Raw genomic sequence first — 62,715 nt, 5'->3', positions numbered from 1 at the left:
CAAGGGACAAGCTCTCGAAGTATTTGCAAAGGATGGCAATTGTCTGAATCATGCAATCGGTTTGGAAACTGTACTATTATGCTAAATTGGTAGGAGACACTTATTGTTATTTCTAAAATTTGTCGCTTATTCTAGCAGTTTTGGCATTCACCAATATACTGCTAGTTCATATAAACTTTCAGCACATGGCTATGAGTGTGGTTGCACATTGATCATTTTCTTCTTTAATAAGGGAAGCTTGATATGAACGCCTCCTGTCTTCCCTATTTCTTATGGATGGGTCACAAGTTGTCTTGGTGTTGGTAATGTGTTCTATGTAGTTTGAAGATTTCCAACAATGGTGTCAATTGGGATAAACGTGCTTTAAACAATTATTCATGCAAACTATTTTTACCCTTTGATATCTTCAAAGATAGAGCATCCCTTATGGAAGGGTGGAAGCTTTGTTATGCATTTATTTTGTCATACCCTCATGCCTTGACTTCAGCATTATGTCCAAAAGACTAAACAAGTATCCATCTTTGTGAGTAGCTGAGTCAGTGGGTTTAAGTGGGCTTGTAAGGATCTTATATCCTATTTTTGATTTAGGATTATTATTGAAACCTTGTGCCTTATCTTGCAAAGTTTGATATTGCGGGGATCCGATGTTTCCTTTAGAAAAAACTATGAGTAAGGTCAGTAATCTGTACTTCCCGAGGAACTGAAATCAACAAGGATCAATGCAAAGAATTATTTTTTGAAAATTTGTAAACAATTGAACTACACAAACACTTCATTGCTAGGTTTCTATATTTAAATGCTTGTGACTCAGCAATTGTCTAGAAATACTACTTGGATCTTGACTATGATCTCCATGGACTCATTGTGATGACCAATTAATTATTCACAAGCTTTTCTTTTATGAAATGATTTACAATTGCAGCTCATGATAGTGTGCCTTTTGAACTCATTGGATTTCTTGACATTTATATTTCTTTTTGCAATATTTCCTAAATATTGACTTCTTCCAACAGTTCAATTTGCTTGTTGAGGAACAAGAAAGTTTTTACTTTTGAGCTGCAACTATCAGCATTCATTTCTTGCAAACAAGAAAATGAAGGAATAAAGGCATTTTTATTGGAGCTATAGTTTGAGTGAACAACTGAACCTTAGTGGTCTGATATATTTCCTTGGTCCTTGGAAATGTTCCATTATTACTACTTGTTTGGTTATCCATCAATTTGTACCTTTATTTCGTTTTCTTTGTCACTCGTGGTCCTCAACCTTATCACTTTTGTTATAGGAACTGCACAGGTATCCATTTATTATTATAATTTTTTTTCATGTTTATTTTGTTTCTCTGCAAATATGCTAAAATTTCTTCCTTGAGTATGTTTATTTTGTTTATTTTGTTTCTCTGCAAATATGCTAAATTCTTCCTTGAGTATGTTGATTTTGACTCTTCATATTTTAGATGCAAATTGGAGATTCTGGGAGGAGTTAGTTCAGAAAAATGATGCAAAATGGTATGAACAAAGTACTGATGGATTGACAGCATGCTGCATATGATAGCTAATATCTGAAATGATTTTCTGCTTTAAAATACTATGAATTGATATTATATATACAAAAAAAAATGCAAGCTGTAAGATTTAAACTATTTGGTGTTGGTTACATTGTTTGATATTTATGTGAAAAGAAAAGCACTTGATGCAATGCCAATGATGTGCTAACCAAAAGACAATGATATGCAGCAGCTCCTCCAAAGATCAGCCATGTGCAGCAATTTGAATTTATCAAAAAACATTTCGAGGGCTTTGGCACGGACTCGTTCATATTGAGTTGGATGGTATGTAGGATATTACTTTTCCATGTATTAAAACTACTATGCATCTTGATCCTAATATGATGTTTCTAAGTTCTAACTTTTCTATAAAATAAAGGGAAATTTCGGCTGGCTTATTCTATAATTGAATACCAAGAGCATAAAGAAACTAAATGAAACATTCAATTTCCGCTTCTATGTATAAGTGTTGTGGACCATGATAAAGCTTATGGATTCTGAGTTTTGTTGTTGTAGTCTGTTATAAATGGAATCAGATTTGCTAAAATCCTTTCATATTATTGCAGTTGGAGTTTGTGCAGACATGTTTCTGTTTGTGGAAAAGATTTGGAGTAAAAATGACTTCTTCTTGTAATGAGAATAGTTTTTACCTGATAATCCACAACACTTGATTCTTTTCTTTTCAGAAAGTCACTTTTCTAGTGTTAGATATGTTACATGACAAAAATGCATCTGCTCTTCTAAATTCTAAATCAAACTTGAGTATGTTTCAGCATTCTTTTTTAAGCAATATATGGATCCATTACCAAGACAGACCACACTAATATGAGACCGGTATTTATCATGGTAAGCATATTGTTGGCTGTTATTCACAGTCCTAATTCCTGTCTTTCTTCAATATGGAAATTTAGTGTTTACAAATATATAATGAGTCGTTGAAACTGACTCAAAAAAAGTTGTTGATATAAGGTAACTGTAAACAAGAATACATGCATCTTGTAAATTTGAGTTCCTAAAGTTCAGTTAGGTTTAATTGATTTGTTCAGGCAATTTGGGACTATGATTAATAGCCTAATATGAGATCATTTTTATGTTATCTATGTAATTGTGGTTTCTCTTTTTTCCTTTTTGTTTTGTAATTGATGCCTGTGGGTTTTTTGTTATGATATTCTTGTTATTAATTGTTGAAGGTAAGATCAACTTTGCACGTAGAAATTTCGTAAGCTTAAACTGACACATGATCCTATATACTTTTTAGTTCTTGACATGATGTATCCTATTCAGTCTGATAGGGATGTATATGGTTCAGTTGGTCCAGTTTAGATCCAGTTTATCGATGAGAACAAACCAAATTGATTAGTTACGGTTTGGAAATTCCTGAAACCAAATAAAAAACCATTTCACTACCAGAAATCAAAATGACAAAACCATAATATTGCAGGAATTTAATGCTGGATCATCAGTCTTTTTTATCTTCTCCTTCTATGATCATAATTCGTAGTTTGATTGTCAAATACTGACAAACTTCCATTTAAAAACTGCAAAATAAGACTAAAATTCACAAGTTAATTTAAATTACTAAATTAGGTACCTCAAGTTAGTTGTCATTGTTGTCCACACACCATAATTAATTCAGAAGTATCATCATGATGTGACATCCTTGCTGCTGCTATTAGATTTACAGCTTCTCTGTTTGTGTTCCATCTTCTTACATTCATCATTTTGTTTGCAGCTTGGCATGTACATTTTTGTATGCATGCTTACTTTGGTTAATTTTTGCCACCTTTCCCAAAGCACATATGAAACCAAGATTTTGTACTTCAATTGTGCATACACAAATCTGACTTGCACAGTTGCACTATGGGAAATTCTCTTGAAATATTGACTTGAATCTGGTGATATCACAACTTCTGCTTGCTGTTCATACCAAATTGGACAATATTATCACTCACTTGGTCCATGAGGTTGCTGATAAACATTCTATCGATGAAGATAACTTGGTGGTTATACCATTGGACCATCTTTTCCGGCTTCAGGACCACGAATTGTCATCTTGATACACTACATTCTATATGAAAATGCCTTCAAGGTTGCATTTTTCTTCTGGATAGCAAATTCCACATATATATATATATAAATAAATAAATAAATAAATAAATAAATATATATATATATATATATATATATTTATTTATTTATTTATATATATGCACACACACACGCATACACATATTATGGTTTGTGGTTTAAGTTAGTTCTGCATATATTGGCCTCTTTTTTTTTATCTCCAATATTATTTTCCAGAGTAATTGCCTTTATTGGTTCTGTAAAAGTCTGCTTTTTTTTGCTTTCTTGCATGTGGAATGGTTCCATATGTATATTGACATGGTTCTCAATATTGTGTAGCCAAACTTATTGACAGAATTGATCACTCATTTCAGAAAGTGCCCCATGTGGGCTTTCAGTTTAGTTTTGAGGGTATTTTCAGACTGAACAAATTAGTACAATTGTAGAACTTGAAACCAGACTAGATTGAACTGTAAAACAAATTGAACCAAAATTATTTGGTCATGTCTGGTTTTCAAACCCTACTATTATATGTATTCACAATATCACAAAATATCATAATTGCCATGCAAATATATGTTCATATGTATTCACGAAATGCATTAGATTCATAATTTTCTAGTATCTGATCGAACAAATATATGGTTCTGTTCAGTGCAGTTTGAGTGGTTTTTCAAAATTGCCATCCAAAACTGAACAAAATTAGTTTTACTAGCATTTGGTTTTTGAACTTTCTTAACCCAGACAAAAATCAGTTCTTTCTGCAAAATTGACAGAGAAACCAATACTCCTTTGTCAGGGAATTTGTATGTGTCGTAGTAAGAATATTAAGAAGCTTTCAGTTTGAATAAAGTCATTTGTGAACTGATGCTTTTGGTGATGCAGACGGCATGTCTCCCATTTCTGCATCATTCAGCAAGCAGGCTTCGTGTTGCCAGGTTAGTAATCAGGCAGACGGCAACCTATTGACAGCAACTGCACTTGTCTGATTAGTTCTAGTTGTTTTGCTGGTATTCACTGTCATCATACAGCTCCTCTCCATCTATAGCGCCCTGCCATTGTTACCCAGGTGAGCTTTAGTATCATGCACTCCTGCTCTGAATCCTCTTATGTAACTGGGTGTCTCTTCTGGAAGTCCAGATGGAGAGTTCATTCAACAACTCCATATACGAAGATAATGTGCAAGCCGGTCTTCTCGATTGGGCTACCCATGCAAAGAAGAACAAGATAGTGCAATCAGCAGACAGTGTGTCGATATTGCAAGAAACCGAGATAACATGGGGAGGGAGGAGAGCTGAGATCACTGAAACATAGCTTTTATATTATCTCTATGAATCCAACTTTACTGCATATGTCTGAGTTGATGTAGGTTTATGGGTGCCCTCAGTTTCTAATGCTGCGTGTCTTGAAGTGTTTGTTTCTGTGTAGTTTAGTAGTAAGTCTAATAGTAACGCAATCAAATGGCACAAATTGTGATGATAACTTTAACGGTGAATTGAGATCACAACTGAAATGACTTGCGGTTTGAGTCGGCTGCGTGGCCGTGCGTTCCAGTGAAAAAAAGAACGAAAAAGAATCTCACGAAAAATTTGCTATATCGGACATTACTGAGTCGCCCCCGATATCGTTCAGGGGTGATGTGTTCCCTTCTCTCGGGCCCACACGCTTGGTGTCCGAGTCACTGTGTTCCCTTCTCTGGGACCCACACGCTTGGTGTCACTGTCACCAGTGCCAGGGGTGACTCGGGCCACCTAAACATCAGGGCCTTGGAATTTTTATGTGCTCTCACGGCCCCATCTTTTGCTTTCTCTCTCTCTCTCACCTCTTTCTCTCTGTCGCTTGGGCTCGCACCGGACTTGCGCCGTGGGAGCGTTGAAAGGGGGCTCCTCTTCCTCTCTCTCCTCCCAGCGCGGCGCGGAGTCTCGTCGATTGCCCGGCTAATATGCTCGACAACGTGCAGGAGAGCGTCAAGCGCTTCGTACCCCCTGCCTCCAGGTTAGTCACGCCTGAATCCCCTATCCTTTGCGTGGTCTTGGCCCTCTCTTGCGTTGACGCGGTCCATTTGCGCCATCAAGCGCCACGCTCATCAGCTGTTTGTTCAATTGCGTCTCGTAGCTGCAGATTGTTTTATTATTTTTATTTTTTAACCGAAGCTCAACTTTTTGATCGGGTGCCTACTAATGTTGCAGGAATCGTTCAATCAATCGGCGCAGATCTGGAGGTATTCTCTCTTGTTTCATTTATGTCTGGTCAGATAAGTAGATTAGGGTTTGTTGATCATGGTCTAGGGTTCTTTCACTGGTCAAATTTAAGCATTTTTCAGATGTTCTGGGAAATTAGGACTTGGACACATTGTAGTCTTGTGGCTTCATTTACATGACTTGGTCGTTTTTTGTAGTATGACAATAGATTGATTCTTTAGATCATGGTTTCAAGGTTCCAAGTTGAGTAGAAATCTTCCTGATTTCATGAGTACATCTTGTCATTCACTTGTATGAAAAAAAGAACAAACTCTGCAATGTTTCTTGTATTTTATGTGCTAAATCTTAGAAGCTTGCTGTTAAAAGTACCTAGTACATTGTTTCTGAACACATGGGCTTCGTTTTGCTCATATGCAGAATATCTTAAAAGCATGAAATTTACTATTCAGATATATCACATTCAATTTTAACCCACATACTGATGCAGGTAATTTGCCTTCATGTCAGTGCATGAGCAACACGAATTGATGTCGGCATATGAGATGCTTGATCCAATATACTTTTTATCAGAAAAAAATGATGGTCATTTAGCATCTTAATTTATACATAAAGCATTATCAATCCATACTGTGATTGCTTGGTTCTCAAGGCTATAAATTATTTATATGCATCCACTCATGAGAAGACATACTGTAAGATATTTCTTTACTGAAATATCTCTGTGGATGCATAATTGGCTTTTATTTTATCCTTGCATATGATAAAGTGAACTATTCACATGGGACTGATGGCGAAAAGAGTCAAGCATCTTATCCAAGAAACTTTCCTGCTGTGGAAAATGGGGAGGTAGGCAGTAACAATGTTGCAAAGGAGAACACTCATCAGAAGTTGATACCTTTAGAGGGGTGTTCTACTAGTGAGGTTGTGAAATTTCTAACAGATCGTAAGTATGTGTATGCATATTTTATCTGATACATCTACGTCTAAGGCTTAACCTCTTGAAGTTGCTTTTTCTCTTTTTTAGTTTTCATTACAGAATATTTTGTACTCCAAGGATTAGCATATTAATTTTATTGGTCATACCTGTATCATTAGCTTGTGGCCATGTGAAGTTGCTAGTTTGATGTGCATTGATATTTCTATTGGTTGCCTAATCCAAATATTAGGGTTGTAATAAAAACTGCAGTGCGATAGTTATATAGCTTGCCTTGATTGGTAATGCTGAGTCCAATCTCCAATTTCTTGAAGATATATAAACTACTCTCTAAAATTTTTTCATGGCTATTACCATGAGTTCTGCTAAGGTTTTGATTTTCAAATGCCATCCAGGTTCCTCTTCTTTTAAGTGCTTGCAAAGTTGTCTCATGGTAGTTGATGTCTGTTGTCTTTTAGATGTTTGCATCACTGCTGGTACATGATTCCTTGCTGTTCTATATAATGTTTCTTGGATGTAGCACAAGACATGGTTTCAAATACTGACCATACTGCTTAAAACATACCAATGTGATGGTGTACTGATTGTACTTGTCTGTATCAACATATGAACATCATTTTTAGATTCTGGTACTTGAATGGTGCTTCGAAGGTCTAACTTCTAAAAATACTTCATCATAAAAATGTTCTCGCTTTTGGACATTATTTTACGACCGAGTTTGCTGGTCTGCTGCCTTTTGTCTGCAAGTTGTTACTAACTTTTCGACTGTATTTCTTTTTCACGTGTGTTTATACTAGTCTAGCAAAGCCATCTTTGTTTTTTGCGATCATGCATGCATGATTCCCTTTATTTAAAATGATTCTTGCGTCATTTTCTACAGGAAATTTGCATGACCATCTCTACATATCTGAAGTTGATTGTTGGAACCTTTTTCTGAAGCATGTAAAGCATTTTTTAACAATATGTCATGCACAATATTTTTTGTGATGAGCCCTATAACATTTTTTTTCTTGAATGTCATGCAGAATTAATGTTCTTATGATAAATCATATGTGTCTATCTTTTATGATCAACTCCAAGTATATGGTGTCTCTTATAACACATTATTAGGAGGCTGAACACGTAAAGGGTAGGCTTGATTTTCTGGTAAGGTTGTTTTTTGTCATCTAGGTGATCAAGTTTGAGTCTTGAAAACAGTTTCTCTACTTGCAAAGGCAAGGTTGAGCACATTGACGGCCCTTGGACCATGCATTGGTAGGAGCCTTGTGTGCTGTTGATCACCTCTTTAGGAGGCAAAACAGGTAATGCATAGCCTTATGATATCAGGTGTGCAACTATTATCTCATTTTAGGTTACAATGGATCGTAAGAAGGCTAGGTTTTATGCTTTTATTTGCCTGGAAGTTCTTCTCAGTATTATACTCTTCCACTGGCCATATAATGTTTTTAACAATCACCTGAAAGGCTGATTACCCTTCTTTTCTCTGTCTGGAAACCCTTAATTCATAAGTATGGGAGTCCTTGCTCTTGCTTTTAAGAGGCCTGACTGAGATGTTTAATTAGTTGCAATATCCTTTTCAAGTCAGCAAGGAACTGCTGACCGAGTTGGCTATCAGTAATTCAAGAAGGTCTGATCTGCTGGAGAAGAGAAAATATAGTTGATTAGTTTGAGGTCAAATACATTTCTTGGCGACATGCTTATTCCCATAATTCCCTTTTATTTCTATCCCATGTTCTCGTTTTCATTCGCCTCTCAACTTCCACTACTTTTGTCTCAGGTAACATTGGTAAAAAGATAATTCGGGATGAATTTTCTTATTTTCAGTCTGGATCAGTCCAGCACTTATAGGTTAGAATTGTTTATCCTCTTGACATTAAGTCTGTCTCACAAGGCCACTTTTCTACAGGATTTTATCATCTCGGATGATTCAACTTGTTTATGATGCTTCTAATATTTTATGCTTTGCAACATTAACCATTATGAGCACCATTTTTCCTTATCACCAATTTGTGCTCTTCCAATTTTGCTAAATATGTGATTGTCCTCTTTATATAAAGTTCTTGCTTTGAATCTCACATCATTTTGATTTATCTTTTTATAACAATTGTATTATCAATTATAGAGTTTTGTTAAAAACAAGTCAGCATTATGCAACACCAACAAAAAGGAATCTCATTCATTTTTTTTGTTAGTGTATATGTGTGTTTGCATATGAATTGGCTGCAGTCAATCTCCCTTTTCTCTTTATGCAGGGTGGGCAGCTGCTGTTCATCAGTTGGACGACTCATCAGCTGATGTATCTGGTGAGCTATATGCATCTGCATTCTAGGATTATTTGAATATAGTTCGTCTTTACTTTGTTGAGTGATTTAGTTGTTCAGTCTGAGAATCACTTTAAAGAAGTATCCACCCACATATATTCCTACTTAAAAGTTAAAAAAGAAATAAGTTTCTTGTAATTGGCTTAGAATATTGTCTTTTTGTGGAATCACTTCACATTCTTCCATTTTGTCCTGTGCTATATTACTTAAATGACAGCACATGATGGATGATTTTACATATATGACTTAGACAAAGATTTTTGATATCTTCATATAGCTATTGTAGAATGTCAAATCTCTTAACTTTTTTAATGGTTGCTAGTATTAAAAATTTGAATAGTCTTCTTCTGGAAAAAATTCTATGCACATATTTATTGTCAAATTTTATTGCCTACTGGAGTCACACTTTGAACTGTGAATTTTATACAATACAAAAGGATTGAAAGTTAGTATCTGTGCATAATGTTTGGAGATTCTTTAATGCCAATCCTATTGTACTTTATTTGATAGTTAAGTTCTCTTTATTGGTGAATTGTTTTCCTTGACAAGAATCATGATGGTGAACCCCATTATGAACTGTTCTTTCACTTCTAAATTAGGCTTACCTCAGAGATAAATTACTATAGGCCACATCCTAGCCTTAATGTCAGATAGCAGATCCAGGGCACACCAGATATCAGACAACATATCCTTGCAAACCGGCCAGGATTTATTGTTCTCGGTATTGGTTTCCTTTTAGGAATCGGACACTTGGGCAGCAAGTCAGGTCTTGCAGTCTCTTTTGAGCTCTATCGCAGAGGCCAGTGCTTGTAGCAAAATATAAGATTCCAATGAGTAATAATATGACATTCTGAAAATGCCAAACTTGCTGGAAATTTTGTTTCTGGTTGAACTTTACTTACTAGTGAAATAGATAGGAAACCAAAATAGGGATCCTACAACTGGCTTTACAATGGGGTATTGGATTATTTCAGCCATTATCGAAAAATTAATTATGAGCTTGATGATCTTGTGACAAACAGTGCAAGATATATATCCTGCTGTGCTGGTGCAGGTTGGCCAAAGCAGCAGTAGGTCAATCCAGCATGGAATAAATCCATCCTATTGTTGTTTGGTTTGGCCTATGATTTTCTTAAAACTTCTGAGTAAAAGATAACTGAAATTCAAAAAGCAAAGGTTATGATTCCACCTCCACATGATTTTGAACCCAGAAACCCTACAGATGTGGAGGGTTTTATGTACTTGTTAAACTGTCCTTTTTGGGAAATTATACATGAGATGCAACGACTGCTTTATCTTCAGTTTTTGTTTAGCAGCGTTATCATTATGGATGTTGTTGAATAGTGTTGGTAAGCTGTTAATCAAACTTCAAATTTAGCTGTTGAGAAAATAAATTGATACATTTACATATATGATTACTTTTATTGATTGAGATATCATTTACTTAGTAAATTGATGTATATACACTTTGCTGGAAGTTGATTAAATATGCTAGACTGCTTCGATGTTCCGGACCCACCCCAATTATAATTGCAGACAGTTATCATTATTATTTGATGGTATTGGTTCTGTTAATTTGTCTTCATCTATTCCAGTAAAACCAGTCATGTACTCTGGAGCCAGTGGTTCGTCTTGGGTTCACTTCAAACTTCCCCATCAGGTGGGCACAGAGAGGATTTTTCTTTTGCTTTAACTTGTAATTCTTTCATGCACCTAAATCACTGTTCTGTGTTGTGTTTGCAGATGGACTTTTTGGGAGAATTACAAAGCAAAATTCACAAAGCCAACAGTAATCTGGGATCAAACACCACTGATGATAACTGATTTGTCGACAATCTTGTGATAATTTAATTACAGATTTTAGAGAAACTCCTTTTGAGATGATTGTGTCAGCATTGTAACCTGTAATATAGCATTTGTATCAAAATGCATACTAATACCGGTAGTGCCTAAATGCATACTGAGTGTACTGTGGCCAGCATCGAGATCTGCAGAGCAGGGGTGCCTTTTCAACTTAATGCTTTATCATGCATCTGCCTTTAGTTGGGTAGTACTTATGAACCAGAAATTATAGTTGCCTTGTGGTTGGATATGTGTTCTTGACGGAATTGTAATTATTAGGCTTCTTAATATGTCCTTACCCAAGATTTGGTGATCCATATATATGGTATATGCATTGAATTAGATGAGGATAGTCCATCCTGTTGAGATACAGGAAAGAAACCAAAGAAAGATTGGAGTGCAGAATTCAAGTCAGATGAGTAACATTGATGGTATGAACCAAGAAGGTTCAGCAGATGAGCTAAGAACTGGAGGTTGAATCTTCCGGTGCAACATAGAATTTCCAGGCGGTCAATACCATTTGATAAGATGTTCTTTTGTGAAATGCTTAAGAACAGTTGTGGTATAGCAATCATCTAATGGAATCAATGACTCTCATCTTAGATCCTCATGATCCTTCATTATATTCTATGATTGTTTAAATGCATATCTACATTATAATTGATGCTTTATGGTGTGTGCGCCCCGTCTCATTGGTTTTCTTTGTATTGTATGGTCATTTTGCAGCATTTACTGAATGGACATAATAATTTGCAGCATTTACGAAAGGTCATCCGGACGTTTCTTTAGCTCTTTCTCTGGATGCTCAAGAAGTGATGATAACTAGTATTCCTATTCGAGTATGGAGAAGATAACCAGTAGTATTCGAAGAGGTCAAGATTCACATCAGCAGCTTGCACGGTGGTGTATCCTGAGTCCTCATAGCTATGGCGTTGTGTTTTCCTCCTCTGGTGATGATTCATTACATAAGTGGGTTTTGCTAAATGGTGTGTTTGCCTTTACTCATGGTTTTTTCGTGAACTACAATCTCATTCAGAAACACAAAAGAGAAAGAAATGAACATTGTGTTTGTTCTATTGCCGGGTGGGTTGGCTCTGCTGATTACTCTTGTAACGCATTGCAACATTTTGTTTGCTAAGTTTACTTCTATCGCTTTGTACAATAATGCACTAATCTGCTGGATATAATATCTTAACAAAGACACTCAAAATCTTTTTTCTTTCTCAACGGACAGTTGCGAGCATTACAAGTATTAGATGGACAACTAATTTGATGGGCTATTCCATTTACATCAGGGTTTTGTGGCAACAGATGAGCAGAACAAGCACAACTATTAACACGGTTAACCTTTTTATTCACAGTCACACGTGCAACCCAATGACATTATAATTACAAGTCGCCAAACCAGACCCTTACTACGGTACTAACATACATCATGAGCTTCCTCCCCATAACCAGCAAACTAACATACACACTTACAGCTGCAAGGCAAGGCAATTCGTTTGCCTACTACCAGGGCAAAAACTTATTACTTCTATGTTCAGATAAATTTCTGTAAGAGAGACTAGCAAGACAGGCTCCTAACAGTAACTTCAATCACAGAATTCGAAATTTCCAGCAAGCTCAGTCCAGGCCAAATATTGAAATAATTTGTTGTGAACGAAGCTTCTGGTCGGAAGCCATATCCTAGAGTAATTAGATGTAGGACCTCTCCCAAGTTGCAGATTGTACAATGAGACTGGAGTTCGGATTGCGCCTTCGTGCTGACATCTAAATTTCCCCAAAGCAATCATAATTGGAGAGTGGGCTCTGATTTCAGCTGCGGCTTGACCAACCTGACACAAATGTAATTGTTCAAATCACAAATGCAATTAATTCTCCTAATAATGTAGCAAATAAATCCAATGGATAGAGCTGGGGTTATTAGTTAAAGCAGCCACACATTCTCCTCCAAAGTAGCATATGGAATAAATAATTTTCACGTGGTTGTGATCAAAGAAAGAAATAGGTGGAACTAGAAAATGGAAATAGGTCAGTCATCAATATGCAGGACATGTATTCTGGTTTGATTTGTGAACACACCTAGGGTTACATTCTGTAGCTTGATCCCCTTTTCATTATCCAGTTGTTGCAACAGGCGGTTCTTTTGGATTTTGAGTTGCTTCCACAGGCTTGTGACCACGATACATCTTTCGTCTCTTTGGTGTAAGACCTGCTGGTGCCGGAGAATCCTTTTGGTTCCGAGTAGCCTGCGTGTATTCAGATTATGTCATGAACAATGTAATGGAAGTTATCCCCATCAAAGCAAATGCGGAGCAATTAATGTAAACCTGGAGCATTGGCTGATAGATCCATGGCATCATGGGTCCATTTCCGAATGTTTGAGGATCAAACCCACCCTGTGACATATAATTTGCAAATTAAAGCTTGAGAAGGCAATGTTAAATAACCTCAAGTTACTTAAAATGAAAGGCTCAAAGCCCAATCCTCTGTTAGGATACCAAACACAGCGACTCATTTGCTTCTATAGGGGCGAATATTTAATGAGCTGGATTTGATGACCATACTTTTGCATATATGACTAAAGTTCACATAGCATGAAACAACCTTTTTAACATGAAAAAAGGGCCGTAGGAGTTTGGGGAGAAAGGACAAATGGCAAGTAACACAAACCGGGAACATGTAGACAATGCCAGGCCGAACTGGTGTGTGGTTCCCATTCAATGGTAAGCCAAATTGACTGCGAGACAAGACAGTTGGATTTCCTCCTTCCTACCATAAACATCATTTCCAAGAAAAAAATGAGCAATTCTACATAACAACAATAATAATGTAGAGCAGCAAGATACTAAGAACTGTCAGAACCATTGGTCTTGTGTTTAGCAGTGGCCTGATCTGGGTGGCAAGACATGGAGTTGGAAGAACTTGAAATTCAGCAGCCTTCGTAATTCCTTGAAGAAGCTGCTCACACAATAAGGTCCATGGCATCTTAGCATTACAAATCAGATTAAAAAAAAGGAAAAAATGCATCTAACTAAAATAAACTAAAGCATCCATTTAAATTTGACTACATGGATCTTATTTACTTGTGGTAGCACACCAGGCTGATGCACTGCATTTCCATTTTCAGAAGTCACACTCTTTTCAGCATTGTGTCTGTGATTCCAGATCAATCTATTTGCTTTAGGAATCCGAGGCCTGATCTTAGCTTGTGTATCATCATATGTTCTATCACTCAGAAGAAACTTCTCCAAATCTTTTATCAATTTGAGAGCTAGCTGGTATTTATCTGACAACACTCCTACTTCAACCAGCTGAAGGCATCGCATTGATAAGTAATCATATCGGTCAACTCTGTTATTGGCAATGGCATCATCTGAAGAATGAGCAAGAAAATGCAATCGCTTAAAGTCTTTTTTCCACCGACCAATAACATATTGAGATGGAATTTCATGCACTTGTTGCAACTTGAATACAGACAAAGCATGCCGACATAGGATCCCTCTGAACTGAAATGAACCACATATGCATTGAATCTCCTTTTCTTCTGTGTTATATACAACTCCATGATTCTTGTTCATTGTCCTCTTTCCATCATCAAAAAAAATACATTCCCTGACGTCGAAAGTAGACACTGGTCCATCCACTTTGACCAGTGATGCATGACAGTACATTATGGCCTCAATCTCATCCTGGAACTTTTTGAATATATTAAGTGTGTATACTTTAGAAAGTTGTTCTTCCATGTAAAATTTTGATACAGACGGCCGTCTCTTATGAAATGTCTCAAAATCTGCTTGAACTTCCTTTTCAATTTTATCCAGCAATGCCATCTCATATTTACCAAGAAATTGCTTCAAGGAAGTCTTTGCTTCTACATGCCCATCAAAAAATGTGGCCACAGTCTCATTATGTTGGGTGCTGGACATCCCAGCCCAGAATGTGTCTTTTAAATAAACAGGGACCCAAGAATGTCGATATTCATATAATGACCTGATCCATTCATTACCTTGAAGTCCATATATCTCAACCATCCTTCTCCAATCTTCCTCAAACTCGTCAACTGTTATGGAATCATAAACAGCCCTTTGCATTGCCTTGTTAATAGCTCTATAATCTGCTGATCCACCTAATTTCTCAGGAACTTTTTTCATTATCTGTGACAAGCACATGCGATGACGAACTTCAGGCAGCACTTGAGAAAGTGCGGTCTGAATGCTTTTAGACTGATCAGTAATCATGGCCTTGGGAAACTCCCCATACATACATGCTATCCATGTCTTAAACAGCCATCCATAGGTCTCCATGGTCTCATCCGAGAGCAGACAGCAACCGAGTAGCACCAACTGACCGTGATGATTCACCCCAACAAAAGTAGCTAGAGGCAAATCGTACTTATTAATCACATAGGTCGTATCAAGCATCACAACATCATTATAATACTGATAAGCAGCCCTAGACCGTGCATCCGCCCAAAATACATTCCTCAGGCAACCTTCCTCATCTAAATCCACAGTATTGAAGAAACTCATATTCTTGGCCTGCATTCGTGTAAAGAAAAGACAAAGAGCTTCAGCATCTCCTTCTCCAAGCTTCAACCGACCTCTTTCCACAAAACTCCTATGTTCACTCTCACTAAATAGTAGTTCCTCAAGTGTGCTTAATCGACTCATGGACATCCTTGGCGGCAAACTCGGCTGTGCAATCTCTCCATCCTTGTTACGCTCGGCACGCTTCTTGGCAGCACCAGACAGCTGCCTATAACAGGTCAAGAACCGTGCCATTGAGGGGCTCACCGGATGGTTGTGGTCAATGTTGGCCACCACCAAGTGCAGCATCCCATCACCCCACAGCTTCACCTTAATCCTAGCCGGACAGTTAGTCTTTGCCGAATTTCTCTTCCGGTACTTGGGCTCCGGCCGCTTCCGACCTCCCTTGCAGCACATCAGCTCTAAGTACAGGCAGTGGCCATCTTTGGTGAAGGCAGATCTTCTTATTGCAATGCCAAAGCCTACCCGGCGAGCATATCTCTTGTAGAATTTGGACACCTCTTGATGATTCTTGAACACCATGCCCACCTCGGGCATTCTGTCTTCGACTTCAGCGCCGGCATTCTCATCAAGCAACTCACCATCGTCGAGTCCTTCGACTCCATCTCCCATCAATTCCTAAAATGAAATAAAAAAAAAACCAAGAAATGCAGTTAAACAGCATCTTTCGCTCAAAAGATTCAATCCTCAATTCAACTTACAGAAAGAACACCGCAAACAACAAGAAAAGCCCTAAATTTGAAGCAAAAAAGTAAGGAGCTCTTAAAGGGTAGAGATATCAAAGAAATCGGACTGGAAGTTGAGGAAGAAGAGAAGATGGTGGGAAAGCATTACCAACCTGGGAATTGAGCGAGAGGGAGGGCCATCTAGGTTTCTTCTGTCGAACGCTGGCTGCTTCCATCGCCGCCTTCCCTTGCTCCGTTATCGGGAAAGAGGAACCTCGTGTGGACCTCCGGCTGGGTTCTCCTGCGAAGCCGGGAGGCTTTCACCGGCGACAGGAGAAGTAAGCGGGGGAGGTGGGGGGTGGATCGAGCCCAAGGGTTGCTTCTCAGCGGAGGAAAGAGAGAGACAGAGAGGACGGTGATCGTATTCCACGGTGTCGTCTTCTGCTTGGTCGTCAGGAAAGGACCCACCAGAAGCATGAGAGCCGTACGCGAAATGGTAAACAAGTGGGTGCCCAAACGTGGTTAAAAAGCGTTTGGTGGCTTATTCGGAGTGCAAATTTACGTAAATATTCTCGCAACGTTTTCACAATTACACATTTACCCATCAATATAGTTTAGAAGCGTGCTTTTATTTAATTATCTATATATTTAGCCCAACTTAATCATAAGTAACTTTATTAGGTTTTAAATGCTCCTTTTTATCAATTTAACCCAATCTTATCATGATTAACTTTATCAGAACAATTTTCTTAGAAAAAACATAATTGAAATCCTCCTATTTCTGAATTAAAGATTCATTTACTGATTTATCCCAATTTAATCGTGATTAACTTTATCAAAATATTTTAAGAAAAGAAAAGAAGTAATATTTCTTTCCCCTCGTTAGCTACCTTCCTTGATCAGAATCGTGGGACCCATTTCTGAAATCCTATGATAGAACAGGTACAACAAATGTAACATTTAGGTGCATGCCGGGGACAGATATGTAATTGTATGAGAAGAACATATCCGATAATTTTAGTGGTCGCAAGGAATGGTTCCTCTCTCCCTGTAGAACGGACGTCTTTCTAGAAGCTTCTGTGTTTCCACTGTTCTTCCGTTCGGCGTCGATTCTTCTTGCTTTATCTCAGGCCAATCCCCTCCATCTCATCGCAATGCCAGCTTATCGAGTGATTCTGTGGTCTTGATGCGTTCTTGGGCGCTTCCCGTGGGAAAAAGATCGTTTCTTGGAGCTCAGATCGAATGAATCCATTGTTTTATCTTGTTTTGTGATCTTCGCGCTTTCCTTCTTTGGATTGGGTTCTTCGGGCTAAAGATCGATTTTTTAGGGTTTCTGAATCGTGGTCTCTGTGAGGTTTTACGCCTCGATTTCTCAACTTCTAGGGTTTTGTAGCCTGGCTGCCCTCCACGAAGGATTGGTTCTTGGTTCGGGGCTTGCTTTTTAGGGTTACATGATTTAGGGCTATGGAGAGGGATAAGTCGGCAGTTCACGAGAGTGGTGGTTTACCTCCTCCTCCTTCGTCACGGTTTGCTGCCTTTGCCTCGGCTTCGACTTCGAGCACCCTTTCTGCCAAGTGCGAGACACCCGCTGTGTCTCCTACTCCCATTGACGGTCATGGTGGTGGGCGATTCAGTCATGACATTGACCGAATGCCGGATAATCCACCGCGAAATGCTGGCCACCGGCGAGCTCACTCAGAGATTTTGAGCCTCCCGGATGACATAAGCTTCGACAGTGAACTCGGTATCGTAGGTTCTGGAGAAGGACCATCGTTGTCTGATGAGACCGAGGAAGATTTGATCTCCATGTATCTTGATCTGGACAAGATAGCTTCATCCTCGGCATCGTCAGGATTGGAATTGCAGGGAAGTGAAACTTCTGGCACTGGAGCTGCTGGTGCACCTGCTTCTTCTCAGGCTGAGATGGTGGCTGCAGCTTCTGGTGAGAGGCCAAGGGTCAGGCACCAGCATAGTCAGTCCTTCGACGGGTCTACTTCTATCAAGCCAGAGCTGTTGGCATCGGGCACAGAGGGAATGTCCTCGACAGAGGAAAAGAAGGCCATGTCAGCGGCAAAGCTTGCTGAACTTGCACTTATCGACCCAAAGCGAGCAAAAAGGTTAGTTAGTGAAGCAGATTTCCTTTTATCAATTCTTTTAGAAGTCCACCATGCATTTTGGTGAAATAAAGCATAGTTGCCAGAGTCTTTGTTTTTCCTACAATTCTTTACAGGTACACATACTGTTAGAGAACCAAGTGCTTAGCATTTTCTGGTTGATATCAAAATAGGTCACAAAGCGGACAAGCATAGAGGTTCCATTTGTTATCCTGAAATTAAACTAAAAACAATATTAACAATAAGGATTCTAAGATAAAACTGAAGTTTCTGATCCGGATGCATACAAACAATGTCTTGGTGTGATACTTGATATCAGTACGGTTACATGGGCCATTCATCACAAAGCATCTCAGTGTGAAAATTGTGTAATTTATGATGGGGTGGAAATCAGTAGTGGACTGAACAAGAGGAAAGAATTCTTGCTTCAGTTCTTCTAAACCAATTTGTTATATATTTAATGATATTGGTTAATTAAGACTATGCTACAGACAGTTCTCTTCTCAGATCTCAGTGCTCAAGTGTATTGAACTACATCATTAACGACATGAAAACACCATCACAGATGCTTTCATTATCTTTTGTAGGACAATAGGAGTGTTACAACTAGAACTTATCTTACAGTTTTTTAATCCAGATTAATTCAGCAGAGCGAAAAGAAAAGAAGAGGCAAGTGACCTGAGATTTTTTCTTATACAGTTCACTGTTAGATTTAGATCTGAGGAGTCTATATATAAGGTATGTAGGTGACGAAACTTTAATTGTTCACAAAATGAAGTCGGATCAATGAAAAGGCCCCTTGTTTTTATTGGATACATATGTTTGTTCTGTCATGTATCCTCGATAGGAAAACTAATGGTGTTTTGGTGACTCTACATCAATGAAAAGGGGTTCTTGGTCAATAAGGTGAATGTGTTTTCCTTATTGTCTTCATCTGACTTTTTCTGTTCATTCCATTCCCTTTCTTATTTTTATAATGAGATAATTATCGATTTAATTTTATAACTGAAACCATATTTACATTTGAAACCCTATCAATTTTGGAGCCCTTTCGTGGTGCCCATACTTTAATAACAATAGCATGTTATGGACATAGGGAAAGGGGATGGATTAATGATGGGCAAAGGCAGAAAGACACGGAGTAAGTATTTTTGTTTCCAATGTTTCAATAATTTTTGTTCAAGACATGCTAAGCTAGTGAATTATCTAATATGTGGCATGCCAGATCTGTGGATTACATCATAATTTCTTTTTCTTGATGTCATGCTAATTCTTCTGTTTCCTGGTTAGATTAATGTCTAAAGACGAATCAGATATATGCCTTATACAACTATTTTTGTAGTTTTTTATACTGCTCCAAGATGATCCTTTGCACGAACTTCAATTGTGAAATACCAATCTAGTATTACAAGTTCACTAAGGTACATTATCTTGTGATAAATACTCTGGTAAAATGTTTTAGGATCTGGGCAAATAGGCAGTCAGCTGCCAGGTCAAAAGAAAGGAAGCTTCGGTACATAGCAGAACTTGAGCGGAAAATATTAACTTTGCAGACAGAAGCAACAACATTGTCATCTCAGTTAACCATGTTTCAGGTGCATGTTCTTCTATAAGTTATTTGAACATGAAAGCTATCATCAGTTAACCAATTGACTCTTTGGACCTTATTAATTCATGCTGCAAAGTTCATCTATCTTTATTGTTCTGGATCTAAATTGCAAGAACTAAGATGAAAGGACAACTGCACAACAAGACGGAACAACTTGAAAGAGTTGATTAAAAAGGAAGCAACAATTTGTGCTCTATCCAGAGCATTTCAACATGGCAGATGGCATTTTATTTTCAATAAGGATCTTGGGTGTTTGCTTGTAGATTGGAGGATATTAGAGTGTTTCCAGCTTAACCATACATCTCGTTATCGAAATTGTTGTTTTCTGTTCTATAGGATTTATAAGTTCCTCGATTCAGATAATTTTCATATAAACAGCCATCGAAATTGTTGCAAATGATCATAAATGACAAATTGTGTGTATTCATTAAGAAAAAGTAAGCTGTCTTAGTATATTGAAAAGATTAGTCAAGATGGACTAGTAGAGAACTCGGTGTCAGAATAACTTTAACTCAAAGTGACTAGTGAAAGAACTCTTTGGTTACATTAGCGAGCCAAGACGTGTTTATTTATTTTACATTCAACAGTTCCAATATATTGACATTTAAGATTTATGGAAAAAATAGGAAACCAGAAGTAAAATACATGTAAAGCTAGAATTGCTCGTGGTATGTGATTTTCTTCACATGGATCGGCTTAAATCATTTCGGTTTCCATGTCTTGATTTTCTTGTTAGATTCTGATAGCAATGAACTTGGAATGCCTATCTGAATTGACTGAAATCTTCCCTTGCTGGTCTACATTGTCAGACAGACAATACTGCTTTGACTGCTGAAAACAATGAATTGAAGTTACGCCTACAGACCATGGAGCAGCAGGTTCACCTGCAGGATGGTAAGGCTTCAATAGTTCTTTGATATCATGCACTCCCTGTTATCTCTTATGAGGTATTCCAAGTTGGCTGTGTAGTTGTTCGTATTCGTGATATTGTTTTTGGAATATTGTGATGCGAGGATTATAACAACAAATTATCGGTGAAGACAGAAAATTCGTGCTACTTTTCATAGTCTTTTTCCTTAAACATCAAGTTTTCCTTGTTTGAAGCCTTTCCTGTGTCCCATATGTCAGGATCAGTCTGGAATTTGCTTTGCCTTACACAAGAAGTGTCGCCTGTCTAACTTATTTGAATTCTTGAACCAGCATTAAATGAGACACTAAGAGGGGAGGTTCAGCGATTGAAAATTGCGACCGGAACGGCTATTGCTAACGGTGCGCAGATGGTCAACTACACGCAGACGTCATCCTCGGGGGTAGGCCAGCAATATTATCACCACAATCATGCACTGCAATCACTCATGGCAGCTCACCAACTTCAACAACTTCACATCCATTCTCAGCATCAGCAGCAGATGCTCCCGCAACAACATGAACTGCAACCACAGCAGCAGCCCCCCTCGACCGAGCTGAAAACAAGAGCCTTGGCTTCTCAATCCCAGGAGAGTGCTCCGCTTCAGGAGTGAATGATGAGTGAAAACCTGGTGCCATCATCTCTTTATAAGCTATTTCTTCTTGCTTGTGACCCAATTATCATGCACCAACATGAACTTGTTATAGTTATCATTATCAGAAACTTGGGAAATTTTATCCAGGGTTTGTACTTGATTACTACACTACTTGGATTTATCAATGGTTGGTTTTGGTAGGTATTGTTATCTCGATTGAAATCCACTTGGATAGAGAACAGAGAGAGCTCAAGCTCCTGCTCCGGTTTTAAATCTGATGCCACTACATCTTTTGCTGCCATCAAACTTGTGCCAGTTTTGTACTGCAAAAGGTGCAAGCCACTGGCAACCAAACAAAAGCACTGCCTCGTTAACTTCTGCTCTCGCTCACTCGTACCTCGCAATGCACCTTCTGGTCTCCGAAGTCACAGCGATGATCGCCCCAACGCCGTAAGCGAGGCCCCACGTAGCGGTGAAACCAGTTCCAGTACTTCGCCGCCCTGGACGCCTTGTCAGGGCAAGCGAGCACGGCCGTCACCTGCACGCAGGTAGTCGCAGACCTCATAACCTCAACCACCATCAAGTTCTTAGATTCCAAGTCAGTGCTGTCAGCGTCGGGAAGAAGAAAGGCAAAGTTAACGCATGTGACTGGCCTCGAGTTTTTGTGGCATGCATGATATATCATCCTCCAAATTGACGACGACGATCCTAATTCTAGATAATGTTAATGTCTAATATGAAAACCAGTATGGCGAAGCCGAGTCCCTTGTGGACGTCCACGCCACTTGCGCCCCGGCGACGCCCAGCCCAAACCCGAGCCCTTGTATCGACGCGTGGGAGTAGAACCACAGCGGATCCCAGTCCTTGAAGAAACGCACCACCGCGAGGCCCACCGGCATCAGCACCCCTCACCCCGGCCAGCATCACCAGCAACGCGTGCTGCCTCGGCGATCCGAACACCGGGTCGCCTCCCTCGCCGTCTCCGCCGCCGCCGTCGTCCGAGCTCACCACACCTGCCCACGTACCATGAAGCAGCGCAACCAGTGCATGCGTGAAAGCAGCGGCGCGAAGCCCACTCACCCGCGGCGGTGTAGTTCACTGAGACGGAGTCCTTGTCCCGATGCTCCGGCAGCAGATAATTCGACGAAGAGGGGGCGTTGTCGTCGGGGCCGACCACGAAGACGAGGTACAGCCTCGACGACCGCCGCGTGATCAGCGACGTCCCGTACACTAGAACTCTCCCCCCCGAGGCTGTACTGCTTCACGATCCCGCTCCCAGTGCCGGCGATCAACCCGGCCATGGCGCTGCTCCCGACCATGTTGCCGTCGCTGGAGAAGCTTAAAATGAGTCGATGGAGACGAGAGAGCTGTCTTCTATTGCCTGTCCTCGAGCTTTTTCCCAAATCGACCAAGAAACCACACACATTCAGAATTTAGGGTTTGAATTCTGGTCTCATTGTTAGATGATGCCACCAGCTACGTCAAACAATGACCTGCCGCTCAAAATGTGTACTTCATTTGTATGTCAGCATCAGTAACCAAAATTGGAGTCGGTGTAAACGCAAATGCAAATCAGCAATTCCCAACCCATCAACTAAGCATGCCGAGTATGCAATAAAATAACAAACGGATGGAGGAGAGAATGGGAGGGAGACACGAAGAAAACCCAAATACAAACAAACACATACGGCATCCATACCCCTATTCACAACACACCTTTGCCATCAGGCAGCCTACCATTCCGAGAGTCCTCTTCCTCTGGTCTCTCTCCCATGTATTGCTCCCGAGACCACCTCTTCTTCCCCCATACCCTAGTATTGCTCCCAGTCCACAGATCCAAATGCTTTCCTCCGAAAATAAGCTGCTATACATGAAAATTGATCGTCTCGATGTACATGTAAACTGGCTCCACAAGTGATTTCCTGACATCTGGATCACCCCCTGGCTCAGACTTGGTCATAGCAATAAGCTGAAGATGACATGTACAATGGAGAGGATGATTCTTGCAGTGTTGTAGCTACCTACAAGGGTAACAAAACAATGTTAATGATTCTAAAACAAAAACAAACATCAGAAACAGAAACAAAAGATATTCACATGTTTGATTCATCAAATCAAACATCATGCACAAGTCACTTTTGACCAGTTCACTTCAGCAATTTCTTAATAACAGGCACAATATATGGCATCTAGGGCAACCAAACCAGCATGACAATTGGTCACAAGTGTCATCCAATATCTTGCTTTTGCAACTAATTGACTAGGAAAGTAAATAAGCAAACCCAAATATCATCCCCAAATCACTTCAACTTGAGTCTTCAACAATGTCTAATTTCAAAGAAAATTTGTGAAAAGAGCTATGGGATAAATGATACTTCCTTGAGGGCAAGAAAATTATGTTAATAAGAATGTGAATTTAAGCGAAATCAGCAAATATGACTTACCTGAGCTTATAGAAGCCTCAGGTATAGGCAGCGCAGGCAATGACATCTCTGCAAAAGTTAAAGAGGCAAACCAGAAAATATGTCAAAGTCAAACCAACACTCTAATGTTTATGACAATCCAAATCAAGAAACCCTAACAATCTCCTTACTACAAGGTAATAACTCAAGCCATGGACTTTACTTACCAGGCGCGCAGAGAGAAAAGGTCGAGAGAGAGGATGAGGAAGGCCATGGAGCAGCAATATTATCACTTAAATCACATGTAAAACTGAAGCCTGTGACATTGTCAAACACAATATCTGCCGGTAAACTGCGAAGCAAACATCCTGCATTCAGAAAGTTATAGAACTAAGATGCGGGCAGTACTGTTAACCATATAAAAAATGTAACTAAATTTCTCTAATGCAAAAACGGACCTTGTTGGCCATATGCTGGACCCATCAAATGCATTCAGAAAAAGAAGAAAATCCTAGTATTAGATATCATACAACATCAAGAGAGGCTTAGTCTGAAATTAAAAGGCCAGTGGCTGGAAAACATACACTGAAGGCTGAAATCTTTCAGGTCAACGTTGCAAAGTTCATAAATGTTTGTTGTAACTCCACCTTTCTGTAGCATTGACCCAAAGAATGTCGCACAATTGATGGCTTGCCTATTTGTTATGAGCATCTGCTTCTGTATTGATGCAATATAAGTGTTCAACGAACTGCAACAGGAAAGACTGGAAGGAGCCATATCACCGCATGCTTTGATTATTGATGAAGGCTCTTCAAATTCCAATGGACAAACTATGGGAGTACCAATAACAAGTCACAAATCAGTACTCAGGAATAAAATAGTTGCAACATTCATGTCAGATAAATATACGTGTCGATGGGCATGATATTTCATGGGTTTGTCACAAAAAATAATGAATATAGAAACTATGACTCTGCAGCATGCCAAATGTACTTGTGAAAAGTATACAAACCAAACAAGCTAGATCAGCTGTTGAACCAAGCTCATAATCGCTGGCTTGCCTAACCCTGATTTAGAGTCATTATATATCAGCTCAGCCAGCACTCTACAGCACAGTGTCCATGATGGTCAACACAATCTAATTCCAAATATACACTGTACATCATTGACAAAACATGAACCATTGTGTTCCCCGCCTCCAAAACTTAGCCAAAACTCAAGAAAACAAATCCAAAACTGGGAACCAAATCAAGATAACCTCCAGTAATGTAATGTTTTGTCAAAATGACTAGACAGCAAACATAACAAACCTCACAAATGGCTTGGGAATTCATGACACCCAGACCTATATAAAACATGCAGCTCCTCTCTGCCATATTTGTTTGTTATTTCACTAAGTTTATGATGAGTCCAAACTTCAGAAGAATTGCCGCTGAAGTTGTTTGAAGCCACAGTTATAACTTATAAGACCCAGGCAGAACGGCCAATATGGGGAACCAAATGCTCAGTCAAACTGATCCATTAACTAGACCATCTAAACCTTAGAAAGATTATAATGCCCTTGATTCTTTGTTTGTTACACAAGGCAGTTTCTTTTCCAACTGCAATGACGTTTCTTTTCTTATTATAAGGATGAATGAGAAGAAAATCATATTCTATTTGTTAACCCCTTATCCTGTCATGTTTACTCTCATCGTCATCCCTACATTGTCTTTCACTATTGTCCTTTTCTTCCATCACCATTTCTTCTTTCCCATTTTTATCATCATTTTCTTACACTGTCGTTCTTTCTCCCTCTCTCACTGAAACAGCCCAGTAGCACAATGTCACAATTCTAGGCAGTCATAACCTCAATAATTTCAACAACTCTTTTAGAGTTCATAATATTCTAGTCCAAATAATATATACATAAAAAATAATCTAAATGTATACGATAATGCCCAAGACTTCAAATCGTTCTTCTATCCATATCAAAAAATAAGCTACTCCTCAATTCTAAAAAATTAAAAAATAATCATATGAGCAAACTACAACTCAGACTCACATGCTGGCAAAACTTATTATAAATAAATGTTTTGCTTAAAACATGTGAATTCTTTATGCATTTAATACATGCCTTTAAAATATGCAGGAATATCAAATGTTTCTTTGTGCTTATACAATTTACAAAAACTTAAGCTTCATATGTATTTTAAATCAGAAATTGCTAACATAAAATGCTTAGCATATTTTTCAAAGCAACATGTATCTAAATGCATTTTCATAATGAAAGCACAAATGTAGCCAATGTCATATATCATATCATAAATCATCATTGTAGTGCAAAAGACTGCCATTAGTGATTCACAAATAAGTAGAAATATAAGTAAGGATTAATAAGCATAAGTATAGCTAAGGTCACATGTCAGAACTAAGGTGCACATGCCAGAACAGAAGTCAGCAATATTTATGATTATAGTCATATTATATCCCATGACAAGGCTCAGAACTATGTTTAGCCCCATCAAATAGGTGACACATATCTCAAAAGAAACTAGTTTCTGAATATACAACCAATATATAACCACCCTTGGTAGGATCCATATCATAGCTATACTAACTAGACAAGTGTCATGTACAATAACATGCATAACTTTTACAAACTAAGAGTTTGAGCAAATCCTTCAAATATAATAAAATCATATATCATTTAAAACCAATAATAATTCGATATTTTTAATTCTTTTCAAATATATCATTAAAACAGATATTTTAATGTAAATTTAAACAACATAAATAAATAAATGCTTATAAAACAACAAATGATTATTTAAATCATTTGTTTTTCTAAATTATCAATATATAAATTCTTTTGCAATATTTAAAATAATAAAATGGCTTGTAAATCATGTAAATCATATGCATTTACAAATTTTAAATACATGCATTATTAATTTCAAAAACAGACTCGATGGAGTCATCGAATACTTACTTGAATTAAATATCCTCGATACAAATATATAATTCTAATGTCTCCTTTTCTTTTCTTATTTTTGCACAATCATTTTTCTTCTTTTAATTTTTCACTGCAAAAATATCATAATTAACTAGAAACATCACAATTAATCAATATATAATCCTGTACACTAGTATAATTAGTAGCATAGTAATGGAATGAAAAAGGGCTTTTAATAAAATTTTCTTTTATTTTTTATTTTCCTCTTTTTTTCTCCTCTTCCCTTTCATTTCTCCTTTTCTTTCTTTTCTTTTCATTCTTTTCTCCTCTCATGAGACAACTCCTCTCCCAATCGTCTCTTTTTGTTCCTTTCCTCTCCACTCTCTCTCTTCTACCTTCTCTTCTTCCTCGAGATCCTCTCTTCCTTTTCTCACACACATGAACCCTCTCTCTCGATTAAAAGAGAGGCCATAGGGAGAGTCCATGAGAAGCGGAATGGAGTTTAACTTTTTGTTGACATTTTATAATTAATCCTCATAAAGATTATATTTCCATTTAGGTGAAATAGGGATATTACATATAAGGACCTAAATGAAAATATAATATTTATGAGGACTAAATTGCAAAAAAAATAAAAAAAATATCCCACTGCTTCTCTTACTGACTCTCCCTGTCACATCTCTCTTAAACGAAGGAGAGAGGCTTTGTATGTGTGAGAACTGCAAGTAGAGGAAGGGAGAAAAGAAAGAAAAGGAAAAGAAGAAAAGAAAAGAAGAGAGAGGAGTAAAAGTAAGAGAAACAGAGAAAAAGAGATCATGAAAGAAACAGAGAGGAATAAGAGAAAGAGAAAGGAAGAGAAAAAAATGGAGAAAATAAGAAAAATAAAAGAAAATTCTACAGAGGGCTCATTTCCACATTAGATTGATTCAGATCAAGCCCAAGAAATTTGTGTTGTACGTTTTTGAATTATTTTACATTCCCAACAATTAGACTAGTGTATAGGATTATGGATCGAGTAACTCTGATGTTCCTAGTTAAAATAATATTTGTGTTGTGAAGGAAATAAAAGAAGGAAAAATGGTTATTTTGGAAAACGTCTTCAAGCTACTCTCAAGGGTCACATCTTTGAGCTTCAAAATTTTCAATCTCAATCTTAGGCTCCATCTTCTATTGTTTCATCTTGACAGAGGCCTCATGTTATTCCTTCATAAGAAGTCAAAATTGTCAATTCATGACTCCCTTAATACCGGATAAATGAACCATCTTGTATTAATACTCTACCAATGTTTCTAACCAAGGTTCGCAATTTCGTATCGTACCGGAGTTTCGACGTTAGCTCGGTACAGTATGATACTATATACCGAGCGATATACCGAACGGTATACTGCTCAGTATATAAATAAATAAATATATATATATATAAGATTATATATATTTATATATATATATATATTTTTTATAAAAGGCGATGTCGTCTTTTCCTTCTCCCACGTGGGGCGACACGACGTTGCCTCGTTATATATATATATATATATATATATATATATATATATATATATATATATATATATATATATATATATATTCGTCTTTTTTGACGAATATTTATATATAAATATATATATATCGTTCCGTCCGATAACGGACGATCCGTGTACCGGTCAGTTGACGGACCGGTACGTACTGCCCGTACCGGGTGGTATTATTCGAAATTGCATACCTTGTTTCTAACAATTTACAAACTCCAAATTCATTAGTGAAGAAACCAAGGAATGTTGTACTGAACTCATATTAATCTCTGATCGAACCGACACATATCGATCGATACCAATGTATTGACACATGATACATCGATATATAACAGTGTTTCAAAGATAATGAAGAAGGAGAAGAGGAAGGCACAGTGGAAGAAGAGGAGGAAGGAGGAAAAAAAAAGGAAGAGGAAGAGAAAGAGGAAGGAAGAAGAGATGGAGATAGAGGAAGAGAAAGGAGGAAGAAAAAGGAAAAAGAGGAGACGGTGGAGGAAAGAAAGATAAGACGAGAAAGGAGAGGAGGTGGTGGAGGATGAGGGAGGAGAAGAGAGGCCCGGGAATGGTGCGTTGTGCCAATGCCTAGCGACAAACGATGGTGGTGCACCATGACGGTGTGTGATGACAATGCACGACAAAGATCACATGATACGCCTTGCTCGCACGAGACCCGATTAGGGCTAGATGGATTTTTTTATATTGGTGGACTAAACTATCCGAAACAAGGGCGGTTTGCATGCTGGTTCATACCTAGACCGGTGTGTACAATCCGACCAAAATGTCATTCTATGGAAGAAACAAATCTAGGATATCAATAAACTTTAGAAAAGCCTCTTGAACAAAAAAAATATGATGCTTAATCAAATGTTCAAAAGTCTTTGTATGTCGTCATTTTTTTATTCCATCAAGCACAACACAAATATCGACCACAAATGTTCTGACGGTTCCACCACAAAGAAATCAAAGCAAGTTCACTAGGGAGACGAGATAGATACAAGATCTTTTCTATCAAGCTATATATGTATAGTCATTTTCACCCATCTCTACTGATCTAGGTATGGATATTGTCACAGCCCAACCTGAGAGGATATCTAGTTCACTAACTTATTTAGTTTAAAACACTAGCCTAAAATGCTTAAGCCAGGTTAACAATAATACATCAAGCCTTATAAATCTAAGTCTTTGTCCAATTTCAACGTGGAACTATACCAGTGTCAGAATCTCTGCCACTTTAGGACTTAACGTCCCATCAAGGACCAATATAACCCACAGACTAAAATCAAACATGATGGATGTGAGACCCCACTAAGCGGTAGCTCTATACCATGATGTGATCCTAGCCTTGTCCATGGGTAGTACTTTTCTACTCAATCCCGATAGTTAACCGGACCATCAACAAAAAGCTCCTAGCGTGGGACTAAACCAAAGTTAATAGTCATACACCGATAAAGCTTCCATATATCAATCTATCTTTATCCAATTTCAACGTGGGACTAAACCAAAGTGTTACATGTATTATTAGGGCCTCATAACTTGAGCTACATATATTACCCCTTAACAGAGCCCACATCATACCACCAGTGGGAGCCTTGTGCACCATACTCCCTTTCTTTTTAGACTCACTAGGCCTACATGGATAACTTATATAAGTACTGATGTTATCATAAATGCAGATTAAGTCTTGCATAGGGCATCATTTGCATGCAACAAATGGCACAAAAGTATATCATAATTGATGCAGATATGAAGTATTGCACTAGACATTGTTGCGTGTAAGATGCATATGCAGTATGTAATTGTTTGAAATATGAATTGCAGCTCCACAACCAAAAATATGGCTATTCTATTGGAATATCCATAAAAGAAAGAACGAGCCAGAAAAAGATGTCATTATATAAGATGGGACATTGATACCAAAATCAATCAGGATACATGAGAAAACAAACCTTTGTTAACTTTGCAACCAGATAAAATCCGGAATGCGGTGTTAGCAGCCTCTGATGAGAGTTTCCTAGACAACCATGCATACACCACTCCTTTACAGTCATTGACAACAGTAATCCCAGCAGCAGTCCCAGGTATTCTAGAATTGTCGAGCATGCTTGCTCCTCCTAGTGAGATCTGAAGTGCAGCTTCCATGATAGCAGGTTGACATATTGGTCTGCAGCACTCCTTAAGCGGATCAACTGTGCTGCATGAGTCCAGTAATTTGCTTGTATTTACTATTTTCTCAAACGTAACCAGGTCTTTGACATGACATGAACCACCAGTAAGATTTGACAACTTCACTGAGCAAAGAGTAGGAATAGTGCTATTTGCCCCTCTGCTGGCTAATATACTGATAAGATCTGAGAAACAATAGGTAGCAGTAGCTTGATTGAGAACAAGCATGTTGGATTCACTACCATAAGCACCTTGAAATATGTGCATCAAGCTATTAACCTGGGGACAACAAATAACATTTCCCACTAGTGCAGCTAAAGGTGCAGAGCAGTCGGATGCCGTCTTGTCTATGATGTCCGACATTGAAGAAAAGTTGACGGGGCATTTCCCAGTCAAGACTGGTTCATAAGTGCTTGGAAAGGATGGGTACATTGGTGGAAGTGGCTCAACAGGATATGGATTCCTTGGAATGACAGCAGGAGATATCTCTATGGGGTCAAAGAGTCCAATAGGTGGATCAGACAGAACAAATTTGTCAGGAACATGAGGCTTGGGCTTAAAATCTGTTTTCTGTGACACCACATGTTGAAAATCGCAAAACCAAATTGCAAGCATCAGAATTCGGCATATAATTTTGCCTGCAAAATATATTGTCTCAGTAATTATGAAGCAATAATTAAACTTTGTACTGGAAAAACAACATCTTTTGTCAGATGCAGAAAGCATCAAGAAAACACAATGTCAACCTCTAAGAAATTACATAGAGGTAAAATATGATGCCACAGTCAGTAAACAACCAACTTTTGCACAAGATACTGCCTTGCAATGCTGAACATACATAATCTTGCTAACGTGTCTTGTGCAACACCACATTACATATAGTATACACAAGTCTCGACTAAGTGTTAAGCCGCTCAATATATGATGCATTGGGACATGTTGTCCACAGTATTTTGCGTTCGAGTTCCGATCCTCGTAACAGATAAAGATAGTGAAAGGCACTTGAAACATATCATTTCCATAAGAGGACAAATTTACAGGAAAAACTAACAAGAGAAACAACAAAAATATCAAAAGTTAAGATAGTTTCCTACTGATCACTGTGAAGCATCTGAACTTTATAAACATATAAAAGACTATAGTCTTTTTTGGAAATGTTTAAATTCTAAGTTTCCTTTGATGGGGAGAATTACCAATAAGATGCTCCATGTCGACCTTCTGATAGCATAGACATCCAGTGCCACAAGTTGCCAGTCATCAATTCATGGTTGCCTCGTGGTTAAATATACAATAAAATATCATGACAAGGACCCACAGCCACCCTAAAAGAGGATTGAAATCTCAGCAGGAATGACATGAAAACACAAGAATATAACAAAGAAAGTACCAAAGATGTTCAGATGTACATAAACAATAATATGACAAACTTGTAGAATAAAAAATAAAATGCTTTACAACCATGCAGTACATGATGATATTAAGAAATTTCATTGGGTCGATAGTGTATGGTCAATCATTGATATTACTTATTTGTTGAATATAATTTTCTGTCTATAGGATTTGGTTTGATACTAAATATAAGTAGTTATCAATAACAAGTCTAACAGGTATAATGCAATTTCTATCACTAGTTATGTTGCATTAGCAAAAGCACATTTATGCTTAAGGTTGAGAGGAACAGGAGATTACTTATCACTAGGCTCAGAATTGTAATACAACAGAACAAAGAAACTATCAAGGTCTAGTCACGATAATCATAAGTTCATAACTAAAATTAGAAAGAAGAATCCTAATCTATAGTGGGAGAAGCTCAATCCAAACAAACACAAAAACAAGTGCATGTAAAAAAGAGACTTAAGAGTTAGTATCAACATGAAAATTTTCAAGCAGATGATCTATGGGCTTGCATGCATAAAATTCAAACTTGGAAGAATTATCTACTTCTCAAAGATTTTTTTTCCTGTCGACTTATACTTACTTTTCAAGAATAGTCATGAGCAATTGGGATATGATCCCTATCAGATATTTAGTACTCAACCATACGAAAATTTTACCACAAGATTTCCCCATAAGTAGGTTGCATACACTTTAAAAACTGGCGTGCTATATTTAAGTTTTAGTTATAAAACTCAGTGTGTTCCTAATTTAGACCCATCCGAGAACAATGAATGGTTCATAGTTTCTGATCAATGTTTAAAGCAGAAAAAATCTTGTGTATGTCACACTGGTCCTCAAACCATGAATTTAGAGCAAAGTATTAAATGCAATCTGAATTTTTTTTATTGCATATCCCTATCTTTGTCTTACATGCCATTCATATTTGACTTAAAGGTAACTTGTAGAATGTGTGCTGAGAAGCTAGCAAGGTATATGCAAGTCGTGAACCTTAGCTTAACCTGTAGTCATGTTTATAGCCTTGCCTATTGGCAATAATGCATAAGAATCATTATATATTATTAAAATCTAGCATCAAGACACTTGTCCTCAAACCATGAATGTATAGCAAAGTATTAAATGCAATCCGATCTTTTTATCAAAAACCCCCCATCTTTGTCTCACATGCTATTCATATTTGACAGAAAGGTAACATGTAACATGTAGAATGTGTGCGCTGAGAAGCTAGCAAAGTATATGGCAATCGTGACCCTTAGCTTAACCAATTATCATGTCTGTAGCCTTAACTACTGGCGATCGTTATAATCTAGCATTGCAATCTTTGTGATATCTTTTCTCTCTCTATGACAACTTCAGTCAAAGTAACCACAAGTCATATCGATTCTTTTATGCAAATTCACTTTTTTGGATCAATCTCGCTAGCACTTAGTCACTTCATTACTAGTCAACGTCATCCAAGAAAAACTTCTACAAAATTTCACAAGCTCCTTGAATGCATCAAAAGAATTGTTCTTTGCATAATTCACAGCCACACTGAACATAGATTGAAAGTAATTGTGTCGAGCAGAGCAGCAAGTCCTCCAAAAGATCACACGTTGCTCAAACTAAAGAGGCTATCAACATTAAGATAAGAAATCCCCCCCACTTTCATCACGTTGTCACAGAGATCGCATCCAATTCTTGCCAACTTTTGTTAAACACAAAAGAAGAAAAATCAAGAAAGTGAATCCCACGGGTCCTCAAAGTCCATGATACTGATATTGTCTCACTTGATCGGCCCTCTTCCACACATAATGATCACACCAAGTGCAAAATTGTCACGCCACGGACAGAAAGCACGCTACCAATCTCGCAGATCTTCCAAAACCACTAAGAACCCACTGCCAATTAGATCCCCCGATAGACAACAAATCATAAGAAGCTTTTGTTCTTTACGGTAGTGGTAACTCTGATATCTTAAATCTTTCTTTACCAAAAGAAGCAATTTCCAACCAGAGAAAGACAAACATACATATCACGATCGACATAAGACCAGACAAAACCACAGGAAGAGCATGACTAACCTAAAAGAAGAGAAAAGATCAAGAAAGGCACCAACACGAAAGCATCAAACACTAGAACCGATCAAGAAAGGGGGGAAAGAACATGAAAGAAGAAAACGAACATTTCACACTACGATTCAAAAAGTGAACTAGCAATCTGAACTCACCGGCACGATCAACAACGGAATCCGACCCCAAAAAAGAAACCAGAAATCGCAAACCGCCAGCCAGTGTACCGAGGTGGAGCGCCGGAGCACACCTTTTCTTGGATCGGAATGTGTGAGTGGATTCGGAATCCCTCTCTCCTGCGCCCCGCCAGACCTCGCCCCTCTTCCCTTGCCTCGGATACTCCCCCCTTTTCCAGATTCCGAACTCTCTCTCTCTCTCTCTCTCGGTTTCTTTTCCTCCGCTGTGTTCTTGAATCGTTCTCGCCTCTCTCTCTCTCTCTCTCTCTCTCTCCCCCTCCTTTTTCGGAGGTGGGTTTTCATTTTTAATACAAATAAAAGTAACGGACGCGAATCCGGAGTTAATTTCGGCTCTGCAAATGATTGCTCCGGAAGCAATTTCCCAAAATGTCCCTACGAGAGTTCGACTTGGAGCCTTTGGACTCGAGATGGGCCTTTAAATAGTATTTGGGCCGAGCCCATCTAATATGTGGGGGCAAAAAAGAAAATAACAAAAAACATATTGATTATGGGTTGAATTAGTGCATTTTTATCTTGCATCTATTAATATTTTAAACAAATAAATTAGTATTTTTTTATTTAACTGCATTTTATTTTACATCTGGAAATATTTTTGAAAAATAAAATGTATTTGATAAATATGTAAATGTTGTGTGAGCAATATATCAAAAGTTAAGGAACATTTTATGAGCCATACTTTTTGGTTCTTTACTTCAAAAAAATATATAGTTAATCTCAAATAATTACGACCTTAAATTTCTTCTTCTCGTTGTTGTTATATTAATCTTTTTAAAAGAATTAATCATCAAATCTTTATCTTAATTTTCCATTTGGGAAAGTATTTTTCGATTTTTATTTTTATTTATTTAGTCTGATTTGGTCTCAATTGGGTGTATTATTATTTTAGATTAATAATTTAAACTTAATAAACTAATTAATTAATTATTCTATGAGAACCAATTAGTATATGCATTGATACATGGTTTTTTGGAAGGAATATCCACTTTGTTGGATTACCTTCAAAGGTGATTTTGTAGACGATCTTCAGTTTAATTGAATTCTTCCTTAAAGAAAGGAATCAGTTCAATAAGAGTTTTCCCAAGACCGAATCTGAAGACTAAGCTCATAGTTTGTGGGGTATAAGAAAGAGACAGTGCTTTGACTACACCGTGGGACATCGAGACATGACATTGGTCAAGCAGAAGAGAAGAGGAGGAAGATGAAAAGAAGGCGGCTGTTCACCTTTGATCCCAAGGCTGCACTCGGCGGTGGGGGGAAGAAGGCTGCACTCAAGCATTGGGTACTTTCTATGTGCTCCACAGTCATAAATTATGTCTAGGTTGGACTACTTGGGTGCTCTTCAATTATCATAACATACGTGAAGCCTGGACTTGTAATGATTATTCTTTTTATCCTTTTATAAGAAACAAACAGTGAATGAGATATGATATTGCTATCAAAGTTTTTATCATCGAGCTAAATGATATTTTTTATTGGATAACGCTTGGAAATTTTAATCTTCCGTAAATAAGTTTGGTGTATCCTCATCAGATTAATATTTTATTTTCTCATGTGTTTTAACTAAAATCAAATTCTTTGACAAACGATAAATGATATTACTATTATTCATCAAGTTTTTATTAACCAGGCTAAATGATATTCTTAAATTATTATTGGATGAGGTTATGCAATCTAGTTTAGCTAACAAAAACTTTGATTGATGATAATATGATTAAAGATCTAATATCATTAGATTTTTGAAAGTTAGATTAATATCTTAGGTGTAAAAATTTTCGGAATCCTCAGGACTATTATAAAATAAAAAGCCATATCTGTACTTTAAATACTAATTGAGTTTAGCCAAATATCTTATCATCTGTGCACTTATTTAGTAGTCTATATTTTATTTGCCGAGCTTAGCTTGAGATACAAGATAAGCAGCAACAAATACAAATAATTAGATCTTGCTATGTTGTTGCCACCTGCAAGTACAATTCCTCATGAAGCAATCAATCTATTAAGGTTGCGGTAGCCGCTAAGAAACCGTGTATAAATAAATGGAAAATGATGGTAAGGACATCTAACAACAATTAGTATAACAGATTATATTAGCGTGTCTACGTTCATTTTTATTTCTTCCCCACCCTGTCTTCCTTGGAAAGGCATCCACGGAGTACACTCAAACACCATAAGTCATGACTCGGTTGTCCTCCTCCGTGATTCTTCGTGTACTCGGGCGTCGATGCTGTGACAGGTTATCCTCTCTACAGGAGAGGGAGACCATGGCATTCGTGGCCCTGACCTATCCCGGAGGGTGAAGGATGCTGTCAGTATGCATGCGCGGTGTCCAAACACATGTACTGCAGCTAAATGAATCTGTGTACCCTTTGTTCCTTATTGAAGAGATGGCATTACTAATGTGGTGTTTGTAATTGTCAGCCTCGTAGCTGAAGATGGGATCTGTACACTAACGCCTCTGAATTGATTGATTGGTTGGTTGGAGCGGAGTTAATTGGGTTCAGACTTGGCCCCTGCAACAAAGACGTGTTAGAAGATTTCTAAGATAATTATTCTTTAATATACAAATCATGATAGAAAAGCTTAAGATCATGATTAACTGATTGAATCTATATATCTCCTAGTTATAAGTGTCCTATAAGTTAATTATATGAGTAATGATACATGTGATATGATATATATTTTATTTATTTATTTATTTAATATTTAATATTTTATATTATCTGTTGCATATATTATGACGTCCGTTGATTTGTGCAATAGGAATCGGATCGCGATGAGATCATGATAATGAGACTAATTCGTCTTTAAACATATTCTAAATAATCTCGATCATAGGTCACTTGAGAAGGACATCGAGATGACCGGATAGACCGGTGTATTATATACTCATCCATATGATTGATACAATTGGTCTCGTAGTTACTCGTGTGGGCACACTAGGGATACAATACAAGTGTTCATTGGAGAATGAGTTTACTAGTCGATCCGCTTATGGAATATTGGATGGTTGATGATACCTCATTGTCAAACAGTGATTCTATCGTCTTAGTAGTGTATATGGTCCTTAGACTTGAGACATCAAGGATCTCCTGTATGAGTACTCCACTCTTTGATACCGAACTTATAGGCATGAAAGTTTCAAATCTAGCACAACTAGTCATCAGGAGTGGCAACCAACTTTACGAGTACTATTGAGTGTCAATAGATGATCATTCGCTCTCAATGTCATAAGAGAAATATCTTATATATTCTCACTCAAGCAAATCTCTAGCCAAAGTCATTCGGATTGAGAGATAAAGACTTCTTTGGGAGATTCGATTAGAGCGAGACTCAAGCATATTTTATATGGGCTTGATAGTAAGTACCATGCTCGAAATATAGTCTCTAGGATATTTGATAGATATGGGACTATAGATATATGGTAATTGAGGGCAGATATGTCTAATGGATTGGATTCTCCTGTATCGTCTAGAGACTACGACGTAATGACCTAGTACGTCCGAAGTTGATAAGTCGAGTGAATTATTATAGAAATAATAATTCATTGAGCTAGAAGGAGTTCTGACATGTATGACTTACAATTAACTCGATATTGAGCTTAAAGCGTCATACACATATGGTAAGTATTCCGACGAGTAAAGGTTCAGATATGAGATATCTGTTGGAGCCCATATCTTATTGTATGTCTAATAAGCCCTTAAATTATTGGATCTTGTAGATAAAATTTAATAAGAGTCAATGAGAGATTATTAGATAGATATCTAGTAATCCAAGAAGCTTAAGTAGTTGAATGGAAATCCAATACCCAATATGATTGGATCCATTAGGGTTAAGTTGATAGGGGACCTTTGTAAATAGGAGAGAACTAAAGAGTCATAGGCTGGACCCTTTTTGGCGACCACCTCCTATACTCCTTTCTCCCTCTCCTCCTTAGTCAACAGCCCTTGCTTGGGGTATGTAGACTGTTAGGATCGAGTCGACACTAAGAGGGGTGGGGGGTGAATTAGTGCAGTGGATAAATGTTAGGATCGAGAGCACTAAGAGGGGGGGGTGAATTAGTGCAGCGGATATCTTTCAGCGATTAAAAACGAAAGCTGCGTTCGTTCGATAAAAACTATTTTGATGCAAAAGCCGATTCTAAGATTACTTATGATTAAGTGCAGTTTACGTTTAAACACAGTTAGCGTCTAAACGCAGTTTGCGTCTAAATGCAGATTGCGTCTAAACTCAGATTGCGTCTAAGCGCAGTTTGCGTCTAAGCGCAGTTTGCGTCTAAACACAGTTTGCGTCTAAGCGTAGTTTAAGCAAAAGTATAAAGACAATGTGCTGCTATTATACAGCTCAAAACGTAATATGCAAAAAGCAGATTTACGTCTAAACGCAGATTTACGTCTAAACGCAGATTTACGTCTAAACGCAGATTTACGTCTTAAACGCAGATTTACGTCTGAACTTTGAAACTCGTTTGTATACTCGCAGAAGGCAGTATGCAGTTGAAATCAAGACGTAAACGTAAACTGAAATCTGATGATTGTGCGAGGAAAGCCGATTTACGTCTAAATGCAGTTTTACGTCTAAATGTTGAAACTCGTTCGTAAAATTGTAGAAGACAGTTTGCAGTTATAAATAGAATCAAAATGTAAATGTAAACTGCAAAGAAACTCGTTCGTAAAAGCACAGAAGACAGTTCGCAGTTATAAACAGATTCAAGACGTAAATGTAAGCTGCAATGTAAAGATCGTACGAAAACACCTTTTGACGTCTGAATGCAGATTCGGAAAGATTAGAACTTAGAAACTTGTTCGTAAAAGCGCAGAGAGCAGTGGCTATGTAGGAGGTTTGCAGTAATGATAAAGTGCTCAAAATAAACGCAAACCAGAGATTTAGAGTGGTTCGGTCAGTCTTGACCTACTCCACTTTTGGCTTCCTCCACCGGCGAGGTCACCGACGTCAACTAGGGGCCTTCCTTCAATAGGCGAAGGCCAACTGCCCTTTTACAGTTTCTCTCCTTTTGACGGGCTCAGGAGACAACCCTTACAGATCCTTTCTCTCCTCTCTTTACAACTCAAAACTTGAAGAACAGAAAAGAGGAGAACTTTTGGACTTTACACAAATTTGAGCTCTTAGAATCACTGAAAAGATCAAGAATTCGGTGTGGATCTATCTCCTTTCAGTGCTGAATGGGTGGGGTATTTATAGGCCCCAACCCAATTCAAATTTGGAGCTCAAAACGATCAAATCCCGGAATTCCGGGATCAGGCGGTTGCACCTCTTGACTGGAGAGGTTGCACCGCCTGGCAGAGCTCGAAGACTGAGCCCAGGCGGTGCCACCTCTTGACTGAGGCGGTTGCACCTCTCTGCCAGAGCTCGAAGACCGAGCTCAGGCGGTGCCACCTCTCTGTCAGGGAGGTTGCACCGCCCAGTCTTGCTCGAAGACTGAGCTCAGGCGGTGCCACCTCTCTGTCAGGGAGGTTGCACCGCCCAGTCTAGCTCGAAGACTGAGCTCAGGCGGTGCCACCTCTTGGCTGGGGAGGTTGCACCGCCCAGTCTGGCTGGGAGGCTTAGCCCAGGCGGTGCCACCTCCTGGCCTAGGCGGTTGCACCTCCTGGTGCAATCAGGGTCCGAATGGTTAGCTCCATTCGGCCCAATTTCAGTCTTTCAGGGGCCCAATTGCCCCAAGATTAAGCTAATGGGATCACCTCCCATTTTCCAACTTAATCAACGTGCTAACTACGATTAGATCTAAGACAATTTCTGCAGCTTTGCTTCGGTGCGTCAATCGCTTCTTCCGGCGAGTTTCCGGCGAACTTCCGTCGATCATCCGATGAACCCTCGGTGATGCTCCTGCGGACTTCCGGCAAACTCCTGGACTTTGCGACGATCCACTTGGCAAGTTCCGACGAGCTTCGCTTGGCAAGCTTCTGGACTTCTCGGATCTATTCTCGCAGAACCTCCGACGACCGTCCGAACTTCCGTCGAACTCTCGAACTCCCAAAGTGATCATGAACTTGACTCTGGCGCAACTCCTGCTGCTTGTCTAACTTTCATCGTAGTTAATCCTGCACACTTATCTCAACACATAGATTAGACAACAAATGACAATTGACTTCATCATCAAAATCCGAGATTCAACAATAAAAACGATGTCGGTTCGAAAATCTCGTTCGACAAAATCGTTTCGCTAAAGTGAGTTTAACTTGAAAGCGTACATAAGAGTGTAATGAGAAAATAAACCAGTAAAGGTAAATTGCACAAATAAAAATGCAAACTGAGTTTTATAGTAGTTTGGTTGTTGTAACCTACTAAATGAAGACCTTTAGTGGACGCTAGTGACCTCAACAAAGGAGGAATCAGAAGTGGATGTAGGTCACTACAACCGAACCATTATAAATTCCGATGTGTTCTTTCCTTACTGCTAACTCCTTTTACTGTATTCTACTTTACTTTATTACAAACTATCTGATCTCCTCTTCTCTATTCATTTGTAAACTTATACGAGTCAAACAAATGGTTTTCGTCGAAATCGATTTTTATCGTATGAAGATTTTCAAACCGACGTAATTTTTCTATTGCACTAATTTACCCCTCTCTTAGTGTCGTTCTTGATCCTAACAGTTGGTATCAGAGCGAGGTCACTTTCATTTTAGTTTGAAACCCAAGAGAGACATCATTTACTGATAACCAAGAGGGTCACTTAATCACACGTCCACCCATGTTCAATGGGACGGATTACACCTATTGAAAAATTAGAATGAAGATTTTTTTAATTTCTATGGATTTTGAGTTATGAAACATTATGGAAAACGGATCTCAAAAGTCTTCTCTTCCAATGAACGATTAAAATGATTTGCAAAAGAAGACTTTCTCTTTGAACGTCAAAGCTATGAATACTTTATTTTGTGCTTTGGATAAAACTGAATTCAATCAAGTTTCTATTTGTGAAATGACTTTTGACATTTAGCATACACTTGAAATCACACACGAAAGCACTAATAAAGTTAAAGATTCAAAAAATCAATTTTTTGATGTATGATTTTGAATTGTTTCGGATGGAACCAAATGAGACCATTGGAGACATATATACCCGGTTTATGGATGTCATCAATAGTCTAAAATCACTTGGTAAATGTTTTTCTAACTTTGAACTCGTTAACAAAATATTGAGATCCCTTCTAAAGAGTTGGGGCCCTAAAGTAACGGTTATTCAAGAGGTTAAGGATTTGAACTATTTTCCACTTGAAGAACTTATCGAGTCTTTAATGACATATAAAATGATGTTATGTCACGAGGTTTTGTTGTATAAGGTATCCAAAATAGATGTTATGTCCTTTCATGATCCAATACATGGTTCTTAATTCCATTTGACTTACTTCATCATGATGGTATTGTTTAGGGAGAATGATGCTAATTAGGATATGATGAAGTACTTTAGTGTTTAGTGGTAGTAGATGTTCACAGCTTTTAGGAACTATCACTAGGTTGGGATTACCGAAAACTGTTCCTAAGGCTTCAACATATGTTGTCCCAACTGTTTCATTGTCCCACGATCCTCTAAAATAAAGTCCTCTATTTTTTACGGGAATGCCTATCATGTCGCAAATGGATTTATCCGTAATGGAGATGTGTTGTCCTAAGAGATAGGTAGATATTCTTTCTTCTTCATCTACTTGTAGATTATTGTAAAACAGTCTAACAAGTCTTGGATAGATGGGTTCACTAATTTGTAAAATAGGGAGTAGATCTAGGTTTGCAAACCATTGGATTGTCTCTAAGTCTCTTAGTTCATCTAAATCTACATATTTTCCCTTATTGACACTTCTAAATTCGAAAGAGGAAAATTTTTCAGCATGATATTTTGAATCAAAAAGGGTAAGATCAAAGTCTTCCACTAATCTCCTCTTCCCTTTGTCCCTTGAGGATCTTTAGAGCCCATAACTACTGTTATTTAAGAGGATAGTAATGAGCAAGAGTAAATGAATCAAAAACAGAATTTAGAGGCTTCTTAGAGAATACCTTAAGTGAGATCTTCAAGAGAAGGAGAGATTGTTGATCTTTTGCTTTGAAATGAGGAGTATTTGGGATACTAAGAGGGGAGAAATGGAGGTGGAGAAGCTTTGGAAGAGTAAAGAGGGGAAGGGAGTGAGTTGGGGTCAGTTCCACCGCCGACCCTAGCTTGGTTTAAAAGGGGTAGGATTACGGGCGGTTGCACCGCTGGCTGGGGCGGTGTAACTGCTTGCAATAAGTGATAGCAGGAGGTGCTACCTCCAACTGGGGCGGTGCCACCGCCTGCAGGCGGTGAGCACTCGTTTTGACTACTATATGATCTGATTTGAATGTTTTTGACTTGAGAAGAATTTTTCTTTCGAGCAATCAACTTTACTTACGTAATTACGTAAGAATTTTCATTTTAAGATGAGAAATTTTGCACGATCAAGATAGATCTAGTGACACGCATACTCTACTTCAAATGCCGTACATGTTTATGACAGATTATCCAAGTTGGTAAGCTTTGTAAGTCCATGACAAACTTTGTTTACAAGATGTAAGTTCATGATATAGTTGGATTCGAACAAGTCAATTTGATGGGTTTGGAAATCCAGAGGATATGTGAAGGGAGAATCATGGGTTTCCAATTCTGAGGGATCAGATAGGATTGTATCTGCATTGCTCTTGTAATTATAATTTTCTAATCCTGTTTTTGTTATTTAGGCTAGGGAGCATCGCGTGTTCTTTTTGGATCTCGAGTTATGAATATCGAGTATCCAAAGAGTAGGATATTATTTCATGCTCCCAGCTTGGGATCGTTTACGTCTCTATAAGACAGGATAATTTTTAGGTACCCATTTACTTTTGGGTGCCTCAAAAACTGATCTACATCGTTTATCATATTGCATAGAGTTTATCATGGTTCCTTTAGGAACCCAAATTAATTTGTTCGGACTAATTTTCTTGAATGGACAATAATGCGTTTTGTGTCCATGGTTGCAACAAAAGTTGCATTTGCTTTGGTGTCAAACATGTAGGATGGGGCCTTTTATGAAGGTGGTTGGATTTTGGTGAGGATTTCTCACAAATTTGATTCCACTTCTTTTGGGAACGTGACCCTTGTTTGTAAGGATCATGTTCAAAGACTTGTTACCAACCTCGAATTTCTTCAAGGTGTCCTTAAGTAGCAAGTTTTCGTTTTGGATAGTTTCTAGATCATGGTATTTTATACAAGAACCTAAACTATTATGATATTCAGTTTTTAACTTATCGAAATTACAAGTAAGACTATCATGCTCATTTTTTTAGCAATTTGTATTTTCTACTAATAATCTTGCATTCATCAAATAAGTCATGGAAGGCATTTAATAACTCATCAAATGATAAATCTACATCAATTAAATTTGTTACCTCCTCTCTGATGGCCATTAAGGCGTAATGAGCAACATGCTCGGTGTTGGACTCCTCTTCTTCGGACGTGCTCGAGTCATCCCACATTGCTTTGAGCGCCTTCTTCTTTGATGTTCTCTTCTTGGCTTGAGGACAATCACTTTTGTAGTGTCCCGGCTTTTTGCACTCGTAGCAAATAACTTGGTCCTTTTTGGGTTCAAGTTTATTTTTTGTGTCATTTTAAAACTTGTTTCTCTTAATGAATTTTTTGAATTTCCTTGTTAGAAGTGCCAAGTCATCGTCAGAGTCCTCATCACTTGAGTTTTCTCTCAAGTAGTCATCTAAAGTTCTAAGTGCCATATCCTTCCTGTTCTTTAGAAGGATGTCTTCTTGCTCTTCATGAGCCTTGCATGTCATTTCATAGGTCATTAATGACCCAATTAGTTCTTCAAGAGGGAAGTTGTTTAAATCTTTAACCTCTTGAATAACAGTGACTTTAAGGTCCCAACTCTTAGGAAGGGATCTTAGAATCTTATTTACTAGCTCAAAATCTGAAAAATTTTTGCCGAGTCCTTTTAGACCATTGACGACATCCGTGAAACGGGTGTACATGTCGCCAATAGTCTCGCTCGGTTTCATTCGGAAAAGTTCGAAAGAGTGTATCAAAAGATTGATTTTTGACTCTTTCACTCTACTTGTGCCTTCGTGAGTCACTTCGAGTGTATGCCAAATATCAAACGCGGTTTCACAAACCGAAACACGGTTAAACTCATTTTTATCAAGCGCACAAAATAAGGCATTCATAGCCTTTGCATTAAGAGTGAAAGTCTTCTTCTCCAATTCATTCCAATCGATCATTAGAAGAGAAGACTTCAAAAATCCATTTTCGACAAGATTTCAAAGTTCAAAATCCATTGAAATAAGGAAGATCCTCATTCGGGTCTTCCAATAGGTGTAGTCCGTCCCATTGAACATAGGTGGACGTGTAATAGAATGACCCTCTTGGTTTCCGGCGTATGCCATCTCTCTTGGGTTTTAATCCGTTTGTGAGTTAACCCCACTCTGATACCAATTGTTAGGATCAAGAGCACTAAGAGGGTGGGGGGGGGGGGGGGGGGGTGGGGGGTGAATTAGTGTAGCAGAAAACTTTCGACGATTAAAACTGCGTTCGTACGATAAGAGCGATTTCGATAGAAAATCCGATTCGTAAATCACTTTAAATTGTGATCAAGTAAGATGCAGTTAAAGCAAGTCTATGAAGGCAGTTTGCAGTTGTGATGGAAATTAGAATGTAAGCGTAAACTGAAATATGATGTTCGTACGATAAAACTGATTTACGTCTAAACACCGATTCGGAAAATACTGAACTTTGAAACACGATCGTAAAAGCGCAGAAGGTAGTAAGCTATCGAGGAGGTTCGCAGTAAAGGTAATATGCTCAAAGTAAATGCAAACTGAGATTTAGAGTGGTTCGGTCAATCTTGACCTACATCCACTTCTGGTTTCCTCCACCGATGAGGTCACCGACGTCCACTAGAGGCCTTCCTTCAATAGACGAAGGCCAACCACCCTTTTATAGTTTCACTCCTTTTGATGTGCTTAAGAGACAACCCTTACAGAATTTTCTTTCCTCTCTTGATAATTCAAAACTTGGAAGAAAAGAGGAAGGAGAACTTTTAACTCATACAACACTTTTTGAGCTCTAAAAAACACATAGTAAGATCAGGATTTCGGTGATTTTTGGTTACTCTTTCATTGCTGAAAGGGTGGGTTATTTATAGGCCCCAACCCAGTTTGAATTCTGAGCTTAAAACTATCAATTCCCGAAATTCCGGGGTCTGGCGGTTGCATCGCTTGGCAGAGCTCGAAGATTGAGCCTTTGGGCGGTGCCACCTCCTGTCAGGGGCGGTTGCACCTCCTGCCAAAGCTCGGCGACTGAGCTCAGGCGGTGCCACCGCTTGACTAGGGCGGTTGCACTGCCTAGCCAGAGCTCAGAGACCGAGCTCAGGCGGTTGGACCTTTGTCAAAGGCGGTTGCACCGCCCAGCCAGAGCTCGGAGACTACGCCCTGGGCGGTGGCACCGCCGACCCAGGCGGTGCCACCTCTGGCCAAGTAATCTGGGTCCGAATGGGCTGATCCATTCGGCCTAATTTGGGTCTGTCAAGGGCCCAATTGCCCCAAGATTAAGTTAATGAGATCACCTCCCATTTCTAACTTAATCATTATGCTAACTATGAATTTCTTAAGGCTTTTACTGCAACTTACTTCGGTGCGTCAATCGCTTCTTCTGGCGAGCTTCTGGTGAACATCCGACGAACCTTCGGTGATGCTCCGGCGGACTTCCGGCAAACTCCTGGACTTGCGATGATCCACTTGGCGAGTTCCGACGAGCTTCTTTGGCAAGCTCCTGGGCTTCTCGGATTCGTTCTCGCAGAACCTCCGACGACCGTCTGGACTTCCGTCGAACTCTCAAACTCCCAACGTGATCATAGTCTTGACTCTAGCGTAACTATTGCATGTCTTACTTTCATCGTAGTTAATCCTGCACACTAATCTCAATATATGGATTAGATAACAAATGACAATTGATGTCATTATCAAAATCCAAGATTCAACAGTTTTGTTAGTTGATGGTTTAAAATATAACCTCTTGAGCATTAGTCAACTACGTGATAAAGGATATATTGTCAAATTCGAATCTAATGCTTGCATCATTGAAAAACCACACAAAAACACATGTATGATTGTATTAAAACAAAATAACATATACACCATTGACATCAATGATCTTTGTAATGAAATGTGTTTCTCAGTTTTGAATGAGGATGCTTGGCTTTGGCATAGGAGATTAGGTCATGCTAGCATGAAACTAATCACTCAAATATCATCCAAAGAACTCGTACGAGGAATTCCTCATATCAAGTTCATCAAAGATAATGTGTGTGATGCTTGTTAATTAGGAAAACAAATTAAGGGTAGTTTCAAATCTAAGAATCAAATAAGCACCTCTAGGCCCTTACAATTAATCCATATAGACTTGTTCAGACCAATCTCTATATCAAGCCTAGGAGGTAGCAAATACGCCTTCGTCATTGTAGATGACTATAGTAGATACACTTGGACTTGTTTCTTGAAACACAAAAATGAATGCTTTAGATATTTCACCAAGTTTTATAAACTTATTCAAAATGAAAAGGGTTTTATGATTTCATCGATTAGAAGTGATCACGGTGGTGAATTTCAAAACTGTGATTTCTAAGAATTTTGTAAATCTAATGGATACAACCACAACTTCTCTACTCTAAGAAATCCTCAACAAAATGGAGTAGTAGAAAGAAAGAATAGAAATTTATAAGAAATGACAAGAACCATGTTGAATGAACATAGCCTACCCAAATATTTTTAGGCCGAAGTCATAAACACTACATGCTATATTTTGAATAGAGTTCTAGTAAGACCCTTACTCACCAAAACTCCCTATGAGTTGTGGAACAATAAAAAACCCAATGTTTTATATTTTAAAGTTTTTGGGTGTAAGTGTTTTATCTTGAATGAAAAAGATGCCTTAGGAAAATTTGATGCTAAATCCGATGAAGGAATTTTTCTTGGTTATTCTTTGATTTCCAAAGCTTTTCGTATCTTCAATAAAAGAATTTTAATTATAGAAGAATCCATTCATGTTGTTTTTGTTAGAGCTAGCCCTAGGATATTTACCAAAGGGTAATTTTGGCAACACAACAAAGACAATAAAGCGGAAATAATAAAAGCGACAAGAACAAACAAAACACCAGAACACCAGATATACGTGGTTCGGTCAAATGACTTTGACCTACATCCACGGAAGAAAGAGGAGCAAATTACTATTATAAAAGAGGGACACTTACAAATGCCTTAGGAAATGTTCCTAGGCCATAAAACACCTTCAGCTTCCTAAACAAGAAGACTTCAAACCATAAGCAGGTTTTCTTGTGATGCCTGCTGTACTTCTTGTGGTGTCTGTGGTACATCTCGTGGTGTGTCTAACATCAAAGCTCAGACCCTTATTTATAGTTCCAAGACGAGACAACAAGTCTGATTTTCCCGATGTGGGACTATGGGACTTGCCAAACTAACAAATCTCCACCTTGGCATGTCCCAACAAAACTTGCTCCACCTTCTTCACAAAAGCCCCAACGGGCAATCACCAACAATGAACACCAACCAAGTCCAAGCACTGCTTGAACTTGTAAACCGGAAGAGGCTTCGTAAACATATCAGCTGGATTGTCCTTCGTATGAATTTTCTGAACAAGGACTTTTCCTTCAGCAATGATATCCCGAATAAAATGAAACTTCACATCGATGTGTTTTGTCCTCTCATGATACATCTGGTCTTTAGTCAAATGAATAGCACTTTGACTATCACAGTAAATTGTAGTAACACTTTGATGCAGACATAATTCGCTGAACAATCCTCTTAACCATAAAACTTCTTTGATCGCCTCTGTCACTGCCATATATTCTGCCTCTGTAGTAGATAAAGCTACGACAGGTTGTAAGGAAGCTTTCCAACTAACTGCACAACCGCCAACGCAAAATACATAGCTTGTCAAAGATCTTCGTTTATCAAGATCCGCAGCATAATCAGAGTCGACGAAACCAACCAAAGTGTCACGATTTTTTCCAAACTCCAAACAAGCATCTGAAGTCCCTTGCAAGTATATGAGAATCCACTTCACAGCCTGCCAATGTGTTTTACCCGGGCGAGACATATATCTACTAACCACACTGACTGCTTGTGAAATATCTGGACGAGTACAAACCATTGCATACATAATACTGCCGATGGCACTAGAATATGAAACTTTCACCATATATTCTTCCTCTTCAACTGACTGTGGTGACTGAGCAGCAGATAGCCGAAAATGGCTAGCAAGAGGAGTACTAACTGGCTTAGCATTTTTCATGCCAAACCTCTCCAAGACTTTCTTGAGGTAATTTTTCTGAGTCAGAAATAATTTTCTAACTCCTCGATCTCTTTTGATCTCCATGCCAAGAATTTTCTTAGCTGCTCCCAAATCTTTCATTTCAAATTCACTACTTAGCTGCATTTTCAAAATGTGAATTTCTGACAAATTCTTAGCTGCAATAAGCATGTCATCAACATAAAGCAACAAATACACAAAAGAGCCATCAGTTAACTTCCGGAAGTAAACACAACTATCATACATGCTCCTCGTGTAACCATGACCCAACATAAAAGAATCAAACCTCTTATACCACTGTCTTGGAGACTGCTTCAATCCATACAAAGATTTCTTTAACAAGCAAACATGGTCTTCCTTACCATCAACTTCAAATCCATGAGGTTGCTCCATATAAATTTGTTCTTCAAGTTCACCATGTAAGAAAGCAAAACACGAATAGAGCTATGTTTAACAACAGGTGAAAATACGTCATTAAAATCAACACCATGTACCTGACTATAGCCCTTTGCAACCAACCGTGCTTTGTACCTTGCATCTTCAACCCCTGGAATACCTTCCTTCCTTTTGAAGACCCATTTGCATCCAACAATTTTCTTACCAGAAGGCGGCTTCACAAGATCCCAAGTTCTATTCCGATGGAGAGACTCAATTTCTTCATTCATCGCAATCAACCACTTAGCGGAATTATCACAAGAAACCGCATCTGAGTAGGAAGTAGGCTCACCAACTTCACTTGTCTCTTCTGCAACAGACAAAGCATATGCAACCAAATTTGCATATCTTTGTGGTGGTCGAATATCTCTCCGTGGTCTATCCTTGGCTATGGAATATTGCTCTTCCTCTGGATCATCTGCGTCAGTAGACTCGGGACCACCTACTGGCATTCTTTGAGTAGAAGAGTTCGACTTAAAGGAATCTGAACTCCCAATCTCAAGCTCCACCTGCTTCTGCGCACTATCATTTGTACAACTAGTAGATTCCTCTTTAGAAGATAGCATAGATAATTCATCAAAAGTAACATCTCTACTGATTATAAATTTTGGGGATTTGGGATTAGGACACCATAATCTGTATCCTTTCACCCCAGAAGCATACCCAAGGAAAATACACTTTTTAGCCCGAGGCTCTAATTTTCCTTCATTTACATGCATGTATGCTGGGCACCCAAAAATTTTAAAATCAGAATAATCAGCAGGAGTACCTGACCAAACTTCCTCTGGAGTTTTAAAGTTAAGTGCTGCAGAAGGAGCGCGGTTGACAACGTAACAGGCCATATTAATCGCCTCTGCCCAAAAGTCTTTTGTCAACCCTGCATTTGAGATCATACACCTCGCTCTCTCCAAGAGTGTTCTATTCATACGTTCAGCCACACCATTTTGCTGAGGTGTCATCCTAACAGTGCGATGCCGAACGATTACTTCATTTTTGCAGAATTCTTCAAAGTCACCTTCACAAAATTCCATGCCATTATCTGTTCGAAGCCGCTTAATCTGTTTACATGTTTGCTTCTCAATCAAAGCCTTCCATTGTTTAAAGGTTAGAAAAACATCATTTTTATGCTTCAGAAAATAAACCCAAACTTTCCTGGAATAATCATCAATGAAAGTTAACATATACCTAGCACCACCCTTAGACTGAACTTGAGCTGGACCCCAAAGGTCTGAATGAATATAGTCAAGAGTACCTTTCGTTTTGTGAACTGCCGGAGAAGTGAAGCTGACTCTTTTCTGCTTTCCAAAAATGCAGTGTTCACAAAAATCAAGTGGCCCAGTACTCTGTCCGCAAAGTAGACCTCTTTTGCTCAATATGCTCAAACCTTTTTCGCTCATATGACCCAAACGCATATGCCATAATTTGGTGATGTCAGAATCAGACAATGATGATGACGAAACTGCAACCGAACCTGTGACAGTAGTTCCCTGCAGAATATACAAGCTACCAGACCTACAAGCTTTCATAACAACAAGGGTATTTCTAGAAACTTTCATAACTCCACCTTCAGCTGTGTATTTACACCCAAGGGCCTCTAGGGTGCCTAAAGAAATGAGATTTTTTTTCAAATCAGGAACATGTCTAACATTAGTGAGCGTCCTCACAATACCATCATGCATTTAAATTCGGATTGTTCCTCTACCAACAACATCACATGCAGCATTATTGCCCATCAAAACAATTCCACCATTACAAGATTCATATGTGGAAAACAAATCCCTATTGGGACACATGTGATAAGAACAACCTGAATCTAAAATCCATTCATTTTTAGACTTTGTCCTGTCATCAATAGCAAAGAAAATATTTCCAAAATTCTCATCAGATGCTACACTAGCTTCAGCGGATTTAATAGTTTTCTCAACAAATTTTTCCTTTTGCTTTAATTTATTTTTCAATTTAAAGCAATCAGATTTAATGTGCCCCATTTTATGACAATATCTGCATTCCAAATTTCTATGTCTGGATTTAGATCTAGATTTAGATCTACTACTGTCAAATTCTCTTTTATCCATTCTCCCCCTAACAACCAGACCCTTAGCCTGATTCTCTCTACTTTCCCCAGTGATATTCTTGTCTATCTGCTCCTTAGATTTTAGTGCAGATTTAATTTCTTGATAAGAAACTGTTTCTTTTCCATAAATCAAAGTATCACGGAAATGCTTAAAAGATTGGGGAAGAGAACACAAGAGCAACAAAGCCTTATCCTCATCATCAATTTTTGCATCTATATTCTCCAAATCCATAACCAAAGAATCAAACTTATCAAGATGCGAGAGTATAGATGTACCTTCAGTCATCCGAAGCATATATAGACTCTGCTTCAAGTAGAGACGATTCTCCACTGTCCTCTTCATGTACAAGGCTTTAAGCTTATCCCACATGCTCTTAGCCGTAGTCTCCATAGCTACCTCCCGTAAAACCTCGTCAGAGAGGTTTAGAATGATGCTGGATCGGGCCTTCTTATCCATACCCACAAGATCTTCCTTTGACGTACCATCTGGAATGTTCTCAGCACCCTGAAGTGCCAAATCAACTCCGTCTTGAATCAGAATGGCCTCCATCTTGAGTTGCCACATGCCGAAGTTAACATTTCTGTCGAATTTCTCGACAACAATCTTTGTTATTGTCATCGTTGCCAAAAGATCCCAGAACCAGGCTCTGATACCAGTTTGTTAGAGCTAGCCCTAGGATATTTACCAAAGGGTAATTTTGGCAACACAACAAAGACAATAAAGCGGAAATAATAAAAGCGACAAGAACAAACAAAACACCAGAACACCAGATATACGTGGTTCGGTCAAATGACTTTGACCTACATCCACGGAAGAAAGAGGAGCAAATTACTATTATAAAAGAGGGACACTTACAAATGCCTTAGGAAATGTTCCTAGGCCATAAAACACCTTCAGCTTCCTAAACAAGAAGACTTCAAACCATAAGCAGGTTTTCTTGTGATGCCTGCTGTACTTCTTGTGGTGTCTGTGGTACATCTCGTGGTGTGTCTAACATCAAAGCTCAGGCCCTTATTTATAGTTCCAAGACGAGACAACAAGTCTGATTTTCCCGATGTGGGACTATGGGACTTGCCAAACTAACAGTTTTCAATGAGATTTCCGAAATCAAGAAAAATGATTTTGATGATGATATTAATTTCGATTCTTTGAATTTAAATGAAACCCCTTCTCCAACTAGCAACTTGGATGCATCCACTTCCGAAACATCCTTACCCAAGGATTGGAAGTATATAGATACTTATCCTAAGGAGCTAATCCTAGGAGACATATCTAAGGGGGTTCAAACATGTTTTTCTCTTAAAAATCTTTATACTAACACCGCTTTTCTCTCCCAAATTGAACCAAAATGTATTAATCAAGCCATGAAAGATGATTCATGGATTATCGCAATGCAAGATGAGTTAAATCAATTTGAGAGAAATGAGATATGGAAGCTTGTTCCTAGACCAAATGACCATTTAGTTATTGGTACTAAATGGTTCTTTAGAAACAAGTAAGATGAATATGGTATCGTGGTTAGAAACAAGGCTAGATTAGTGGCCAAAGGTTTCAACCAAGAAGAAGGTATCGATTACGAAGAAACCTTCTCTCCTATGACTCGATTAGAAGCCATAAGGATGCTCCTTGCCTATGCTAGTAATAACAATTTTAAGTTGTTTCAAATGTATGTTAAAAGCGCTTTTCTTAATAGCTTTATTTCTGAAGAAGTTTATGTTGAACAACCTCCCGGATTTGAAAATAATAGCCTCCCTAATCATGTGTTTAAATTAACTAAAGCTCTCTATGGTTTAAAACAAGCCCCAAGGGCTTGGTATGAGAGACTTAGTTCTTTTCTTATTGAAAATAATTTCACAAAAGGCAAGGTCGATACTACATTGTTTATCAAGAATTTTAAAAATAATTTTCTCATTGTTCAGATTTATGTTGATGATATTATTTTCAGTTCTACGAATGGATCTCTTTGTGAATCCTTTGCTAAAACTATGAATCTCGAATTTGAAATGAGTTTGATGAGAGAATTTACCTTCTTCTTAGGCTTACAAATTAAGCAACTAAGCAATGACATCTTTATTAGTCAAACTAAATATGCTTTAGATTTGCTAAAAAAATTTAATATGGATAGCTCAAAAGCTATCAACACTCCTATGAGCACCTCCACTAAGTTAAAAGTTGATGAAAGTGAAGAAAGCTTCGATAAAAAAACTTATAGGGGTATGATAGGAAGTTTACTTTACCTCACTACAACTAGACCAGATATCATGTTCAGTGTAGGACTTTGTGCTAGGTTTCAATCGAACCCTAAGATATCTCATCTCAAAGCAATTAAAAGAATACTTAGATATCTTAAAGGGACCATAAATCTAGGATTATGGTATCCAAAATCTGAGAATTTTGAGTTAATTGCTTATGCTGATACGGATTTTGCTGGGTGTAGACTAGATAGAAAAAGCACATTAGGAATATGTCAATTTTTGGGACATTCCCTTGTTTCCTGGTCATCTAAGAAACAAAACTCGGTTGAAAAACAACCGAAACTGAGTATATTGCAGCTAGTGCATGCTGTGCATAAGTTGTGTGGATGAAAAACACCTTGGAAGATTATAAAGTCCATCTTAAAAACATTCCCATTAAATGTGATAACACAAGTGCAATATGTTTAACAAAGAATCTCATTCAACACTCAAGAACAAAACATATTGATATTAGACATCACTTTATACGAGATCATGTCACTAATCATGATGTAATCATAGAGTTCATTGATACTAAGCATCAACTAGCTGATATTTTTACAAAACCTCTAAGTGAAGAATAATTTGATTTCATTAGAAGAGAATTAGGAATGTTAATGTGTTCGAATACATGAACTTGTTAAGATTATTTTTTGGACTTTCTTGATTTAATGATCAAATCATTTAATTGTCACGATGATTTTATACGATTACATGTCTTAATAACATGTTGGAAATTGTGTTTTGGATACAAAAATTTCCATGATGATAAGCATGTTTTATTTTTATGATTATGTTTGAAAATCTATAACAAAATAATGTCCGAATGCATGAAAGTGTTAAATTTCATTTTTGGATCTTCTTAATCCTAACAATCGGATTTTCTTGATACATTATTCTCTTCCGGACTTAATAAACATATGCCATATCGAGTTTTGATTCACATAATTAATTTTTGACATATGGAATCAACTAGCAAATGTATCCCTCATAGACTTATCATGTGAAAAATATCTTTCGAGAAATGGATTTGACGATTCCTTCTTATATCTTTTGAGAAATAGTTTTACGTGCAAGGATTTGATTCACACACATATTTTGATTCTTGTAAAAATAAAGCATGCTTTAATATCTTATCAATTTTAACTTCATTCGAGTAAGCTCACAAATGGCTTTCCTCCTTCATACAAAAAGATAATAACAAATAAAGAGGTAGAAGTAATGAAAGTCATCTCTATGTCATGTTTTCCTTGAGATATTTATATAATTGGTATCCTATCACTCATTATTGAAAAATGACATAAAACTAGTTAAAATTTACTTATATCGTTCTCCTTTTTATTGACGACAAAGGGGGAGAAATATATGAATTGATACTATGAGTGCCATATTTGAATGAGAAATATATGAATTGATGCTATGAGTGCCATATTTGAATTTAATGCTATATGAATTGATGCTATGAGTGCCATATTTACATTTGAATTATGTTAAGATATCTAAAGCTTACATCGCAATTCTACAAATTAATATCTTGTCATGTGATGAAATGCTATGATTGCTAAAAAATTGAAATGTTTGTATTATCTTAAGATATCAAGAACTTACATCGCAGTTTTACATGTTGATATCTTACCATATGATGAATTGCTACGATTGCTATCTTTCACATTTGAAATGTAAAACCTGAAAATGGATGTAAGCCTTGACATCATTTTCAGAGAAATACAGAATGATAGGAATCATGATGGGAGTATTGATAAGGTTAAACGATCTTAACTTATCAATATGTCTCTTGAATTAAAAGGCTTTGAATTCAAGAATGACTTATCTCAAGTATGGCATATAGATAGGGGGAGTTAAGGTTAACTCCGTTATCAATTGATTGTCATCATAAAAAAGGGGGAGATTATTGAATCATAGATTTTGATGATGAAGTCAATTGTCATTTGTTATCTAATCCATATGTTGAGATAAGTGTGCAGGATTAACTACGATGGAAGTAAGACATGCAGTAGGAGTTGCACCGGAGTCAGGACTATGATCACGTTGGGTGTTCGAGAGTTCGACGGAAGTCCGGACGGTTGTCGGAGGTTCTGTGGGAACAAATCCGAGAAGTCCAGGAGCTTGCCAAAGAAGCTCGTCGGAACTCGCCAAGTGGATCGTCGCAAGTCCAGGAGTTTGCCGAAAGTCCACCAGAGCATCGCCGAGGGTTCGTCGGATGTTCGCCGGAAGTTCGCTGGAAGCTTGCCGGAAGAAGCGATTGACGCACTGGAGCAAGTTGCAGTATTAATGTCTTAAATATCGTAGTTAGCATGTAGATTAAGTTAAGAATGGGAGGTGATCCCATTAACTTAATCTGGGGGCAATTGGGCCCTTGATAGACCCAAATTGGGCCGAATGGATCAGCTCATTCAGACCCAGAATTCTTGGCCGGCGGTGGCACCGCCCAAGAGACTTGGTCTCCCAGGAATTCTGGGTGGTAGTACCGCCCTTGTCAAGTGGTGGTACCGCCGGTAGTTATTACTACTAGCGATGGTACCGCCCTTGTCAGGCGGTGGTACTGCTTGAGCTCGGTCTCCGAGCGATGTCAGACGGTAGTACCACCCAAACTGAGCAGTAGTACCGCTTAGTGATAGATGATAGGCGGTAGTACTGCCCAGTTATGGCGGTAGTACCACTAGGACCCCGAAAAACCGGGAGATGACACTTTTCAACTCTAAATTCAAACTGATTGGGGCCTATATAAACCCCACCCTTTATGCATGAAAGGGCAACCAAAAGCTTGATCTTACTTTGTGATTTTAGAGCTTAAAAGTATTGTAAAGGCCAAAAGTTCACCTTCCTCTTTTCTTCCATGTTTTGATCATTCAAGAGAGGAGTGAAAATTCTGTAAGGGTTGTCTCCTAAGCCCGTTAAAAGGAGTGAAACTGTAAAAGGGTGGTTGACCTTCGCCTATTAAAGGAAGGCCTCTAGTGGACGTCGGTGACCTCGTCGGAGGAGGAAAATAAAAGTGGATGTAGGTCAAGATTGACCGAACCACTCTAAAATTGCGATGCTCTTTGGTTTGCGTTTATTCTTGCAGTTTACCTTATTGTAAACCTCCATTTGTGCTTTACTTCCTCATTACTTTTGCTGCACTCCTTTACGAACTCGCTTTTAAAGTTAAGTTTCCGAAAACAGTTTTATGTCGAAAACGATTTCATCATACAAACGTAGTTTTTAAATCGACGAAAGTTTTTCCGCTGCACTAATTCACCCCCCCCTCTTAGTGCTTTTGATCCTAACAAAGCCTTATGTTTAATGTATTATATTTTTGGTCATTATGATTTTGATGATGAAATTTATTTTTCGATTTTAATCAATGATGCATGGATTTGACATAAAAGAAAAGGGCATGCATGTATGAAATCAATCACATAAGTTGAAACAAAAAAGAGGAAAGTATTTTTCTTTAAAATTTCTCAATCCTTACCTTATCGAGTTTTCAAAAAAGGAGATTGATGAATCTATTTGTATCATTTTTATGAATCTCTTGGACTATGAAAATGATTTTTATGATTTAAATTTGAATGACTTTTATCCAAATCTTTCAAATATTCTTGAGATTTATGAATCAAAATCTTATATCTCTTATGCTTCTTCTTGTCATTTACTAAAGAGGAGAATTTTCTAGATGAATCATGAATTTTTGGAACTATTACTATTTTTTTTTAATTGAGACATTATGCATGAATCAAGTTCTCATATGAATCTATCTACGTTGCCTTTATTGAATTTTATGAAAAGTAATTTTGATGATGATTTTGGATCTATTTTCATATGACTAATGAGATGATATATTCAACTAAATCATCTATCATATTTACGACTTCTGATATATTCAACATGAAACATCTTTCTTGATGCACGTATGATTCACTCTTTTAAGAGAATGTTTATCAAATCGTGATAAGTTGAAACTTTCTTTATGTGAATCAAGATTTTTCATTATTCTCCTATGATTCTACTTGCTATATATTAAAGAGAAGCTTTATTGAAGTTATGATCTTGATTTCTTATAATTATAATTTAAATTTTCTATTGAATAAATCAAGATTGTTTTCTATTTAAAAGGAGATTTGTTGAAATGATTCATGGTCTTTTGGTATTCATGACTTGATTTTTTATTTTTTATGATTAAAACATTGATGTAAATCTATCCTTATTATTTATCTTTGTTATAATTTAAAAATTGATGTAAAGGGAAAAGAATTACAACATTATATTCTTCCCTTCTTTATGACAATAACAAAGGGGGAGAAAGAATTACTAGCTCAAGATGCAAAATTTAGAAACTTGCACATTGCAAAAGCAAGAAAAACTTGCTAGCTTGCTCATATCAAAAGATGCAAAAATTTTGCCAACTTTCATATGTGAAAAAACTTGCTAGCTTGCATATTCTAAACTTGCTATTTACTATCATGTATTTTTTTTCAAAAACTTGTTAGTTCGAACATCGTAAAGAAAAGTAAACATGCTAACTTGCACATCTAGCAAAATTTACAAATTTACAAAACTCAAAATTGTTACTAGCTTGCATGTTGTAAAATGATATAAAATTTTGCTAGCTTACGCTTTGCAAAGGAAGCAAAAATTGTTAGCTTGAATATTGCAAATGAAGCAAAAAATTGCTAGTTTGCACTTCTCAAAAGAGAATAAAGAACTCACTAGCTTACATGTTCTAAAGTAATGGATAAGTTGTCAAATTCCTAAGCTTATACCTCTAAAACATTGATAGTTGTATTTCTCCTTTATGTTGATGACAGAGGGGGAGAAGATATAATGATGATCATGCGTGATATGATATATTTTTATATTTTGAAATATTACATGATTTTTTGAATTTAAAGTTTATATTAATATGACATATTAATAAAGGGAGTTAAGGTTAACTCCGTCGTCAATTGGTTGTCATCATAAAAAAGGGGGAGATTATTGAATCTCAGATTTCGATGATGAAATCAATTAACATGTTTATGATATAATCTGCATTTTTTAGTGAAATAGGAAGCTTCGATCAAGGAGAGACAATTAAAGCAGGAAAATCATATTGGGCCGAAGTGGAACATGTCAAAAAATTGGACATCGAGCCAGAGGATCGGTCGATGTATCGATAGAAGGCCTCGGGTCATGGGATCGAGTATCAGGCCAAGAAGAGTAGAGATTATGCTAAGGAAATCGGAGTTGCAGAGGTTAATTGACCGATTGGGCAATAGGCCACAAGAGAAGATGATATGTCAAAGAATCGAATGAGGCATTGATGAACCAATGACATGCTGGACAATATTTGATTTAGCTTTGTAATAATTATCTAGATCGAAGTAGGTTTTAAGCAGGTTGAATTGAGCCAACTTAATTAGGGACCAATTAGGCCCAAGTTTGGACTATGTTGGGCCAAGTGAAAGACTCAAATAATGACCCAATAAGTGGAACCGTCGGTGGCATAGTCTTCGAGACTGTGTCAAGCGGTGATACTGCTAGTCTGGGCGATGGTACCACCCAGACTCAGTCTTTGAGATTGTCAGGCAGTGATACCACCTAGACATAGTCTCCTAGGAGGTGGTACCACCAGATTGGGCAATGGTACCGCCCAATATCAATGCTACAGGTGGTGGTACCGCTAGGACCCGGGAAACCTAGGATAAGACCTTTTTTAGCTCAAATTTTGAAGCCATTTAGGGTCTATAAATACCCTAGCTATTCTTACATGGAGTAGTAAGAATTAAGCATAAAATTGAGTTGAAAAAGGGGGAAAGAATACTAAAAAAAATTAGGAAACTCTCTTAGGATTTAGGATCACTTCTTCCTAGTATTTGGAAGTTCGTCTAAAGGGAGAAGTGAGGTCTAAATCCTAAGAGAGTTTTCTAATTTTTTAAGTATTCTTTCCTCCTTTTTCAACTCAATTTCGTACTCAATTCTTACTACTTCATGCAGAATAGCTAGGGTATTTATAGACCTCAAATGGCTTCAAAATTAGAGCTAAAAAAGGTCTCATCCCAGGTTTCTTGGGTCCTGGCGGTACCACCGCCTACAACACTGACACTGGGTGATACTATTGCTTGGGAGACTATGTTTGGGCAGTACCTGCACCTAGACTGGTGGTACCATTGCTTGATAGTCTTAAAGACTAAGTCTGGAAGATATCATCGCCTGATATAGTTTCAGAGACTATGCTTCCGACGGTTTCACTTGTTGGGTCACTGTTTGGGTCTTTCACTTGGCCCAATAGAGCCCAAACTTGGGCCCAATTGTCCCCTAATTCAGTTGGCCCAATTTAACCCAATTACGCCTAAAACCTACTTCAATTTAGATAATTATTACAAAGCTAAATTAAATGTTATCCGACATGTCATTGGTTCATCGACGCCTCATCGATTCTTCGGCGCATTGTCCTCTCTTGTGGCTTATTGCCCAATCAGCCAATTGACCTCCACAACTCTGATTTTCTTGGCACAATTTTTGCTCTTCTTGGCCCGATGCCCAATCCCATGGCCCGAGGCCTTTTGTCGGCATGTTCTGACTACAAAAATTATGATCATGCTAGTAGTTTTGAAAATAATCATGAAAAATATATATTTTATGATAAACAAACAAAACGATTTTGATTAAATGAAATCATGCTTGATGATTTAATAATGCATAATGATGTTTTAATACCATGATTGATGATTTTATTTTATGCATGATGTTTTAAAGTTATACATGATGATTTTTATGGTTTATTGATCTTGATGATTTTTATGATGGAATTTATTTTTCGATCCTAAACGATTGATGATATATATTCTTTTTGATAAAGGCATGCTTGTATGAAACAACTAAATAGAGAAAAGCATTTTTCTTGAAAATTCTTTTTCTCTATCTTATTGACTTTGATGAATCTCTTTTTATCCTCAATGTTTCTTTTTGCCATCTACCATCCAAATGAATCATGATTGGTATCATTACTATATTTCTTCTTGTCATGTACTAACGAGAAAATTTTCCTAAATGAATCATGATTTTTCGGAATCATAATTTTTTATGATTCATAATGAAGTGAGAAATTTTATATGCTTAAATTAATATCTTGTTCTCATATAAAATTGAATGAATTTTATCTATATCATGATCTTCTAAGAATTCCTTTCATTTTTTTATTTAATGAGGAGATGTGTCAAAATGAATCATGTCTTTTAGTATTCAAGTTATTTTATCTTTCATGATATGATGTGATTGTATTTATGGCTTGTATGCCTTGAAATGATTAAAATATTTTACACTATTTTGTTCTTCCCTTCTTCTTTCTTGTTTACAATGATAAAATGAGGAGAAATTTTGATTATGCATAGTAGGATATAATTGCTATAATGTGAATTTTATACTATTACATGCCTTAATAACATGTTGAAAATTATGTGTTTTGGATACAAAAATTTCCATGATGATAGAGCATATTTTATCTTCATGATTGTGTTTGAAAATCTATAGCAAAACCATGTCCGAATGCATGAAAGTGTTAAATTTTATTTTCAGATTTTCTTAATCCTAACATGATTTAGTATTTCTCTTCCGGACTTAATGTAGTTTTCATAAGCATATGTCATATCGAGTTTGTTTCATATCATTGATTTTTGACATATGGAATCAATTAACAAATGCATCTCTCATAGACTTATCATGTGAAAAATATTTTTTTCGAGAAATAGATTTGATGAAATGATTCATTCTCATGAATTCATTCTTGGAAAAGGAAGATCTTTTTTAACATTTGCAAGGATTTAATTCACATACATATCTTGATCCTTGCAAAAATGAAGCTTGTTCATTGTAAAAAATGGATTTGATCCTTGCAAAAATGAAAATAAATATTTGTATCATGTTTGATGATTTTACATTTTAATAATATGCATGATGAGTTACAGTGATGATTGATTTATTTTTAATATCATGCATAAAAAAAATGAAATGTAAGGTTTTGAAAATGTGCATGTTTTAATTTGAAAATATAAGGATACACAAATAAGATTGATACTTAACGCTTGTTATGATTTGAAGATTATAGTAATGGGAAATGAATTACACTATTGTATTGTTATTCCCTTCTATTTGACAATGACATAGGGGGAGCAAATTTTCTTAGCTTGCTAGCTAGGTTGCAAATCTCAAGAGAAGCAATGTGTGCCAAGTTACACATTTTGAGAAGAAATTGCTATCTTGAAACATCACCAAGAGTTGCTAGCTTGAAATCTCAAGAAGAAGCAAAACATGCTAACATGCACATCTAGCAAACTTGTATATTTCAAGAAGCAAGAGTTGCCTTCTTGAACATCTCAAATTTGCTAGCTTGCATGTAGAAGTTGCTATCTCAAAAGAAGTAAAAGTGCTATCTTGTATGTTGTAAAACTTGCATATCTAAAACTTGATAGCTTGAATGTTCTAAGCATGATGTAACACTTACTAAATTTTCTAGTTTCAAAACTGCATGATGATAAAACTTGATATTATGTTTTTCATGCAATGATTTGAACTTATATTACAAACACATTAGAGTTGGAACTTCTCCTTTTTGTTGATGACAAAGGGGGAGAAGTATGATGTTATGCATAAGTTCATAATGACGTGTTGCAAGTATTTATGATGAATATTGCAATGACTTGAATTCAGATTGAATTCAAGGTTCTATCAATATGACATATTGATAGGGGGAGATTGTTTAAACTCTAGGAGTTAAGTTTAACTCCGTCATCAATTTGTTGTCATCATCAAAAAGGGGGAGATTGTTGAGTCTCATATTTTGATGATGAAACTAATTGATAATTATGTTTATGTTTTAATCTGCGTTTTGAGTGACGTAGGATGCTTCGATCAGGATGAGACAATTAAAGCAGGAAAAATCATGTTGGGCCAGAGGAACAAGTCAGAAGATTGGACATTGGGCCGGTGGATCGGTCGACGTATCGACAGAAGGCTTCGGGCTGTGGACTCGGGCATCGGGCCAAGAAGAGTGGGTATTGCGCCAAGGATATCGGAGTTGCGGATTCAACTGGCTGATTGGGCAATAGGCCGTAGGAGAGGACGATGTGCCGAAGAATCAGATGAAGCGTTGAGGGACCAATGACTTGTCGGATAACTTGATTAATGCTTAGTATTAATTGTCTAGATCGAAGTTTGTTTTACATGTGCAGGATTAACTACAATAGAAGTAAGACATGTAGTAGGAGTTGCGCTGGAGTCAAGACCATGATCACATTAGTGGTTCGAGAGTTCGACGGAAGTCCGGACGGTCGTCGGAGGTTCTGCGAGAACAAATCCGAGAAGTCCAGGAGCTTGCCAAAGAAGCTCATCGGAACTCGCCAAGTGGATCGTCGCAAGTCCAGGAGTTTGCTGGAAGTCCGCCGGAGCATTGCCGAGGGTTCGTCGGATGTTCGCCGGAAGTTCGTCGAAAGCTCGCCGGAAGAAGCGATTGATGCACCGGAGCAAGTTGCAGTAAATGTCTTAAGAAATATCGTAGTTAACACGTAGATTAAGTTAAGAATGGGAGGTGATCCTATTAACTTAATATGGGTGCAATTGGGCCCTTGACAGACCC

The 62,715-nt window shown here is 37.7% G+C and overlaps 5 protein-coding genes across 8 annotated transcripts; 2 read left to right on the top strand and 3 right to left on the bottom strand.

Moving 5' to 3' along the window:
• The first annotated feature begins 5,396 nt into the window (after positions 1–5,396).
• Positions 5,397–11,158, top strand: LOC103971201 (uncharacterized). 2 transcript variants are annotated; one of them, XM_009385163.3, is made up of 6 exons: positions 5,401–5,605; positions 5,800–5,831; positions 6,578–6,754; positions 8,998–9,048; positions 10,662–10,726; positions 10,810–11,158. In XM_009385163.3, the coding sequence occupies exons 1-6, from the start codon at positions 5,553–5,555 to the stop codon at positions 10,888–10,890; spliced, it is 459 nt and encodes a 152-aa protein (XP_009383438.2). In that variant the 5' UTR covers positions 5,401–5,552; the 3' UTR covers positions 10,891–11,158. The 2 variants fall into 2 exon arrangements, with proteins under 2 accessions (XP_018676541.1, XP_009383438.2); XM_018820996.2 differs by lacking the exon at positions 6,578–6,754 and having other exon boundaries at positions 5,397–5,605.
• A 1,062-nt stretch (positions 11,159–12,220) lies between these two features.
• Positions 12,221–16,541, bottom strand: LOC135597162 (protein FAR1-RELATED SEQUENCE 6-like). 2 transcript variants are annotated; one of them, XM_065089741.1, is made up of 7 exons: positions 16,297–16,541; positions 13,980–16,076; positions 13,774–13,869; positions 13,582–13,680; positions 13,239–13,307; positions 12,991–13,157; positions 12,221–12,743 (listed from the first exon to the last, which is right to left on the bottom strand). In XM_065089741.1, exons 1-6 carry the CDS (start codon positions 16,357–16,359, stop codon positions 13,026–13,028), a joined length of 2,556 nt encoding a protein of 851 aa, XP_064945813.1. In that variant the 5' UTR covers positions 16,360–16,541; the 3' UTR covers positions 12,221–12,743; positions 12,991–13,025. The 2 variants fall into 2 exon arrangements, with proteins under 2 accessions (XP_064945813.1, XP_064945814.1); XM_065089742.1 differs by having other exon boundaries at positions 13,995–16,076; positions 16,297–16,540.
• A 623-nt stretch (positions 16,542–17,164) lies between these two features.
• Positions 17,165–21,548, top strand: LOC103971197 (probable transcription factor PosF21). 2 transcript variants are annotated; one of them, XM_009385159.3, is made up of 5 exons: positions 17,165–18,240; positions 19,334–19,378; positions 19,700–19,832; positions 20,656–20,740; positions 21,047–21,548. In XM_009385159.3, exons 1-5 carry the CDS (start codon positions 17,588–17,590, stop codon positions 21,364–21,366), a joined length of 1,236 nt encoding a protein of 411 aa, XP_009383434.2. In that variant the 5' UTR covers positions 17,165–17,587; the 3' UTR covers positions 21,367–21,548. The 2 variants fall into 2 exon arrangements, with proteins under 2 accessions (XP_009383434.2, XP_009383435.1); XM_009385160.3 differs by lacking the exon at positions 19,334–19,378 and having other exon boundaries at positions 17,168–18,240.
• A 170-nt stretch (positions 21,549–21,718) lies between these two features.
• On the bottom strand, positions 21,719–22,667 carry LOC135596421 (uncharacterized). Its single transcript, XM_065088473.1, has 3 exons — positions 22,448–22,667; positions 22,093–22,361; positions 21,719–21,886 (listed from the first exon to the last, which is right to left on the bottom strand). The coding sequence occupies exons 1-3, from the start codon at positions 22,665–22,667 to the stop codon at positions 21,719–21,721; spliced, it is 657 nt and encodes a 218-aa protein (XP_064944545.1).
• Positions 22,668–22,842: 175 nt separating this feature from the next.
• Positions 22,843–34,277, bottom strand: LOC135597161 (uncharacterized GPI-anchored protein At1g61900-like). Its single transcript, XM_065089740.1, has 8 exons — positions 33,982–34,277; positions 31,571–31,699; positions 30,161–31,015; positions 24,335–24,580; positions 24,209–24,223; positions 23,978–24,118; positions 23,793–23,840; positions 22,843–23,369 (listed from the first exon to the last, which is right to left on the bottom strand). Exons 2-8 carry the CDS (start codon positions 31,584–31,586, stop codon positions 23,305–23,307), a joined length of 1,386 nt encoding a protein of 461 aa, XP_064945812.1. The 5' UTR covers positions 31,587–31,699; positions 33,982–34,277; the 3' UTR covers positions 22,843–23,304.
• Between the last annotated feature and the right edge of the window lie 28,438 nt (positions 34,278–62,715).

This window comes from Musa acuminata, chromosome BXJ1-11, assembly GCF_036884655.1.
Source record: "Musa acuminata AAA Group cultivar baxijiao chromosome BXJ1-11, Cavendish_Baxijiao_AAA, whole genome shotgun sequence".
In the NCBI taxonomy this organism is placed as follows: domain Eukaryota; kingdom Viridiplantae; phylum Streptophyta; class Magnoliopsida; order Zingiberales; family Musaceae; genus Musa; species Musa acuminata.
The sequence above is the reverse complement of the archived record's forward strand: the minus strand, read 5'-3'. Positions and strand labels throughout refer to the sequence as shown.

Coding starts and splice junctions, on each gene's coding strand:
- LOC103971201 (XM_009385163.3), top strand. CDS start 5,553: ATGCTCGACAACGTGCAGGAGAGCGTCAAGCGCTTCGTACCCCCTGCC. Junction 5,832..6,577: donor CAATCGGCGCAGATCTGGAG/GTATTCTCTCTT, acceptor CATATGATAAAG/TGAACTATTCACATGGGACT. Junction 10,727..10,809: donor ACTTCAAACTTCCCCATCAG/GTGGGCACAGAG, acceptor TTGTGTTTGCAG/ATGGACTTTTTGGGAGAATT.
- LOC135597162 (XM_065089741.1), bottom strand. CDS start 16,359: ATGGAAGCAGCCAGCGTTCGACAGAAGAAACCTAGATGGCCCTCCCTC. Junction 16,077..16,296: donor CCCTCTCGCTCAATTCCCAG/GTTGGTAATGCT, acceptor ATTTCATTTTAG/GAATTGATGGGAGATGGAGT. Junction 13,681..13,773: donor TGCTAAACACAAGACCAATG/GTTCTGACAGTT, acceptor TGTTTATGGTAG/GAAGGAGGAAATCCAACTGT.
- LOC103971197 (XM_009385159.3), top strand. CDS start 17,588: ATGGAGAGGGATAAGTCGGCAGTTCACGAGAGTGGTGGTTTACCTCCT. Junction 19,379..19,699: donor CAAAGGCAGAAAGACACGGA/GTAAGTATTTTT, acceptor AAAATGTTTTAG/GATCTGGGCAAATAGGCAGT. Junction 20,741..21,046: donor GCAGGTTCACCTGCAGGATG/GTAAGGCTTCAA, acceptor TTCTTGAACCAG/CATTAAATGAGACACTAAGA.
- LOC135596421 (XM_065088473.1), bottom strand. CDS start 22,667: ATGGTCGGGAGCAGCGCCATGGCCGGGTTGATCGCCGGCACTGGGAGC. Junction 22,362..22,447: donor GGGACAAGGACTCCGTCTCA/GTGAACTACACC, acceptor GTACGTGGGCAG/GTGTGGTGAGCTCGGACGAC. Junction 21,887..22,092: donor GACTCGGCTTCGCCATACTG/GTTTTCATATTA, acceptor ACCTGCGTGCAG/GTGACGGCCGTGCTCGCTTG.
- LOC135597161 (XM_065089740.1), bottom strand. Junction 24,581..30,160: donor TGGTTGCAAAGTTAACAAAG/GTTTGTTTTCTC, acceptor GTACTCCCATAG/TTTGTCCATTGGAATTTGAA. Junction 23,370..23,792: donor TGAGGCTTCTATAAGCTCAG/GTAAGTCATATT, acceptor TTACCCTTGTAG/GTAGCTACAACACTGCAAGA.